The 60,948-nt window shown below is 54.9% G+C and overlaps 4 protein-coding genes across 6 annotated transcripts in view; 3 read left to right on the forward strand and 1 right to left on the reverse strand.

Annotated features, from left to right (window-relative positions):
* The window catches only part of LIX1L (limb and CNS expressed 1 like), a 25,725-nt gene extending 18,559 nt beyond the window's left edge, over window positions 1-7,166 (forward strand). Inside the window, exon 6 of one of the 2 annotated variants that reach the window (XM_085209592.1) lies at window positions 529-1,008. In XM_085209592.1, coding sequence (XP_085065718.1) covers window positions 529-789 — 261 coding nt within the window. In that variant the 3' untranslated portion in view covers window positions 790-1,008. Of the gene's footprint in view, window positions 1-528; window positions 1,009-2,433 lie in introns of those variants that run through there. The other variant, XM_085209593.1, reaches the window with a different exon arrangement.
* A 1,084-nt stretch (window positions 7,167-8,250) lies between these two features.
* Window positions 8,251-9,609, forward strand: RBM8A (RNA binding motif protein 8A). Its single transcript, XM_085209684.1, has 3 exons — window positions 8,251-8,405; window positions 8,531-8,590; window positions 8,818-9,609. Exons 1-3 carry the CDS (start codon window positions 8,339-8,341, stop codon window positions 8,919-8,921), a joined length of 231 nt encoding a protein of 76 aa, XP_085065810.1. The 5' UTR covers window positions 8,251-8,338; the 3' UTR covers window positions 8,922-9,609.
* Window positions 9,610-10,759: 1,150 nt separating this feature from the next.
* Window positions 10,760-12,693, reverse strand: LOC104915597 (sperm-associated antigen 4 protein-like). The gene is made up of 4 exons (XM_085209685.1): window positions 12,675-12,693; window positions 12,472-12,581; window positions 11,763-11,930; window positions 10,760-11,409 (listed from the first exon to the last, which is right to left on the reverse strand). Exons 3-4 carry the CDS (start codon window positions 11,898-11,900, stop codon window positions 11,050-11,052), a joined length of 498 nt encoding a protein of 165 aa, XP_085065811.1. The 5' UTR covers window positions 11,901-11,930; window positions 12,472-12,581; window positions 12,675-12,693; the 3' UTR covers window positions 10,760-11,049.
* A 10,734-nt stretch (window positions 12,694-23,427) lies between these two features.
* Window positions 23,428-59,954, forward strand: OTUD7B (OTU deubiquitinase 7B). Of its 2 annotated transcripts, none has more exons than XM_085209584.1 (12): window positions 23,428-23,587; window positions 38,396-38,544; window positions 42,395-42,565; window positions 43,387-43,602; window positions 49,000-49,101; window positions 50,009-50,136; window positions 52,010-52,122; window positions 52,517-52,644; window positions 53,258-53,407; window positions 53,690-53,804; window positions 54,792-54,876; window positions 55,676-59,954. In XM_085209584.1, the coding sequence occupies exons 2-12, from the start codon at window positions 38,472-38,474 to the stop codon at window positions 56,963-56,965; spliced, it is 2,571 nt and encodes an 856-aa protein (XP_085065710.1). In that variant the 5' UTR covers window positions 23,428-23,587; window positions 38,396-38,471; the 3' UTR covers window positions 56,966-59,954. The 2 variants fall into 2 exon arrangements, with proteins under 2 accessions (XP_085065710.1, XP_085065711.1); XM_085209585.1 differs by lacking the exon at window positions 23,428-23,587 and adding an exon at window positions 34,957-38,006.
* Window positions 59,955-60,948: the final 994 nt, after the last annotated feature.

Here is a 60,948-nt window from a genome sequence, read left to right on the forward strand (position 1 = left end):
TACGGACCCATGGGGTGCCATGAGGATCCATGGGGTGCCATAGGGACCCATGGGTCGCCATAGGGACCCATGGGGTGCCATGGGGACCCATAGAATCATTGACTCATAGAATGGCCTGGGTTGCCAAGGAGCACAGTGCCCATCAGTTCCAACCCCTGCTGTGTGCAAGGTCACCAGGCTGCCCTGAGAATCCATGGGGTGCCATAGGGATCCAAGGGGTGCCATAAGGACCCATGGGGTGCCATAGGGACCCATGGGGTGCCATGAGGACCCATAGAATCATTGACTCATAGAATGGCCTGGGTTGAAAAGGAGCACAGTGCCCATCAGTTCCAACCCCTGCTGTGTGCTGGGTTGCCAATCACCAGTCCAGGCTGCCCAGAGAACCCATGGGGTGCCATAAGGATCCATGGGGTGCCATAGGGACCCATGGGGTGCCATAGGGACCCATAGAATCATTGACTCATAGAATGGCCTGGGTTGCAAAGGACCACGATGGCCATCAGTTCCAACCCCTGCTGTGTGCAGGTCACCAACCAGCAGCCCAGGCTGCCCAGAGCCACATCCAGCCTGGCCTCAAATGCCTGCAGGGATGGGGATCCACAGCCTCCTTGGGCGACCTGTTCCAGTGCCTCCCCACCTCTGGGTGGAAAACTTCTCCTAACATCCAACCCAAACCTCCCATCTCACTTTAACACCATTCCCCTCGTCCCATCACTTCCCACCCTCACAAACAGCCGTTCCCCTCCTGTTTATCCGCTCCCTTCAAATACCGGGAGGCCACCATGAGTTCTCCCCCAGCCTCCCCTTCTCCAGCTGATTGAGCCCAGCTCCCCCAGCCTTTCCTCATAGGGGCGGTGCTGCAGCCCCCCCTCATCTCTGTGCTCCTCTGGACCCCCTCCAACAGCTCCCGTCTCTCCCGTCCTGGGTGCCTCCACCCCAACCACCCCCGTCCAGTAAATACCCCAATAACCCCTTCACCCCAATAAAATCCCCATCCTAATTAAACTCTCTTTAATAGCTCTCCGTTGTATAATAACCCCCACAATCCTAGCCCTCCCAACCCTAATTAAACCCCCACCCCAATAATCCCCCGCCCCAACAAATCCCACCCTAATTAAACCTCCACCCTAATTAAACCCCCACCCCAATAAATTCCCACCCCAACAAATCCCACCCTAATTAAACCTCCACCCTAATTAAACCCCCACCGCAATAATCCCCCACCCCAACAACTCCCACCCTAATTAAACCCCCACCCCAATAATCCCCCACCCTAATTAAACTCCCACCCTAATTAAACCCCCACCCCCAACAACTCCCACCCTAATTAAACCCCCACCCTAATTAAACCCCAACTCCAACAACTCCCACCCTAATTAAACCCCCACCCCAATAATCCCCCACCCCAACAACTCCCATCCTAATTAAACCCCCACCACCCCCACCCCAATAATCCCCCACCCAACAACCCCCACCCTAATTAAACCCCCACCCCAATAATCCCCCACCCCAACAACTCCCACCCTAATTAAACCCCCACCCCAATAATCCCCCACCCCAACAACTCCCACCCTAATTAAACCCCCACCCCAATAATCCCCCACCCTAATTAAACTCCCACCCTAATTAAACCCCCACCCTAATTAAACCCCCACCCCAGTAATCCTCCCACCCCAACAACTCCCACCCTAATTAAACCCGCACCCTAATTAAACCCCCACCCCAATAATCCCCCACCCTAATTAAACCCCCACCCCAATTAAACCCCCACCCCAATAATCCCCCACCCTAATTAAACCCCCACCCTAATTAAACCCCCACCCCAATAATCCCCCACCCTAATTAAACTCCCACCCTAATTAAACCCCCACCCCAGTAATCCTCCCACCCCAACAACTCCCACCCTAATTAAACCTCCACCCTAATTAAACCCCCACCCTAATTAAACCCCCACCCCAATAATCCCCCACCCTAATTAAACCCCCACCCCAATAATCCCCCACCCTAATTAAACCCCCACCCCAATAATCCTCCCACCCCAACAACTCCCACCCTAATTAAACCCCACCCTAATTAAACCCCCACCCTAATTAAACCCCCACCCCAATAATCCCCCACCCTAATTAAACTCCCACCCCAATAATCCCCCACCCTAATTAAACCCCCACCCTAATTAAACCCCCACCCCAATAATCCCCCACCCTAATTAAACCCCCACCCTAATTAAACCCCCACCCTAATTAAACCCCCACCCCAATAATCCCCCACCCCAATAATCCCCCACCCCAGTGCTGCAGGTCAGTGCTGCAGAGCGGAGGGGGTCGATCCCCTCCCTGTCCCCTCCGGCCTCCCGGGTGCCGCGCGCCTCAAGGCTCCCATTGCAGAGCTGCCCAGAGCCGCGCATCCCCTGACCCCCCGTCCCCCCACCAGGAGGTCCTGGCTCATTACTCCCACCGCGCTCTGGACGACGACATCCGCCAGCAGATGGCCATGGACTGGGTGAGCAGGGAGCAGAGCAGCCCGGGGGCCCTGTCCCGTGAGCTGGCCTCCACCGAGAGGGAGCTGGACGAGGCTCGCCTGGCGGGGAAGGAGCTGCGCTTCCACAAGGAGCGGAAGGACATCCTGATGCTGGCGGCCGGGCAGCTGGGCGGCCTGCACTCCTCGGGCTGCTGAGCTCCACGCCAGCCCTCCTCCCGGCGCCACGCGGGGCGCTGCTGCTCTCACTCCTCTGCCGGGGGCCCTTTTGCACATTTGAAACGTTGCTTTCCCTCTTTCGGTTCTCTTTGTAAAGAAGCCAAAAGCTCCTGTACAGATCCGTGATGCCACTTGAATCCTTGCTCCTCGACCTCCTGCTGGCTGCTGGAGAGCTTCCTCCCTCCCGCCCCATAGCAGTGCTCACCCCATAGCAGTGCTGACCCCATAGCAGGGCTGTGCTGACCCCATAGCAGTGCTGACCCCATAGCAGGGCTGTGCTCACCCCATAGCAGGGCTGTGCTCACCCCATAGCAGTGCTCACCCCATAGCAGTGCTGTGCTCACCCCATAGCAGTGCTGACCCCATAGCAGGGCTGTGCTCACCCCATAGCAGGGCTGTGCTCACCCCATAGCAGGGCTGTGCTCACCCCATAGCAGTGCTCACCCCATAGCAGTGCTGTGCTCACCCCATAGCAGGGCTGTGCTCACCCCATAGCAGGGCTGTGCTCACCCCATAGCAGTGCTGACCCTATAGCAGGGCTGTGCTCACCCCATAGCAGTGCTGACCCCATAGCAGGGCTGTGCTGACCCCATAGCAGGGCTGTGCTAACCCCATAGCAGGGCTGTGCTCACCCCATAGCAGGGCTGTGCTCACCCCATAGCAGGGCTGTGCTCACCCCATAGCAGGGCTCTCCCCATAGCAGGGCTCACCCCATAGCAGGGCTGTGCTCACCCCATAGCAGGGCTGTGCTCACCCCATAGCAGGGCTGACCCTCCTGCTCACCCTATAGCAGTGCTGACCCCATAGCAGTGCTGTGCTCACCCCATAGCAGTGCTGACCCTCCTGCTCACCCCATAGCAGTGCTGACCCTATTGCAGTGCTGTGCTCACCCCATAGCAGTGCTGACCCTATAGCAGTGCTGTGCTCACCCCATAGCAGTGCTGACCCTATAGCAGTGCTGTGCTCACCCCATAGCAGTGCTGACCCTATAGCAGTGCTCTGCTCACACCCATAGCAGTGCTGACCCTATAGCAGTGCTCTGCTCACCCCATAGCAGTGCTGACCCTATAGCAGTGCTGTGCTCACCCCATAGCAGTGCTGACCCTATTGCAGTGCTGTGCTCACCCCATAGCAGTGCTGACCCCATAGCAGTGCTCTGCTCACCCCATAGCAGTACTGACCCTCCTGTTCACCCCATAGCAGTGCTGACCCTATTGCAGTGCTCTGCTCACCCCATAGCAGTGCTGACCCTATTGCAGTGCTCTGCTCACCCCATAGCAGTGCTGACCCTATTGCAGTGCTCTGCTCACCCCATAGCAGTGCTGACCCTCCTGCTCACCCCATAGCAGTGCTGACCCCATAGCAATGCTCTGCTCACCCCATAGCAGTGCTGACCCCATAGCAGTGCTGACCCCATTGCAGTGCTCTGCTCACCCCATAGCAGTGCTGACCCCATAGCAGTGCTCTGCTCACCCCATAGCAGTGCTGACCCTATTGCAGTGCTCTGCTCACCCCATAGCAGTGCTGACCCTATTGCAGTGCTGTGCTCACCCCATAACAGTGCTGACCCTCCTGCTCACCCCATAGCAGTGCTGACCCTCCTGCTCATCCCATAGCAGTGCTGACCCTATAGCAGTGCTCTGCTCACCCCATAGCAGTGCCGACCCTATAGCAGTGCTCTGCTCACCCATAGCAGTGCTGACCCTATAGCAGTGCTCTGCTCACCCCATAGCAGTGCTGACCCCATAGCAGTGCTCTGCTCACCCCATAGCAGTGCTGACCCCATAGCAGTGCTCTGCTCACCCATAGCAGTGCTGACCCCATAGCAGTGCTCACCCCATAGCAGGGCTGTGCTGACCCCATAGCAGGGCTGTGCTCACCCCATAGCAGTGCTGTGCTGACCCCATAGCAGTGCTCTGCTCACCCCATAGCAGTGCTGACCCCATAGCAGGGCTCACCCCATAGCAGGGCTGTGCTGACCCCATTGCAGTGCTCTGCTCACCCCATAGCAGTGCTGACCCTCCTGCTCACCCCATAGCAGTGCTGACCCCATAGCAGTGCTCTGCTCACCCCATAGCAGTGCTGACCCTGCTCTGCTCACCCCATAGCAGTGCTGACCCCATTGCAGTGCTCTGCTCACCCCATAGCAGTGCTGACCCCATTGCAGTGCTCTGCTCACCCCATAGCAGTGCCGACCCTATTGCAGTGCTCTGCTCACCCCATAGCAGTGCTGACCCCATAGCAGTGCTCTGCTCACCCCATAGCAGTGCTGACCCTATTGCAGTGCTCTGCTCACCCCATAGCAGTGCTGATCCTATAGCAGTGCTCTGCTCACCCCATAGCAGTGCCGACCCTATTGCAGTGCTCTGCTCTCCCCATAGCAGTGCTGACCCCATAGCAGTGCTCTGCTCACCCCATAGCAGTGCCGACCCTATTGCAGTGCTCTGCTCACCCCATAGCAGTGCTCTGCTCACCCCATAGCAGTGCTGACCCCATAGCAGTGCTCTGCTCACCCCATAGCAGTGCTGACCCCATAGCAGTGCTCTGCTCACCCCATAGCAGTGCTGACCCCATAGCAGTGCTGTGCTCACCCCATAGCAGTGCTCACCCCATAGCAGTGCTCTGCTCACCCCATAGCAGTGCTCTGCTCACCCCATAGCAGTGCTGACCCCATAGCAGTGCTGTGCTCACCCCATAGCAGTGCTCACCCCATAGCAGTGCTGTGCTGACCCCATAGCAGTGCTCTGCTCACCCCATAGCAGTGCTGACCCCATAGCAGTGCTGTGCTGACCCCATAGCAGTGCTGACCCCATAGCAGTGCTCTGCTCACCCCATAGCAGTGCTGACCCTAAAGCAGTGCTCTGCTCACCCCATAGCAGTGCTGACCCCATAGCAGTGCTGACCCCATAGCAGTGCTGTGCTCACCCCATAGCAGTGCTGACCCTATAGCAGTGCTCTGCTCACCCCATAGCAGTGCTGACCCCATAGCAGTGCTGTGCTCACCCCATAGCAATCCCTGACCCTTTTTGCCTTTAAGGGATGCTGTTCGAGACGCACCCTGTTGACCCCTCTGTGTCGGTGCTGCTGGGGATGCATCTCCTCCCCGCGGCTGCCGTGCGCCCACAGCTCTGAGCTCTGCAGGAGGCGGGGCTCCATCCCAGCTCCCTCTGAGCACCGAAGGCGAGGAGCTGCATCCCCCCGTAGCAGCTGCACCGCCCGAGGGGTTTCCCACCGGAGTTTTGGGCTGTGGGGTGCGGGGAGGTCCCACTATTGGTGCTGTAGGGCGGAGGTGAGTGGAGCTGCCTTAGCGGTCGGCGTTGCAGTTTTGCAGCCCTGCCAGCCCTGGTTTTTATATCTATTTTTATATACACAGCAGTATTGAGTTTTTGATGTATTTTATGATGTGTGCGGGAGCTGCGCCGCGTCCCCTCAGCACTGCAGGCCCCAAACCCAGCCCCCATCCTTCGCTCTGCCACCACCCCACGGCTTCTGAGACCCTTCACCCCACATCCCCCGCAGGAGCTCCCGCTGTCCCCAAGTGATGGAGGAAGGGAAACGTTTGGACCAAAGCTGCTGTTGTGTGGGGTCTGAGGGACAGCGTTACTCCGGGATGGCTGCAGTCACCCCATGGCAGTGCCGACCCCATAGCAGTGCTCTGCTCACCCCATAGCAGTGCTGTGCTCACCCCATGGCAGTGCTGTGCTCACCCCATAGCAGTGCTGTGCTCACCCCATGGCAATGCCGACCCCATAGCAGTGCTGTGCTCACCCCATGGCAATGCTGACCCCATAGCAGTGCTGTGCTCACCCCATGGCAGTGCTGACCCCATAGCAGTGCTATGCCGACCCCATAGCAGTGCTGTGCTCACCCCATGGCAATGCCGACCCCATAGCAGTGCTGTGCTCACCCCATAGCAGTGCTGACCCTACTGCAGTGCTGTGCTCACCCCATGGCAATGCCGACCCCATAGCAGTGCTGTGCTCACCCCATAGCAGTGCTGACCCCATGGCAGTGCCGTGCTCACCCCATAGCAGTGCTGTGCTCACCCCATGGCAATGCCGACCCCATAGCAGTGCTGTGCTCACCCCATAGCAGTGCTGACCCCATAGCAGGGCTGTGCTGACCCCATAGCAGTGCTGACCCTACTGCAGTGCTGTGCTGACCCCATAGCAGTGCTGACCCCATAGCAGTGCTGTGCTGACCCCATAGCAGTGCTGACCCCATAGCAGTGCTGTGCTGACCCCATAGCAGTGCTGACCCCATAGCAGTGCTGTGCTCACCCCATAGCAGTGCTGACCCCATAGCAGTGCTGTGCTGACCCCATAGCAGTGCTGTGCTCACCCCATAGCAGTGCTGACCCCATAGCAGTGCTGACCCCATAGCAGTGCCCGCACACATCACTGCTCACACACCGACCGCTGCCTTTTGTATCCATGGTTTTATACAATAAACCACTCCAATGTGGGGGATCTGTGGGGTATTTGTGGGGTGCGTGGGGGGTGTCTCTGGGATATCTATGGGGTACACGTGGTTTTGTTGGGCACAGCCCCAGAGCCACCCTGCGCCATGGGGTGTCCATGGGGTACCTATGGGATACGTGTGTTTCTGTGGGGTGCAGGCCTCGTAGCCACCCTGCTCTTTGGGGTATCTGTGGGGTCTATGGGGTATCTGTGGGGTCTATGGGGTATCTGTGGGGTATCTATGGGGTCTATGGGGTATCTGTGGGGTATCTAAGGGGTCTATGGGGTATCTGTGGGGTCTATGGGGTATCTGTGGGGTATCTATGGGGTCTATGGGGTATCTGTGGGGTATCTATGGGGTCTATGGAGTATTTATGGGGTCTATGGGGTATCTGTGGGGTATCTATGGGGTCTATGGGGACTATGGGGTATCTGTGGGGTATCTGTGGGGTCTATGGGGTATCTATGGGGTCTATGGAGTATCTGTGGGGTATCTATGGGGTCTATGGGGTATCTGTGGGGTATCTGTGGGGTCTATGGGGTATCTGTGGGGTATCTATGGGGTATCTGTGGGGATCTATGTGGTCTATGGGGTATCTGTGGGGATCTATGGGGTCTATGGGGTATCTGTGGGGAATCTATCGGGTCTATGGGGTGTCTTTGGGTTACACGTTTTTGCTGGGCAGGACCCTGGAGCCCCCCTGCTCCTTGAGGGACCCATGGGTATCCATGGGGCATCCATGGGGTATCTATGGGGGATCTATGGGGGATCTATGGGGTATCCGTGGGGTATCTGTGGGGTATCTATAGGGTATCTATAGGGTATCTATGGGGTGTCAATGGGGCGTCCATGGGCATCCATGGGGTGTGCGTGTTTGTGGGGTGGAGGCCCAGAGCCACCGTTCCTTGGGATGTCTGTGTGGTACCTATGGGGTGCGTGTGCGCTTTTGGGGTCTGCTCCGTGGGATTTCTATGAGGCGCCTGTGTTTCTGTGGCCGCTTTGACCTCCCCAAGATGGCGCCGCGCGCGCTCCCGCCCCTCTTCCTCCGCCTCTGTCCTCCTCAAGATGGCGGCAGCCCGCGGCCGGCGCGCGACGCGGACGCATTTCTGGCGCGCGGCATCGCCCCGCTTCCGGCGCGTTTCCCGTCGTGCACCGCAGGGCGGTTTGGGAGCGCGGCAAGATGGCGGACGTTCTGGATCTGCACGAGCCGAGCGGCGAGGACTTCGCCATGGACGAGGACGGCGACGGTGAGGGCGGCCGAGGCCCGGCGGGCGGGCGGGCGGTGCGGCTCTGCTCCCGTTCCCCGCTCCCCGGAACCCCCCGCCCCGCCCCCGCTCGGGCTGCCCGGCCCTGACCGGCCGTCTTTCCGCAGAGAGCATCCATAAGCTGAAGGAGAAGGCCAAGAAGCGGAAAGGCCGCGGCTTCGGCTCGGGTGAGGGCGGCGCTCCGTGAAACTCCGAACCCGGCGCCGCGTCGCGTCCTCGGGGCCGTGCGGTGCTGTGCGAGGTTTTGTGGGGCCGTGCGGGGCTTTGGGAGGTTCTGCGGGGTTCTGTGTGGCTCTGCGGGGCTGTATGGGGCTGTGCGGGGCTGTATGGAGTTCTGTGGGGCTCACAGTGGACTGCGAGTTTGCTGAATTTCGTAGCTTAAATGGTTCCCAAGGTCCTCAACAGAAGGCTGAACTGATCAAAGAGAAGGAAGGAAGCAATTTGCCGGCCTCCCAGAACACCAGATCCTTCAGTCCCCCAGATCCTTCCCCAGGATGAACAGCCCCGGCTCCTTCAGCCTTTCTTTGGAGGAGAGCTGCTGCAGCCCTCAGCGCGTCCTCGCGGCCCCCTCTGGACCCGCTCCGACAGCTGCACGTCTCTCATGTGCTGGGGGCCCAGTCCTGGGCGCAGGGCTCCAGATGGGGCTGGCACAGCTGACGCTCTTTGGCTCTTCTCGTCTCCCCGTTCCCTCAGCCGCTGCCCACACGGCTTCCTTCTGAATCCTTTGCCAGCACCTCTGCTCTGCTCTGCACACAGTGCACAAACTCTCTCCAAGCGAGACGCCCAAAACTGTGCGCGGCACTCGAGGTGCATGTGGTGCTGTTAGGATTTTGTTATCCGCACTCCACATCGTGGCATCAGGTGGCGCCCGGTTGCTATTTCTGGGTGCCTGGTTCTCAGGAGAGAAGAGCAGCTACAGATCCCAGAAGACGTTCACGGTTCGGTCTCCATTTTCCGTGCAGAGGGAGGGAGAAAACTGCCCACAAGTCACGAGACGGCCCCGTCTTCCTCTGCTCGTCTCTGCGGTGTGTGCTCCCCGCCGTCTTGCCTGCAGCAGTAGTAAGGCCGTTGGTTTTGGACGCTCCCTCACTCTTTTTATTTCATGTACTCCCTTCACTTCCGATTCCATTGCATTCTGTCATCTCGCCTTCCGCCATCGTATCCAGTAAATCAGTTTTCTCCCTCAGCTCGTTGCCGCTGTTTTGTTCTTAGGCCCATCTCCCCGCCTCTTCCCCTTGTTCCCTTCCCCTTCACCAGGGGTGTGGGTCGCTGGGTCCCTCTGCCCTATTAGTCACAGAACCGGGCCGAAGCGACCCACAAACCGGTGACGGTGCAGTCCCACCAGTGCTGGCTGCAGAGGGCAATCTCTTCTCCAGGCCAGCTGGCCACACTGCTTCCGAGAGGAGCCAGGATGCCGCTGGCCTTCTTGGCCATTTGGGCACGCTGATGGCTGCTGTGACGTCTCCCGTCCACCAGGACCCCAAGTCCCTCTCCGCAGGGCGGCTCTCAGTTCTCCTCCTGCTCTGTACTCAGGTTTGGCATTGCCCCGACTCAGGAGCAGCACCGTGCCCTTGGCCGTGTCGAAGCTCGTGCTGTTCTCATGGGCACACTCCTCCAACCTGCCCCAGTCCCACTCTCTGGATGCCGTCCCTTCCTCCTCCGATGGCGACTGCACCGCGCTGCTTGGTGTCCTTGGTACCGGAGCCAGGAGGACACGAGGCTGAGGAGGGCTCGTCTCGCATGTGCCTGAGCATCTCTTCCCGGAGGATCTGCTCCACGATCTCCGCAGGCACTGAAGTGAGGCTCACAGGCCTGGAGTTTCCCTCTGACGGCCTCCTCAGAGCGATGTTTCCATTTTCCAGTCGCCACGGCCTTTGCCCAGCGGCCACGACTTCTCCGAGGAGCTGGAGAGCGGCTTGGCAAGCCCACAATCGGCCGGCCCCTTCAGCAGCCCGGCATGCACGTCACCGGGCCCCAGAGCTTGTACAAATCCAGCCCCGTCAGCTGGCCCAACGACCGCAAGAACTGCGTGCGTTTTGGTGCGCTGTGCCAAACCAATGCAGTGAGCAGCGGAAAGCGGGCAGCCTTGCTTCTACCCCTTGCTGGGCTCCAGGCAGGGCTGTCGCTCTGCCCGTGTCGCTGCACGATGCCAGGCGTCAGTCTCTCTCTCTGAGCGCTGGACACATCTCAGCCTGCCCATTTCCTCTCGCAGCCTGGAGGTTCTGGAGTTCCCCACAGCCAGAGGGCTGGGCGGCTCGGTCGCTCCTCAGAGCTCCATCTGGCTGCCCGTGTCAGCCCAGAAAGGCTGTGGCCCCTCCGCCTGGGTTTGTGCCTCAGCCCGGCTGTTGCGACGAGCGGTCGCCGTGTTGGTGTCAGGGGAGCACCGGCGAGCCCGGCGCAGAGCTTTGGGAGGCTGGAGATGAATGAGGAGCTGCCCACCCCACGTAGCTGCGCCCCATCTCAACACAGACGCACTTCGAGATGATGTTAATGTCTTTATTTTTTTGACCACAAATCCAATTTCAGATCTTCATTTTCAATTTTAGATCTTCCATATTCAATTTCAGATCTTCCCTATTCAATTTTAGATCTTCCATATCCAATTTCCGATCTTACAAGTCCAATTTCAGATGGCCATTTTTTCCACCACCTTCCCATGCACCTGCACTCGGTAAATGCAGGTGTATTCTGGATGTCCCCAGTTGCTCTTCACCAGAACCTTGATGTAGCGAAAGGCTCTGGAATGATTATTCTGCAAAGGAAATGGGGAGGAACAAAGGAATGGGGGTTCAAATTCCCATTCCTGTTGCTCAGGAGGGCTCCAGTTGCAGGCATGTGGGAACACAGGGAGGGGCAGGGAGCAGGCGTCCTCCCTGGCGTGCTGCCCCTGTCCTACCTCAAGCAGGAAGGTCTGTAAGGGTGCTTTCCGCACATTAAAGCTGAATGAGCCAAGCGGAACCTCCTCTTCGCTGTCCACATCCAGTCCCTTGCAAGCAAAGCACAAGGATTGATGCTCAGGTTCGTGCCACCAAGAGCAAAGGTGTGTGCTGTCCACCCCCCTGCCCTGGGGCTCGGGCAGTAGCCCAGCACTGCTTCTCTGCTTCACTGCTGGAGCTCAGTCTCCACCTCGAGGTTTCATCAAGAACCCCGAGATGCTTGCCGAGCAAGGCTTAAGAAGGATCCCACCTCTCCAACTTAGGAAACATCCCCTGGGGGCACTGCAGTGCTCGGGAGACAGCGGGACGCAGGGCTCGGGAGGATGCCCAAAAGCAAGCCAGTCCCTGCTCCGGCACTGTCCTGTGCCCAGATCCCAGGCAAAAGAGCCAAGTAGGGACTTACAAAGACAGCAAATTCTCCCGGGGCGCTGCTGGAGAAGCCAGCTGGAGTCAGCTCTGGGTCGACGTGTCGCAGAGTGACACAAGCGGGCAGGATTTCAGCTGGCAACCTGATGACAACCTGGCCCTGATGTCCCTGCATGGGCCAGCATTCTCCTGGTGAAACACCCGGCTGCAAACAGAATGGGAGAGCAGAGAAGTAGGAGAGAGCGCTGGGGCCACAGCACTCCAGGTGCAGCTAAAGGCAAAGGCGGCGAGCGTCTGCGGGTCGCGCTTCTGCTTGAGAGCGGCTTACGTGTGAGGAATCGGGCAGAAACACAGGGCCTTAATTCCCTGCCCGACAAAGGGGCTCTCGGTGTCACTGAAAAGGGGAAGACGGTGGCTGGGAAAGCGTCGCAGTGGGACCATCTCTCTCTCTCCAGCGCTGGCTCTGCTGGCCCCCAGCTCTACCCCCACAGAGGGGCAGGTGGGATGGCTGCGGCACTGAGGTGTCGGCGGGGAGGAGATCTCTCACCCAGCTGGGACTGAGGAGTGTGGGCCTCACACAGCAGTTCAGCTCAGGTGCCCTCCTGAGGGGAGCCAGCGATTGCCAGCACCCCCAGCCCCGTATCGGACCTTTGGCTTCACGGCTTGAGCAACACGCCGGGGCTGAGGGGAGACCCCCGAGGGGGAGCGAGGGGTGCAAGCAGCACTGCTGATGGCCGCCACGATACCTGCAAGATGGTATCCGGAGGATTCACGGGGACGATGAAATGGTGGAGCCAGCAAAACCAGCACTTAAATGTATAGGTAGGAGAAGTTCTCTGGAGGTCGATGGCAGCACCTGTAATGATGGGGAGGAGGTGAGTGCAAGAGGCGGCAGACGTGGAGAAGCTGAGGGTAGCAGGGCTTGCCTGCCTGTGTCCCCAGTCCTCACCATTGCTCTTCCATGCCCAGTCAGGGTCTGATAGCAGTCCTGCTGTGCTCTCAGCTCAGACACTGCCTTTATCCCCAGGGGAAGACAAGAAACGATGTCAGGACACGACCACGTCAGCGCGCAGCTCAGCGTGACTGCCAGCACCCGGAGGTCTGACACGCAAGGCGTCCAGAGGGCTGTGAGCTCCGTGCTGGCGGCACAGGAGGCCAGGACTGAGGCTGTGCTTTCTGGGGATGGGCCATGAGGTGCTCGCCCTGCTCACCCCTGACAAACCCTGTCAGCCCAACAGAGCCCCGTAACTTTGACATAACCCCATAACCCCGAACAAACCCCAAGTTTTTGATTTCCTTTGCCCCCTCGGACCCTTTCAGTTACGGACCTAAAGATGCTGCCCTGCTGTTGCGGGGGGGAGCCCTCGCTCCCAGCCTGGGGAAATACTTCACATTTAGGATATCACCCTAAACTTGAGGGGGGCATGATCCCAATATGGGAGCACGACCCCAATGGGAGGTATCACCCCTAATGGGTGATGTCCCTAATGGGGACATCACCCCAAATGCGGGGGCATCACCCCAAAATGGCAGTGTGTCCACGCTGTTGGGGTATCATCCTAAATGGGGCCATTGAGCCCCATTGAACCCTGGGGGCAGTGGGAGAAAATGTGTCCGCAGTGGGGATGTGACAGCAGTGGGGTGAGATGCGAGTGGGGAGTTGACACGAGGGAGGTGAGGCACCGATAGGAAAGTGACAGCAGTGGGGATGTGACACGAGTGGGGACGTGACACCATAGGAGTGACAGCAGCAGAGTGCGACAGCAGCGGGAGTGGAACAGCCGTGGGAAGGGACCCGAGTGGGAGTGTGACACGAGTGGGGACGTGACAGCAGTGGGAGTGGGTAAGCAGCAGGGGACCGACACCACTGGGTTGTGGCTCTGGTGGGTGTGGGACACCATTATGGCACTGACATCAGTGGGTTGCATTCCCGGGTCACTCACCCGGACACAACACGTTTTTGTAGCGTATTTGTAGAAATACAGCTGTTGAATTGCCGTATTCTGCGACTATTTCAGAATTTCTATTCATCAGCTTTCCTTAAGCACTGGAGCGTAAGGAGAAGCCGGCAGCAGCTTAGGGTAAACAACGAATGAAACACAAACAGCCCCAAAATGCAACTAACGGAGGAAGCCGCAAAAGACCGACGGCGTTTTAGAATGGCGCTGCAGTTCCCGCAGCGCTCCGGCAGAGGGCGCCAGCGGAGCGGGAAAAGGTGAGCAGCGCTCCGTGCGGCCGCTGCGCCGCGTCGTCCGTGGGTGCCGGCGCCGGGCCGGGAAGCGCCGCGGTCTCCGAGCGCTTTGTGCTGAATTCCGTCGCGTTGCGGTGGTCGTCTCCTCGCACAGCTCGTGGAGGAGTTGAGGCCTTTTTGGTAGGCAGCCTAATCACGGGATCGCGGGGTTTGGAAGGGTCCCACCCTCTGCTACAGCAGTTTCCTGGTGCAGGTCGGCATCCGGAGGGGTCTTGAGTATCTCATAGGAGGCTCCTCAGCCTCCCTGGGCAGCCCGACCGTACAGAAGTTGTTCTGCATGTTAGTACAGAACTTATGTTGAGTTTGAGGCCATCGCTCCTCATCCTATCACTGCGCACTGCCGAGGAGAGCCCGGCCTCATCCATCTGTCCCCCACCTCCCTTTAGATACATGTGCACATTTACCACATCTCCTCTCAGTCTTCTTGTCCCCAGGCTGAGCAGACCCGGGCCACTCGGCCCTTCCTCATACAGGAGATGCTCCAGGCCATTTATCATCTTTGTGGCTGGACTCCTTCATGGAAAGCCCTGTCTCTTTTGAACGAGCAGCCCAGAACTGGACACAGTATTCTAAATGTGGCCCCACAGAGCAGAGCAGAGGGAGAACAGAACAACCCTCGTCCTGCTGCCATGCTCTTTGTAATGCTCCCCAGGACACCACAGCCTTGCTGCCACGAGGGTACAGATGGCTCATGGGCGACCTGCTGGCCACCAGGACCCCCAGGTCCTCCTCATCACAGAGTCACAGAACGGCCAGGGTTGGAAGGGACTCAAGGATCACGAAGCTCCAACCCCACACCAATGCAGAGCCACCAACCTCCACGTCTCACAGCAGCCCAGGCTGCCCAGGGCCCCATCCTTGCTGCCCTCCAACACCTCCAGGGATGGACGGGGATCCACAGCCTCTCTGGGCAGCTGTTCCAGCACCTCCCCGCTCTCCCAGCAAACAACTTCCCCCTGACAGCCAGCTGAAAGCTGCCCTCCCTCCACTTCCAGCCATTCCCCTCGTCCTGCAGTTATCAACCTTTTCAGAGTTGATCTCATCAGAGCTCCTCTCCAGCTGCTCACAACCCAGCCTGTGCTGATGCTGCAGTTGTTCCTCTCCAGCTGTAAGACTCTACACTTCAATGTCATCAGGTTCCTTTTAGCCCAGTTCTGATCCGTCCAGGTCTTGCTGAATGGCAGCACAGCCCTCAGGTGTGTCGCCGGTGTTTCTCATCCTGTCACATGGAAAGAACAGCTGTGGATCATTTTTCTGGTTGGGAAAGATGGCATTAGAGCCTTTTTTTTCTTTTTCTTCTATCGCCCATTCGGACGTTTCTGCAAATCTCATATTCTGAGAAGTTTTCTCACTCTTCTTCCCACAGTTCTCATCTCTCCCTTTTCCACTACCAGTCCTTCTGCTCGTTATGCCTAAAATTGCAAAGTTTTTTTTTTTCATTTCCACTCCTGCTGAAGAAGTTTCCCACGTTTGCTGCAGGGCTGATGTCACCCCAGGTGAGGCCATTGCTCTGTGTCAGACAGGGGCACATCCCTCGCTGGAAGCCTCTGCTGCAGGCTTCCACAGCTCTCCGTCGTGCTGCTGGGCGCGTGGCAAAGCAGAACAAAGCTTCAAAGCACCAGGAGTGTTACTGAACGCTGAGAACAACGAGGCGATGCTGTGTTCCAGGAGCACCAGCTCCGATTCAGCCGTGTCCCGTTGCCCAGAGCAGCCCTCGCTCCCACTAATCCCAGTAAGAACCGCAGCTGGGATTAGGTGCTATTTCCAACAACAGAGCTGAAAGGGGCCGAGCAAACAGAGCGTCGAAATGTCCCGTCCCTATTTATAGAGGAATGGATCCACGCATAAATCCTGCCTTTCGCCTCCAATTAAGCAGCTCCCTTTTCTCCACTGGGTCAGCAACGAGCGTGTTGTCCTCCGGCAGCGCTCAGCCTGCCCACGAACGGCAAGTTGCAGATCTGTTTTATCCTTTGAAACGCTCAGGGTGATCTTCCTGCAGAGCGTTATAGGCCTGCGAATGATTTATAAAATCGATGCGTTTTTACCTCTGCCAAGATTTCCCTGGACAAAAAGCCATGGCCTCGTGCACCTGCTTTTATTTCTGGTGTTCAGACTGGCTGACGCCCTGCTCAGGAGCTGGTGAGGAATCGTGTGGCCACCTGCACTGCCGTGCACAAAGGCTGCAAAGAACACAAAAAATGGTATTCAATGGCAGCCTGTTGCTTTCCGGCCTTCTTTAGCTTTGAAGTGATATAGTGTCTGGAAAGTTTAATCAGCCGTTTTTCTGTAGTGACAGATTTGCCTCAAGGAACTGCAAATCAAAAAATAAGGCACGAATTATTTTGTTATTTGAATATTTTAAGACAAAAGGGATTTGAAACTCGTGTGAGGGGTGGGATATTCTTCCATTCCACCGCTGCTGCAGCTCGGACTGGTGAAGGAGATTCCAGGTGATGCATCACAGAATGACTGAAACCGATCACTGCCTCCAAAGCCGTGAATGTCCACGCTGGGACATCAGCTGCTGGGTTTCAGCCCAGTGCAGGGAGCACTTGTGCTTGCAAGAGGCTCAGCCATAGGAAAAGGCACGGAGGGTTGTGAGCTGTGCTCTGCTGCTGGAGCCTGGCCCTGATTTCACATTGCCAGAGAAGAGTTTGCGTTTTCACCGAAATCCTGCTTATCTCACTGATAATTACTCCGGTCCAGTCACTATTCGAACAGCACAGCGACTGCTTGGGGGCAGCTTTGGGGAACCCAAGTTCAGTTAGGAGGATTGTCCCAGGATTACGTGCTGTCTATTTTAAGAGATCAGTTTTTATCTTCACCAGTGAAAGAAGGAGTAGGTGCTCCTTTGCTCATCACGAGGCTGAGGCACCATGCGTGGACATGGCACGTTCCCCCACAGCAAAGCCTTCCTTCCCTCTGCATCCTTGTCTCACATCTTTAAAGGGTTCTGTTTCATTCTTAACGTAGGAAAATATTTTTCCCCCACCAGCCAAGGTTGGCTCTTTCGCCATCTTTGAGATTTACCAAGTCCTGGAGATTCAGGTTGCAATGCCGACTTCCTCGAGCTTAGGAAACCATCCTGATGTAAACAGTGGGACAACTCCTGTCCGATTACTTCTTGGGACTGGTCGTGAGCCAGGCTCACTGAGTGGCTGCTGGAAGTCAGCCGTTCCCTTTGGAGGAGGTGTCACTGCTGCTCTGATGTCAGCCCCTGCTTTGCACCGCCGTCGTCGTGCCCGAAGGACCACTGGCTGGCGTCTGGCATCCCGGGTATTGAGAGCAGCACTGCAGCAAGGCGCACGGCAGGCGTCAGGGTGGAAGAGATGGCAATCCTTCCACGCACCCTGTTACTGCTTCATGTGCGAAGCTGGGTGGCAGCAGTCCTGCGTCCGCAAGGACCCAATGGCGCGAGCACGGACAACTCCCTTCTTTCTGTCCGTTTTTCACCATTTCCTGCTGTTCCCATCCGCGCCGTGGCTCTGCCACCGCAAACATCAGGTCGGCCATCGGGGAGCTGGCACAGCTATGGAGGCGTGCCAGAAATGAAGCACCGCTCCTCTCGATTCACCTGTTCACTTCAGCTACAAAATTCTGTTGTCGCCTCAGTAAAGGGGGGCTGGCCTTAGGAACAGTGAGAGGAAAAACAGATCACAGGCAAAACGAACTGCTGCCAGCAGGATGGAATTGAAATCCTTGCTAACTTTGAAAAACAGAAGAGTTGCTTGGAGACGATTGCGCCTGTGCCTCTCGTGATGTTTCTTCCTCTGCTTTTCATTAATGTGAAATAATTTTCCCTACCTTTCTCTCTGCCACGAACAGGAAGCAATGTATTTGCCTCGCACCGGTCCCCATCCAGAAAATAAAAGCAACTCCTTTAACTGCCTTGGGAACCATTTCTGTGCCTATTCACTGGCCTACAGCGAGTCCTGTGCTTTCCTGTTGCCCTTGGAAAATGAGTGCACTTCATTATGTGCAGTGGTTCACTTCATTATTTTTTCATGATCTTATTGTGCTTCTCCTTTTAACAGTGATGGGGGGAAACATAAAAAAAAAAAAGACCAAAGGTGCTTTTGGGTCCAGAACCTCAGCGACTGCCTTTTGGAAACACTACACATACATCAATTACGTGGAGTTAATTGGCCACTGCATGCAATTTTGGAAAAACTCCAGTGAGTTTTAAGGCAAGAAAAGCCTTTCATCACCTTTAAGACATGTTCACAAGTCAGTCAGAGCCAACTGCTCAAGGCCAAGTGAAGCTGAAAGTGCCCCAAATCCCCAGGCCCTGTTGTCCCCCGTTTCTCTTTGCTGCTGAGATGAGCACTGCCAACAGCAGCCCATGTCTTGGGCTCACTTCTCCGGCGTCTTGGCAGCGCTCACCATCTGTTCCTCTGTCTTTATCCTCGCCGACTCCAATCCCTTATCCTCTTTATGGCACTCGACTGCTGTATCCTAACGTCCCCCAGCAAATCCAGGCCAGTCGTTGCACTCAGTCGGGGCTGTACTTTAATCTCCCTTCGCACCCGTGATGCAAAGTGCCACAAGGTGCTGCCTTGTCACGCTGTCAGGCTGCTGGGGATGCTGGAAGGATGGCAGGCTTTTAGCTTTGCTTTGGTACCCCGTGCCGTGCTGGGGAAATAGGACACATTGCCTATTTCTTCTGCTGATGATCGACGTCTGAAGCTTCAGAAGAAGCAGAAAACCTGTTTTGCCCATTGTGTGATGATGCTCCTTGCTGTCAGAGGAGTGAGGATCACTGCTGCGGAGCTGGAAGAGTTTGGAAGCTCAGAAGCCTGGGAGTTTTAAGGCAAGAAAAGCCTTTCATCACCTGGGAGCTCTTGGAGACTGCTCCCAGAGCAGCGTGGCTGTACTGAGGCCGGGGAGCAGCACTGGTTTGTGGTGCTCACGAGGGAGCAAACTCAGCGTGAGCCTCAGGGAGGGCACCTGGGGCTCGACAGCAGCATCAGCCAGCAGAGGCTTCCATGCCAAAAGCCAGAGACCCCACGTACGCATTTTGTCTTCCTTGCTCTTTAGAGAAGGGGTGGTAAAATTCAGTATCCAAGACAAATGTCACCCAAGGCTTCCATTTCCTGTTTCTATGGGCTTTTAATTTGTTTTAAAATGTGTGGGGTTTTGGTTTTTGTTTGTTTGTTTGTTTGAATTTTCAAGGCATTCAAAACCAGACAGTCCACCCCAGCTGGGTTCACAAAACCGAACCGTTCACGGGTGCACCAAGTCCATCCAAACCCAGAGTCAGCTCAGATTTCTCCTTTGGGGCTTCCCAAAGCAAAGCTCTTGCCAGCACTGCCTCACTCTTCCATTTTCCTGCATCTTTTTCTCTCTTCCACGATTTCTGACAGTGATCCAGCTGAAACCCAAACAACCAGTCGAAGGCTCCGCTTTCATCGCAAAGAAAGAGAAAGCAGTTTATCTGCAGCATTCCTTTGCTCGTGCTCTGAGGAGGGTAACACAAGGTGATGCTCAGACCTCGCACTTTCACAGCAGCAGCTGGCACTGGGCTGTGCAGAGTGACGTTTTTACTTTCTGCTACGGCACGTTGGGGCTGGATGTTGGGAATCCCTCTGTCCTCCACCAACCTTGCAGCTGACACATTGGGAATGCAAAGGGTCCATAAACCTCCCAGAACTGAGGGCTGCTCCCACATTTATAAAGTGAACGGGTAAACCCAGGTCCTGTTGGAAGGGCTGATGCATCACCGTATGTGAAGTCCTCTGAAATCCTCAGATGAAAGGCTCTTTAGAAGTGCAAAGCACTATTATTTATCTGGCACCTGACGAGCGACTCGTGCAGGAGCTGCTGTGAGATTTCCAGCCAGGAAATTCTGAGAAAGCTTTCATCCAAATGGGAAAAAGTAAAATAAAATCCATAAACAGACCCAGGAGGGCTGGGGTGGGCAGGGCAGAGCTGGTGTCGGTGGCTGAGACTCCAGCAGCTTTGTCATCGTGCTGCTGGAAGAGTGATGGCACCACGGCGAGAGCAAGAAGGGAACCTTACTGTCCTTCAAAGGGCCGCGGCGTCTGGCATCAGGGATGGCATTCTGCCATTCCTGCCACCCTAGCAGGGCAGAAGGTGAGCAAATTTGGAAGCTGCCACGCTCTCACCATTCATTTTGTGTTAGTACCCCGGGTGCAGACCTGCGTTCTGCTAAGGATTGCTTTTGCACGCAGGATGGGCAAAGCAGCAGCCAGGCTGTGGGCTCACACCAGTTTCTCTCAGGGTTGTACAGAGTCAGAGCCCCTCCAAACAGCACTGCTGTGCAGGTGACACTGCAGTAATGTCACTTTAAGTCATCTGCCAAACTGCTGGGAAAGCATTTGTCACCCTTCATCACTGTGCCCCACGCTGAGAGCACCGCACTGACAAAATCAGATTGGATCCCAGTGGGATCGAGTCATCTCGGCAGACTCACGCCTGCTGCCTGCACCCTCCTCCAAAAAGCACTTTCCTTGCTCTGCATTTTGCAGCCAGGCCCAATTCCCACCCAGGTGCCAGGCTGTATTTTAAGGACTGTCCTGCACTTCCAAGTTTCGCATCCGCTGACGGAAGTGGCTGTGATTGCTGGATGTCTGGCAGCATCCTGGGACGGTGCTGCTCCACGGAGACTCCGAATTGCAGCGGCGGGGTCACAGCATTGGATGAAATCGGGATCGACGTTTGGGAGCAGACGGTCGCGTGCCTGGAAGAGCAGTGCCAGGAAAAGCACTGAGGTGAATAGGCTCCATACAGGTAAGTGGAACAGAGCGCAGTCGCTGGAGGACGTGGGATAGCAGCCTCTGGACTCTGCAGCTGGATTGCTGCAGGAGAGAGGAGCTGAGCTGCTCAGTTGCCTTTGTCTGCAGAAGTTCTTGTTGCTTCTTGTGCAGTGTGTGGTTGCAAGAAGTCCTGGCCGGGAGCAGGGTGCACGGGTGTTTGGCAGCGGAGAAGAGCAAGAAGAGAATCTTTATCCACCCATGTGAGAAAAGCATTAACGAACAGAGAAATGGGGAGACTGAGGAGTCTGCAGACTGAGAGCACTGCAACCTCAGTCCTGGAGGAGGACTTCGGTGGGCTCTCTGCAAAACAAGGAAAGGGAAAAGCCTGAAGGAACCACTTGTCAGCTGCTGGCAGGGACATCCTTTAAGCACGAGAGAGGCTGCCCAGGAGAAGGCACAAGGAAGGCTGCTGGCTGGCAAACGATGGGAGCTCGACGGGCTCAGACAAGCTGGTGCGGTGGCACTCTGCAATCCCAGCATTTCAGCCTTTCCTTCAGGCCAGCTTCTCCTCAGGTCGTGGGCTGTTCAGCAGTGGCTGTAGTTGGGTCAGCAGCCCAGGCGGCCAGTGTCTCTGTGTCAGCATCCCAGCCAGGTTTTGGCTAGCTGAGCAGTGCCAGCATCACTGATGAGAGCTGCGGAGGCCTCGTTCCTCTCTTCTGTCGGTGGCACTACAGAAGCAAATTCATTGACAAAGTCAGTTATCCCAGCTGTGGGAACTGGAAAGTTTAAATTGGAACTGGCAGAAAAGAGGGAAGATTTCATTTTCATGTGACACTCTGCCTTGCTGACCTGTCAGCATTGCTGCAAGCAGCTGGAAAGAAACGGCACAGGAGGAGGATGACACAAAACCTGCACAGGCAGCAGGACTTTTTGCCACACCATTGCTATTGATTGCACTGGGACACGAGGGGCACTCAGAAACAGACACTGCAGTGAGGGGTGATGGGGAAGGCTCCTGGGACTGGGACTCCACGGCACAGTGCGTTCTTTCTTTACAGGACTTTTCTGTGCCCGACCCGATAAACAATCCTTTTGTGAGAGACATAAACAACGCTAGGTTGCTGGTGGAGAACAAAGGCTGTGATTCAGTGCCGGGATCAGCTGAATCCCGCACATGATGGGCCCCATGTGGGGGTTCGCCACCGACCTTCGCCAGCCCCGCTCCCCGGTGTCCATCCTGTGCTGCACCAGGAAAACGTGTATGGAGAGAGATGAACCAGAGCAGCAAAAGTCCCAGCTGGAGGCTCCTGCAGCAGGGCAGAACTGGAGCGCGCAAGTGGCACGAGTGTCACCAAACCTCCTGGTTCGGCTCTGTGAGGACGCGTCCTCCCAGCTCTGACCAGCAGCACCAGGGCACATTTTCAGCGTGCTTTGCCCTTGGCCGCAAGCACCCACAGCACGGGGAATGTGAGGCACGTAGCAGCAGGGCTGTGCTGCCTGCCATGCACCGTGCCTCAGCCCACTCAGCTGCCCCACGGCACAGCACACAGACTGGGGCTGGGGAGCTCAGCAGGGCCGTGGGCTGTGGGTTGCTCTGGCAGACACAGGAACCTCTGTGAGAATCAGAATGGGGAGGAGTGGGAACTCCCTGCCAGTGTTGTGCGTTCTATAAAGGGGTACAGGCCCCACATAGGCTCTATACAGGGGGACAGGCCCCACGCAGGCTCTATACAGGGGGACAGGCCCCACACAGGCTCTACATAGGGGTACAGGACCCACACAGACTCTATATAGGGGTACAGGCCCCACACAGGCTCTGTATGGGGGTACAGGTCCCAACAGGCTCTATACAGGGGGACAGGCCCCACACAGGCTCTATACAGGGGTACAGGCCCCACACAGGCTCTGTATGGGGGTACAGGACCCACACAGGCTCTATACAGGGGTACAGGACCCACACAGGCTCTATACAGGGGGACAGGCCCCACACAGGCTCTACATAGGGGTACAGGCCCCACACAGGCTCTGTATGGGGGTACAGGTCCCAACAGGCTCTATACAGGGGTACAGGCCCCACACAGGCTCTGTATGGGGGTACAGGTCCCAACAGGCTCTATACAGGGGTACAGGACCCACACAGACTCTATACAGGGGTACAGGACCCACACAGGCTCTGTATGGGGGTACAGGACCCACACAGACTCTATACAGGGGTACAGGACCCACACAGGCTCTGTATGGGGGTACAGGACCCACACAGACTCTATACAGGGGTACAGGACCCACACAGGCTCTGTATGGGGGTACAGGACCCACACAGACTCTATACAGGGGTACAGGACCCACACAGGCTCTGTATGGGGGTACAGGACCCACACAGACTCTATACAGGGGTACAGGTCCCAACAGGCTCTATACAGGGGTACAGGACCCACACAGACTCTATATAGGGGGACAGGCCCCACGCAGGGGATACAGCCGCATGAGAACAGCGAGTCCACTCAGGCCCCGTACGGACCCCACCCAGGTTTACAGGTCCCGCACAGCAACGCAGAGCCCACGAAGGCCCCGCACACAGGGGCCACAGACCCCCTACGCGCCCACGGCTCCACGCGCGCAGCACAACTCCAGCACCCACCCGTTCGGCCCCGTCCCCGCCCAATCCTGCTCCGCGCATGCGCCGTGCGGGCGGGGCGGGGCCGCGTCGCGCCGCCATTGGTCCGGCGCCCCGCGTGCTCCCCCGAAAGCGTTCCGGGCGGGAACGGGGGCGGCGCGGCGTTCCGGGCGGGCGGCGGCGGCACCGCGCTCCCTTCCCCTTCCCCCCCGTCCCCTCCCCTCCCGCCCCTCCGGGAGCGCGGCCTCGGCGGCGGCACAGCGCCACGGAGCCGCTCGCAGGTAAACCCCGGCGCCGCGCTCGGGAAAGTTTTCTTCGCGGCCGGGCCGGGCTCGGCGGAGCGGCCTCGGGGCCGCCGTTGGGTCGGGGGGCCGTGGGGGGTCATCCCGGGCGGGGCCCGGCGCCGGAGCCGCTCCCCCCGGAGCCGTTAGCGACGCTTCGGGCGTAGGGACCCGGCGCGCCGTCGCCGATCCCCGGCGGCTGGGGGCGGCCCCGCAGAGCCGGGACGGAGCGTCGGTGGGCGCGGGCGGTGCCGCGCCCGTCCCGTAGAACGGCGCTCTGTTGCTTTCCGCCGCTCTCGGCCGCGCGGCCTCGTCGCTCCCTGGATCCTGGAAACCCGCGCGGCTCCGCGGTTCCGCCGTTTCCTGCGGCCGCTGCCGGCGTTGGGCTCCGCCGGGCCCGAAGGACGGGAGAGTGGAAATAAATGGCCGTGAGCTCGGGAGGAGAACCGCCTCCTGCCCGGTCACCGCAGGGCGCCGGTCGGCGAGGTTGAGTCCCGGCGCCCGCAGGGATCCCGCGGTGACGGACGGGCGGGAACCGGGGCTGCCGTCAGCGTGGGCACGGATGGCACGGCGCGACAACCTGGCTCGGGTTTTTCAGCCTCGAATCGCAGGGCGGTTTGTTAATAACGGTGCTGTCGTCAGCTTCGGGCACGGAGCTGGAAAAGTCCAAACGTGGTGGCTGGAGTTGTTTGCGCCGGGCTGCTGACAGTGCTGGATTTCTTCTGTCCGAGCACAGCGTGTGTTCCCAGCTCTCAGCGTGGCTGAGCTCGGTGCTGTCGGAGCTGGTGCTGCTGATTTGGGCTCCTGGAGCGCTGGGCTGTGGGCTCCTGGAGCGCTGGGCTGTGGGCTCCTGGAGCGCTGGGCTGTGGGCTCCTGGAGCGCTGGGCTGTGGGCTCCTGGAGCGCTGGGCTGTGGGCTCCTGGAGCGCTGGGCTGTGGGCTCCTGGAGCGCTGGGCTCCCAGCACTGGGTTTCCGTCGTCCTGTGCCTCACACAGTGTTTGGCCCCCGCTGACCTCAGGAGAGCAGCATGCCGTAGTGTGAAATGCTGATAGCACAGCTGCTTGGGATTTCATGCTTCTTAAGGAAAAGCTGTTAAAGCCCAGTGCCTCACAGCACTGATTGTAAAGGCAAACTTCACAGGATCATAGAACGGCCTGGGTTGAAAAGGACCTCAAAGATCATCTAATTTCAACCCCCCTGCCACAAGCACCAGAGCCACGTCCAGCCTGGCCTTGGGGCAATAGTTGCGGCATGACAAAGCTGCTGTTCCAAAGGAGTGTGAGGACAGCAGTTGAGGTGGTGACATGAGACGTGGTCTGAAGTTGTGCGTGGTGTGGGCCGCCAGAAGTGATGCTTAATGTGTTTTATCTGCACGGCTTTTTCCTGCTGAAAAAGGAAGCTGACAGTGGGAGCATTGAGAGGAGATGGTGCAGGAGCCGATGGCCTTTATTCTGCTGCATTTGGCAGCTGAGAAACTTCCCAAAGCTGCTGGTCCCATATCTGCTGCTCAGTGCTTCGCAGTGACGGCGCGATGTGACGTTGCCCAGCGTGGGCAGGGAGCGTCCCTCCAACAAGTGCCTCGGCTCTGACCGTGCTGCAGACTGCAAACCCCTCTTTTCAGGTGTCTGATACTGACACGGAGGCTCAATGGGGGAGGAAGCAGCTGTGCCTGCTGTGCAGGGGTTCTGCCTGCCTGCAGCCCCTGGGAGCAAAGCGCTCGGCCCTGCGGAGCCTGGCTCTGGGCTGGAAATAGTTACGGCCTGATTTCAGCAGGTGCGTTCGTCTCAGGCTGAGTTTCCACGTGTTTGTTTTAGGTACGTGCCTCGTGTTTGGCTACTGCAGGAAGGGAGCTCTGATGGGTCATCCTGCAGCTCGTGGGAGTGTTGGTGCTGAGCAGCTCTGTGTTGGGGCACTGCTGTGGGCACTTGTGTGTGAGCCCTTGCTTTGCTTTGAGGGCTGTTTGGAAATAGAAAGGCTGGGGTTGGAATTTAACCTGGAAAGTACAAACCCCCTTAAAAGAGGAATGGATGCAGAGCAATGCTGCGGAGGTAACGGATCCGCTCCGTCCACGTTGGAAGCTGACGTCCGTGTGGCTTTGAGGCTCCGTCCCCCTGCTGCACCTCGGTGTTCTGCAGCTCAAGCTTTAGAATCATCTGGACGTTGAAATTAGTACAGCTGTATTTAGAGCAAAGGAACGCAGGTGATTGTAACCCATGAAAATAGGGTAAAGCTCTCTCCTAAGAGAAGCTAAGCATATGAAAACAGTTGTAACAAAGGTTTGTAAAGTGTGACTCCTGCTTAACTGCTGCTGTCCTCATGCTCTGAATTTCTTCAGCAACAGCATTTTTATTTTTTTATTTTTATTTTATTTTTAAGAAAGCTTTTTCCCTCTGTCAGAGGACAGCGTGCTGTCGTGGAGCAGCACAGATTGTGCCAGAGATCCGCAGTCCTGCGGAGGCTTCCAAGGCTTCACGACCCAGGAAATCTGGGTTCAGACACGGCTGTGCCGAGCAGAAAGCGCAGTGCTGCACCCACCCGACCTCAGCCTGCCCCTCACATCACAAGAACAAACATCTGTGTTAGTTCTGCCTCGCTTTCCATCTCGCTTGCTTGGAGCACAGCCATGTGAGTAGCTTATTTTGCTGGTAGCTATTCTGATAAGGCTTAGCGAGTAAAGAGCAGGGCTTGGTCAGCACAGGTGTGGGCTGCTTAAGACACTGAAGTCCTGCCTGGCTTGCCTTGGGTTGCATCACGAGCCTTTCCCGTGGGCAGGGCTTGCACCCAGGCTGCAGAGGGCACGGGGCAGGGCAAGGCGAGCAGCCTGCATTGTGCTCTGCGTCAGAGCTGAGCGCTGCTCCATGCAGCTTGGGGCAGATTTTTGTTTTAGAGGTCCCAAAGCTCAGACCTGGGTTTGCTGCCTTGCTGCAGCCGTGGGGAACTTCTGCAGGAGCTTTGTAAAGCAGGGCAGGAACGGGGGGGTGGTTCCTCGCTGGCAGCAGAGCAGCGGGCGTCTGGGTCTGGGCCCTGAGTCCTTTACCAGCATCACTAGGCCTGGAGTGCATTTCGTAGTGTGGTTATCCAGTCATATTTACGAGCAAAAGCTTGAGATGGCTTTGGTGGATGCCTCAGGTGTGTGGTGATGGCTTTGTTTTACACGCGCTGCTTTTAAAGGAGACAAACCCTTCCAACCCCTATGATTCTGTGAATTAGCACTCAGCATGCTGGCTTTCACCCAGAGGAACCAAAGTACTTTGGAGGAGAAAATTAAAACCCCTTAAAGTTACCATCTCGAATCCCACGGTCCATCTTCCCTGCGCTGTGAGTTGAATCCATTTCCAGTGGAGTGTTTATTTGGTTAAGCGTGCTTGATTTTTATTATCTCTTTTTCCCCCCATTATGTTCTGAAACAGACAAGTGACGAAGCAGAGGTATGCTTAATTATTTTCCCTTGTTTCCTTTTCATTTCTTCCTGTGGTCTCTCTTAATTTGCCTGGTCTGGTTGGGGCAGGGAGTGGTCACACAGTCCCTGCATCTGCCATGGGGGAGCAGATGCATCCCCCTCCCCGCTCAGCATCTGGGAGTCGTGCTGACTCAAAAAGCCAAACCAGAGCTGCTGTTGCATCCTGCATGGAGAACGCAGGGAGCTGCAGGCTGCTTTGCTTCGGTGCCTTTTCTCTGACGCTCACCTTGTTTTACGTGAGCTTTCGGTGGGAAACGTTTTACCTTTGGTACTTTTGGAGGCACTGCAGACTCCTTAGAGCTGTAAGCACTGGTGCGTGTGCCAGGTCCGTGTGCTCACTGCGATGTCAGCCCGGGAGTAGCCTCACACAGGGAAAGTGAACAGATGGGTGTCTGGCCCTTCAGCCTTCACACAGATGATCAGACCCCTAATTTTCCTCGCTGCCTGTCGCAGCCTGGTTTTGGAAGGATTCGGGTAGAGGCAGACATGGTCACGTTTTTGCACGTGTTGTTTCCCTGCCTGGAAGAGCAAAGGTCTGAGCCAGCAGTAGATGCAGCCGTCCTGGCTGTGGGTTGGGATGCATGGCTTTCACTCTCTGTTTCTATGGGTGTGGTGACTGAGCGAGAAATGCTGTTTGTGGATCGAGCTTATTATAGTTCCAACTGCGTGTGACTCACGGCGTAATCGCACCATTGCATCGCTGCCCTGGAAGCAGGGCTCCGCTCCGGCCCTGCGTGCGGTGGGCAGAGCACAGCACCGCCTTGCTGAGAAGCAGAAGAGCCTGCAGGTGAGGTGCTGGAGTCTGGAGTGTCACGCAGAGTGCCGTGCAAGGTTTTGCTGCTGCTGTCCCCTGCGTTAAAACAACGGGCTACAGAAAGCCATCGTGTGGATCTGCTGCTGCTTCCCAAGGGCCCCAGGGTGGTTCTGCTCTGCTCGGCCCTTTCTCTCTCTGTACTCATTTCCCTCCTCGTTAGGGAGCACGCATCGCCTCGAAGGCTCCCTGCTGTCGGGGTGCAGCAGGGCGTCGTGATGTCAGCGTGCCCCAACCTTAAGCAAACAGAGTTCAGAAACTAGGCTGGGGAACACCCACCCAACCCGAATTCGGTTTAAAATCAAAACATGTGCACTGCAAAGGGAGCATTCAAATGCACTTGATGCTGAGAGTCCTCTTCGGTTGTTGCTGTCTCTTATGATGTTGATTTAAAAGCCCGAGTTCCAAAGCGAAAGGCAAAGTGAAGTACATTTGCTTTTGACGCAAAAGGAAACGTTTTCCTTGGGCTGGAACTGTGAAGTTTCCTATTATAGTTTTGGTTACTGTGTCCTGCCTGGAGCGAGCAGGAAATGCTCGAGTCCCAATGGAAGACACCTGTTTCTTGCTTTGCTTTGAGTTTGTACCCACACGTAGGGACCTGCGAGTGCCTGGTGTGGTGCTGGAGCTCTGGGTTGGGTTCTGTGCACTGCTGGGCTGTGGGTTTGTCGGTGTGTGAGCCCATCTCTGGCACTGCTGCGTTTCATTTCTTTCTCCATTCCGTTTGCTTTTGTGCTGGAAGCGAAGATTTCACGCCACGCCGCCGGTCTGCGTAGGGTTGGCCTTCGGAAAGCTTATTGCATAGGCAAGCTGAATTAGGAAGGCTCCCAAATGCTTGTGGTTCAGAAGGTTTTAGCAGCACGCCGTTGTGAGTTTGCTCCCCGTGCTTTCCTCTCGTGTTTGCACATAAGCGATAAAGCAGCTGGCACGCGCTGAGCGGCGTGATTCGGTGCCAAGCAGAGCCACGGGAAGCAGAGGGAGCTCCTGGAAGCGGAGCGGCGTTGCGTCACGGCGAGGTGACGAGGAGAATTAATCTGTGTTCGGGCTGTGGGTATGAAGTCTGAGTTTGTTTGCAAAAAAATAGAGAGGTTTTCTCATGCAGGAGTCATCTGTGATGTGAGCTCAGACCGAGGGCTCGCTGCCTTCCCAGCAGAGGAGCGCACTTGTGAAGTATGACGGCGTGTTCAGGCACGACAGCAAAACAGGGGAGGTTTTCCAGCAGTGAACTCAGCCGTCCTTTCTGAGCAGGACAGCAAAAAGCAGTGAATCAGGCTGAAAGCATTCCGTGCAGCACCTCTGGGTTGGGTGCCGGAGCTCGGAGCTCTGTCCCCAAATGCCCACGTGCAGCAGAAGGCTGCTGCCAGCTCACCGACCCTCTTCTCTTGTTTTTGCTGATTTAAGCAGCACTCGGTGCCTTTGGCATTTTAGAAACATCTGATGATGAGGGGCTAATTTATGAGGAACGTTTTAGCATTGTTTGGAGTCTACCTTACTGAAGGCAAATACAAGGAGAACTGCATTACACCTTGGGTTGTTTGTTGATGTAAATCTTCAATTAAAAAAAAGAAAAGCCCGAAATGGTTGAAATTGGGTTAATACGCTTTAAAACATGCTCTTCAGAGGTGTGTTTGACTAACCGTGCCGTGTTGAAACCCAGCCCCTTCAGGAGCTCCGAGCACACAGGAGTTTGGTGCCGGCGCTGCTTGCAGCTCTGGGCAGCAGCTCGGCCCGCGGCTGCTTTGCTCCAGTGCCAGAGGTCCCTATTTCTGAACGCCTTCCTGGAAAGCAGCTGGTGCGAGCGCTCCTCCCCTGCTTCAGGCAGGGTCAGTGGTGGCTGTTCAACGGAGCACTGGGACGGGCTGCACAGGGGGTTGTGGGGTCTCCTTCTCTGCAGATATTTGAGTCTCGCCTGGACGCCTACCTGTGCGACCTGGTGTGGGGAACTGCTTTGGCAGGGGGTTGGTCCCGATGATCTCTGGAGGTCCCTTCCAACCCCTACAATTCTGTGATTCTGTGTGATTCTGGGAACTGGGGTTCGGTGAGCAGCCCGAGCTCTGATCCCTGCGGTGAGGGGGTGCTCAGCCCTGAGCGGAGGACGTTGTGACTTCTGGCAGCGGTGACAGCTGACAGCCGCCACCGACCAGTGGTTCAGAGGAGCTCCAGACACACCTTACTGATGCGCTGGGTTTATTGCCTCGTAAACCCCCGCCTTATTTCACCGCTACCAGGAGAAATGACTGCGGACGGTGCTAGATGTGCGCGTTTCAACCCGAGCTGATCCAGCTGTGGACGGCTCTTATAAGCTGTGATAGCAGAAGCCATAGAGGCTCGTGGTGGGGCGGGCAGCCGTAGCAGCGCGGCGTCGTTAGGCTGCTATTAGATTGAAGCAGCGTGCTCTTTTGCAGGTGAATATGTGAAATCCCAACCAGAATCTTTCCTCTGTGCACGAGGTGGGTGCACTGTGGCTGTTTCTTGGGTTTCTTCCCACCGAGGTGCGCAGGCTCCCACGTGCTGGCAGTGGGGCCGGGGAGGCATCCATAGCTGACTGAGCACTGCTGAGACCCAGGCTGTGAGTTCTCCCCGTGCCTCGTAACAGCGAGCCTTCGTTAGGCTGTTGATGGCTTTTTAGAAGCATTGTGTGTGACATCCCTGTGGGGTAGGCATTTCTTGCTTTTCCTAACAAAGTCATTTCTGTCCATGGGAGATGTGTTGGAAGCTGGAGATACCCCTGTGTGAAGTGTGACCTCCTGCCAGGCTGCTCAAAAATACGTGAAATCCTGGAGGTTTGGCTGTAGCAACGTTGTCCTGTGCCCGCATTTGTGTCCAGCAGCAGCGCGGCATGGTGACGCTGTAGGAGCATCATCCTCAAAAACGGTGAGCCTTTAGGACAGCTTCCCTCCAAGTGAAGGATTCAGGCACACTCTGGGGCGTCACTGGTCTGTCTTTGGATGCTGTCATCTCACAGAGCTGCAGCACCTCTCCTATGAGGAAGGGCTGAGGGAACTGGGCTTGTTTAGCTTGAAGGCTGCGGGGAGAGCTCATGGTGGCCTTCCAGTACTTGAAGGGAGCGGATAAACAGGAGGGGAACGGCTGTTTGTGAGGGTGGGAAGTGATGGGACAAGGGGAATGGAGTTAAAGTGAGCCAGGGAGGTTTAGGTTGGATGTTAGGAGAAGTTTTCCACCCAGAGGTGGGGAGGCACTGGAACAGGTTGCCCAAGGAGGCTGTGGATCCCCATCCCTGCAGGCATTCGAGGCCAGGCTGGATGTGGCTCTGGGCAGCCTGGGCTGCTGGTTGGTGACCTGCACACAGCACAGGGTTGGAACTGGTGGGCATCGTGGTCCTTTCCAACCCAGGTCATCCTATGAGTCAATGATTCTATGGGTCCCTATGGTGCCCCATGGATCCTTATGGGACCCTATGGATCCTTATGACACCCTGTGGGTCCTTATGGCAGCCTGGTCTGCTGGTTGGTGACCTGCACACAGCAGGGGTTGGAACTGATGGACGTTGTGCTTGTTTTCAACCCAGGCCATTCTATGAGTCAGTGATTCTATGGGTCCTTATGGCACCCCATAGATCCTTATGGCACCCCATGGATTCTCAGGGCAGCCTGGTCTGGTGGTTGGCGACCTGCACACAGCAGGGGGTTGGAACTGATGGACGTTGTGCTCGTTTTCAACCCAGGCCATTCGATGATTCTATGATTCTTTCGTGGCAGAAGTTCAGCATTTCTGGTTCCATCTCTGGGTGCTGTGCTGGAGGTGGGAGTAGCAACCTGAGCAGGTTGGCTGGAGTTCCTCTTGCAAATGTGCTGTTCCTAAAGAAAAAGGAGGATGGGAAGCTGAGGGGACGTGTGCCACGTGGGGTCCGTGTGAGCTGCACAGAGCTGTTAGCTGAGTTCTTATCTTTATGGCCTTTGCAGGGAGACCGGGGAGGTATGAATGGAGTGCGAAGGCTACAGGCGTTTGGAATGGGGGGAGGTTGGCTGTCTGAAGCACCGATTCCAGTTTTATCTGGCGAATTCTGGAGAGAACTGCGTAACCCTGAGGTCTGAGAGTTGCCAGCAATCACTTTGAACGTAGGTTTTTTAATTAGGAAGCACGAGGAGCGCACAGCCTGATGCCAGCTCCGGTTTCACATAGCTCAGGGCTTGCATCACGGCAGAAGAGGCGTTGAACTTGAGGAATTCGGAACAGACGAGGACATTGTGGTCTCTAAATGAGGAGTCGCACACAGCTTAAAGAGGGTATCAACACCACTGGTGGGGGAGTGGGGCTCTGTCTGCATGTGCCTCGTGGATGTTTCCTGCTGAGCTGCCAAAGCTGCTGCTGCTGCAGGGGTGAGGTTTGGTTTCTTCTGGAGCTTTTTGGACCCTTCTGCCTCCTGGGACTCGGCCTTCTGCTTGTTGTTAAACATCAGCTTTGTTGTGTGAGGCTTTGCTTTGGTCCTGTGCGCGCTCCCCTGGGGTTTCCTTCCCCAAAACTGGGGCTGGGGAGTCACTTGTTTGTCAGCAGAGGCAGGGGGCATCATCCCAGCTGGGTGCTCTGGGCTTGTTGTGGTGTGGAATGCCGACGGAAGAGCCACAAAAGCACGGTGAGGGTGTGTGATCAGGGGTGGCTGAGATGAAAGCCCTCCGTGGATTCAATGCTCCACGGTTTTTCTGGTGGAGGGCAGCTTCTTAGCAGGCTGCTGTAAGGTGAATAATCCTCACGTCGGGTGTTGCATCCAGGTGCTCAGCCTCCCACCAACTCGGAGGTTTGCGGCGTGATTTGTGGAGATGGAAGCACGGAAGACAAAATGTAAAGGAAATTAAGTGTGAAGGAAAAGTGAAGGTGGCTCTGCAGCCTGCTGGATAGGAGCCCGTTTGCGTAGCTTTGAGAATGGTGTTAGAGCGCAGGGAAACAGAGCTTTCAAATAAAAAACCAACGCGGACTTGAGTAGCAAATTCGTCACTTTGAGGTTGCTGTGTTTGGGCACGGGATCACGGGGGACAGCTGGGGTCTGTGTCAGCGCGGACGTAAGAGCAGCGATGTGACGGTGACCTCTTGTCTCTGGTGCTCTAATACCCGTGATCTTATCATTAAAGGATAAGGAGATGACAGCATCGCGGAATGCCTCCGAGGGGAAGCAAGCTGGAAAGCAGCAGCAAAGGCAGTTGAGATAGCAGCTAGGAACCTGAGACAGAGGGCAGAAGAGTTCTGAAGTCACAGAATCACAGAATTGTAGGGGTTGGAAGGGACCTCCAGAGATCATCGAGACCAACCCCCTGCCAAAGCAGTTCCCTACACAGGTCGCACAGGTAGGCGAGACCTGAATATCTGCAGAGAAGGAGACCCCACAACCCCCTGTGCAGCCCGTTCCAGTGCTCCGTCACCTCACCTACAGAAGTTCTTACGCACATTGGTGCAGAACTTCCTGTGCTGCAGCTGATGGCCGTTTCCCCTCGTCCTGTCTCCACGCACCACTGAAAAGAGCCTGGCCTCACCGCTATGGCCGCCACACCTCAGATATTTATAAACCTGGATCAGGTCCCCTCTCAGTCGTCTTTTCTCAAGGCTGAACAGACCCGGTTCACTCAGCCTTTCTCCATAGGGGAGATGCTCCAGGCCCTTCACCATCTTTGTGGCCCTCCGCTGGACTCTTCCCAAGAGATCCCTGTCTTTTTTGTACCGGGGAGCCCAGAACTGCACACAGTACTCCAGATGAGGCCTCACCAGGGCAGAGCAGAGGGGGAGGATCACCTCCCTCGACCTGCTGGCCACGCTCTTCTTAATGCACCCCAGAATGCCATTGGCCTTTTTGGCCACGAGGGCACACTGCTGGCTCACGGCCGACCTGTCGTCCACCAGGACGCCCAGGTCCCTCTCTGCAGAGCTCCTCTCCAGCAGCTCATCCCCCAGCCTGTATTGGTGCATGCAATTATTCCTCCCTAGGTGTAAGACCCTACACTTGCTTTTGTTGAACCCAGTCAGCTGGGTTGGTGCCGTACAAGTGCATGCTTCCACAGTTCAAGGTAGAGCTGAATGCGAGGAGAGGAAATAAAAGCGCCGCATCCTTGCGGCTCCTGTTTGTGTGCAGGGATTGCCCTGTTTCACGGTGCAACTTCTGCCCATGAAGTGGGGCTACAGGTGGGCAGACACCCTGCTGCACTGTCCGGATGGGTGCTGTGTGATCCTGCGCTGCTGCTTTGCTCCCTGTGCTCCCAACAGTTGCGGGAGGTTTGACTGCCTGGGTGCAGCAGCAACGTGCAGTCGTACACTGCGCAGCAGTGCTCCTATTCAAATATCAATCTTCTCACGGATTTCACTGTGAATGAGGCACTTTGCTTTCCCAGTGATCGGTTCCAGTCCTTTATGCAAATGGTCCAGGAAGGATCCGAAGCCTCGTTGGTGTGAGGCCAGCCCTGAATGCGGGTCCCACATGGCAGAGCCTTTGCATCCCCATCTCTGGGGGTGGTGCCACCACGGCCGTTTTGCAAAGAAGTGGAGTTCCGTGAAGTTCCGAGAAGCTCAGCGAGTTGAGGTGACGCTTACCTGGCTGTTTTTTCTTGGACAAATTGTTGTAAATGTGGATATCTGCCGCTTCCCAGCGTGCTGCCAAGATAGGGCAGGTAGGTAGCCTGTGGGCTGTGTGTAATAGGCCAAGCTTTGCTCCCGGAAAGCTGTTTGCAAAGCAATCACCCCAAGGTGCTGCACGACTGGCAGCTGTGATTGCTTTATCCCAGCTCCGGTCCTGCCCTGTTTGGGCTGCAGGGTGATGTCAGTGCCAAAAGCAGTGAGAAAGTCTCCTGCTTGTAGCCAAAAAGTGATTTGAAGGAGATGATAGGGCCTTATCACAACAGGAGGATTGTTGGGAAGCGTTCCTGCCTGGTATTTAAACTTGATGGCCGACTTGAAATTATAAAAAACCCGTTTTAATTTGGAGTCCATAGCAAAGCCTCACTGCGCCTGGTCTGTGCCAGCCAGCCAGCAGCTCTCTGAGCGCGGGGCTCCACGCTTTCTCCCCTCAGATGAAGATTTGTATTGGTTTGAAGAGCTTGGAGATGCATCCTCTCCGCTCTTTTTTTTTTTTTTTTTTTTTTTTTTTTCAGCATGTCTGAAAATGCAATTAAGGAAAACATGCCAGCTTTCCAAAATCTTATATTAGTGGCTCTCTGCTCTGCAGCCCAGTGATGAAATTAAATGAGGAAGAGCTGTTTAGGATGGGTGAGATTTGGCAATGTCTCAGGAAAGCGTAGAGGTGAGGGACTGGGAGGAAAACAGTGAATTTGGTAACGGTGGTTTCTTCCCACGTACACTTTGTCAGCACTTCTGAGCTCAGAGAGACCTTATTCCATTCCTGAAAGGGGTGAGGAGGGGACCTTAGAGGGGTGCAGACCTGCAGACCCCTCCCCTGGCCCTCTCCAACCCTTTCCTCACCTGCCGCAGGGCAGCGCCTGCCAAATTCCTCCCTTCCCTCCCGTAGCGTGCAGGGAATCGTTCTAATTTGAGTCTCTGCAAATTAAGGCAATTTGGTTTTGGCTCTTCACCAGTGGAAATGGGGAAATTTGGAAGCTCTCCTTCCGCGGGAGCGCTGTGGATAGCAGTGGGAGGTGGGATGCTCCGAGTTCAGCTGTTGCTTTGCACATAACGTTAAGCAGTGAGAACTTGGGGTGCACGCAGCGGTGCTTTTGGTGGCATTTTTGTCTGGAATGGCTTAAAATGTAAGTATTTTGAAAACAGCATTCCCTTGGTACGTGCTGATTATAAGGTGTCTGTGGGATAGCGTACAGAAACGAGCTCTGTAACACCCTGTGGCATGCTTTTCCGCAGTGTTTCAAACCTGTCACAGAGCTGTGTGTTAAAACTGTGATACACCACGTGCAAACGTATCTCAAGAACCTGTAAGAGGTGGAGTGTGCCTTGGGTGGGGGATTCCAGTCCCTCCTGCTCCAGCAGTATTTGTATTTCACGTATTGGATTGTGGAGGGTTTTCCTTGCTCCATCCTTTGCACAGCCAGGATGGGCTGCGTGCTGCTCGTGTTGGCTGGAAGAGCTCCTCAGACGTGCCTTCACCCACCTTTGGGGAGTTTGCCCACGTGCAGATGTAGTTCTGATGGGGAAATGAGCGATTTCCAAAATGTTTGTGCCGTTCTGGTTGTGTGCCAGAGGGAAAGCGGTGCCTGGGGGGCTGGGGGTGATGTCTGTGCGTTGGGCCAGAGGAGAGCTGGGATTCTGAGGGGAGATTAAAGCATGAGTGCTCAGGCTTAATTTGCGTAATTCCCACCTGTGTGTCCTGCAAAGCGTTGCAGAGATCATATAGAAAAGCTCACTTAGGGATTCTCTCCAGCACTGGAAGCTGTCTGTTTTAACGCAGGGTCATAAATGCCTCTGTGTGCACTCCTGGGGGGATTTTGGTGTGCTGACACCTGAAACACTTTGGTTTTTGTGGGGCAGCCTCCTGTGATTCTGTAACACTTGCGGTTGCAGATCTCTTTGGATTTCATTTCCTACCTGGTGCAGTGGGAGGGATGAGCACAGTGAATTTCCCACCCTCATAGCAGGCTTTGAAGCTGCAGGAAGAGGAAGAGGAGGAACAAAAGGCAGCACACAGCACTGTGCTCCCTGTGCAGCCACATCTCTGCAGGGCTGCTCCTGCCCAGTGCCAGGGCGATGCCAAAAGCTTGCAGAAGCTCGCTGTAAAGAAAGCAATCGCTAACAGTCAGCACAGGGGGAGAGGGTGCTTCTTTGGATGAACCCTCGCCGTAAATCTCTGGCAGTTCATTACTGTGTCATTGGACCTGGAGTTTTCCATCTGTGTTTTGCCTTGCGGTGCCGAGATGCCGACATATTTGTGCATGAGGGAGTTTGCTGAGGAGCTGCAAATGCCACGAGTCAGCAGGCGTGGGCTGTGCCGCTGCTCTTTTCTTCTGCCTTCCGAAAGGCCCCTTGCTTCTAAGTGCTGAACCCACCAGAAGGAAGTTACCTTTTCCTCCGGTGATGCTGAATTTTCACTGAGAAACCCCACTCGCTGCTCCCGTGGTTCTCCCCGGTGGTTGGGGGATCCTCTCCATCACTGGTACTGCAGAGCTCTGTGCCAGAATGGCTTTAGGATTGCCTTCGGGTGACAACAGCCCCGAGATTGCTCCGGTGTTAAATACCACGCAGGAGCTTTTCTGTGCATGTGTGTAGTTAATAAGAATATGATTAGAGAGCGTGGAAGATATTTAACGGTATTTAACCAACAAAGCCAGGAAATTCCAGATTACAGCTTGCGTGTTTCACTTGTTGTGCCTGGGGTTTGTGTTGTGAGGGAGTTTTGCCCACCTTTAGGAATAGTCCAGTAAAGAGTTGTTTTTAAGGCGCTCGGAAAGTGGCTGAGATTCTTCATCTTCCCTGTAATGCTGAAATTTCCTCTCCTTCTCTCCACGCGGTGACAGCTCTGCCTACCCACCTTACACACTTTTTCCCCTCTTATTCACGTGCCAATTTTCAGCTTAGGAGGAATTTTCCAGCAGGTTGTGTTAGCTGAGGGTTGGGTTTTTTTTTTTCTTTTATAACCTTTTATAACCAAAGGCCGCAGAACCTTTGCTGGGTCCAAGCTGCTGTGGAGCTGCTCTCTGTTTCTGCCCTGAGGAATGCAGTAAATCAGGATTTGAATGCACAGCAAGAGCACACACCTACGTGTGGCTTTCTAAATCTTCGGACCTGTTAAAACGGAAAAGTTTTACATAATGCATCTTTGCACTGGTCAGTTTTGTTCCCTTCTGGGAAGCCCAGCTGTTGGAGGGGTTTGCGGTGTGTTGGCTTTGGAGATCTTTTTGTGAAGACTTGGGTGATTTTTAGGGGCAGGAAGATCTCACGGAATACAGCCGGGGCTGCCAAGCTGGTTTGCGTTTCCCTCAAACTGAATCACACCATTGCTGCCTTTGCAAGGTGGAGCTGAAGGGCTCTTCAAGTTGCACAGAGTGAAGAAGGCTTTAGCAAAGGGCATTGGTGCTGGTTAAAGTCAAGTGCAGGGAGCTTCCTCTTCCTGGAGAGCTGCGGTGGTGCCGTTCTGTTCCTTTGAAAGGAGTTTATTTGCCTGAAAAGGTTTTTTGTTTCTTTTTGCATAGGCAACGTCTCCTGATTACAGCGTTTTGCTCAGGGAAGGGCTGCAGCGCTCTGTGCAGGTGGGCAAGAGAGAGGAGCTTTCTGTTTTCTGCTACCGAGCAAACTCATTTCTTCTCCTAGCTCTTTGCCTGTGATTTTGCAAGGAGGAGCTGCCCTGAGATGCTTTGAGATGAGAACTTTCACCCTGAAGCTGCTGAGCCTTTGGTACACCTGGACCTGCAGCATCGCTCCGGCTGGCTGTGGGGGCAGCGGAGCTCCTGGCTTTACTCACAGTTATTGATCCATTAATCAGCAGTCCTAGAGCACAATTAGCTGCGTGCGGAAGGCTTTCCCCCCTCAGGGGGCACCTGCCATCGGATAGTTCCCAGCCAGCCCCGAGCTGCCTCTCCAGGCTAATTATTTTGTAGTCTGTAATGCGAGTCACACGTGTTGTTGGTCTCATTTCTAGATTGAGGCCGAGGTGCTGATCCGGGCGCTGCCGACCCCAGCTGCCAGGAGGAATCCATGAGCAGACAACCTTGGATATGGACATCGTCCTGTCGGATTTTGTTCGCTCGACAGGGGCAGAGCCAGGACTGGCCAGAGACCTGCTCGAAGGTACGTACGGCTGGGGATGGGACCTGGGAGGAGGCTGGTGTGGTCTGAGTGTGGAAAGGGCTCGCAGGAAGGGTGGGGAGGACCTGTGAGGATGGAAGTTGGTGTCCAGCTGGTGTCATCAACAGTGCTGCTGGTGAAATTCTGCCCTGGTTTCTTGTTACACGGCCGTCAGGTAATGAATTTCAAATGTTTGGAAGGAGAACGCATTGAACAGGAGCACAGCACTGCTTCATTCAGCTTCTGTTCCTGCGTGTTGTTCGCTGCCAGCAGTGGTAGTAAAACTTTGGGGTTTTTCTTGTCAGCAGCACTATCGCTGCTAGCGAGTGCTCTGAAGGCTGCCTGCGTTTTCAAAGCAGTAAGGGGTAATTATACAGGCAAAGCTGCACTTTTACTGGTATATCTCGTTCTGCTTGTGAAGGTGGTGTGATTATACCAGTATAAATTGCTGTTTTGCTGGTATCTGGCCATCCATGCTGCGTGCTGCTGAGCCGGTGACCTCTCCTGGCTGCGGCCCTTGCAGGGTGACTTGCGCAGAAGTGCACCCAGGGCTCATCGTGGGGCACTTGCTGTCAGCAGGGTCAGTCTGTCACCGAGCGCTCAGGAACTGAAGCCTCAAAATGCTGCATCATCTGTATGCAGCCTCAACACGCACCATGCTGGCAGCTCTCCAGCACTCTGCCTGCTTAAAAGTGTATTTGTTTGCCTTAAAACATAGCACAATATTGACATTTTCTCAAAAACTGCTTAAGATGGGCAACTCGCTCCTTAGTGACTGTGTTTAGTTTCAAGGCTGTAGATAATTGGTTTTTCACCTTCTGCTTGTAGCTATAGGCAGAGGCAAGGAGAGGCCGCCAGGTCTGAATTTTTGGGCTGTAAGCTTTCTTGCAAGCGGTGCCTTTAGGTTTGTGTTGGCAAGAGGATGGTGACTAAATGTTGGCCTGTGCTAAATGCTGGAGGACAGAAACATTGCATTTGAAGCAGAGGAAGCTGTATTTGGCAGTTTGTCCATGCTTAACCGAAATGCAATTACATGATTCAAGACCATGCTTGCTGTGATACTTGAGCTGTACCATCACCCTCTCAACCTTGGAATAAAGGTAATGGTGCAAGTTTGGCTTTGCTTCAGAAGGAGCCTTGGTTCCTCCTTCTTCCAGAGGCTCAAGTGAGACAATTGGACACCCAGCAGGCATGACTGTGAGGTGGGGAAGGGTCTGAGGGCAGGGCATGTGGAGAGCAGCTCGTGGCCCGCAGGCCCCCTCCGTCATGGCGGCCCGCAGGCCCCCTCCGTCATGGCGGCCTGCAGGCCCCCTCCGTCATGGCGGCCCGCAGGCCCCCTCCGTCATGGCGGCCCGCAGGCCCCCTCCGTCATGGCGGCCCGCCGGCCCCCTCCGTCATGGCGGCCCGCAGGCCCCCTCCGTCATGGCGGCCCGCAGGCCCCCTCCGTCATGGCGGCCCGCAGGCCCCCTCCGTCATGGCGGCCCGCAGGCCCCCTCCGTCATGGCGGCCCGCAGGCCCCCTCCGTCATGGCGGCCCGCAGGCCCCCTCCGTCATGGCGGCCCGCAGGCCCCCTCCGTCATGGCGGCCCGCAGGCCCCCTCCGTCATGGCGGCCCGCAGGCCCCCTCCGTCATGGCGGCCCGCAGGCCCCCTCCGTCATGGCGGCCCGCAGGCCCCCTCCGTCATGGCGGCCCGCAGGCCCCCTCCGTCATGGCGGCCCGCAGGCCCCCTCCGTCATGGCGGCCCGCAGGCCCCCTCCGTCATGGCGGCCCGCAGGCCCCCTCCGTCATGGCGGCCCGCAGGCCCCCTCCGTCATGGCGGCCCGCAGGCCCCCTCCGTCATGGCGGCCCGCAGGCCCCCTCCGTCATGGCGGCCCGCAGGCCCCCTCCGTCATGGCGGCCCGCAGGCCCCCTCCGTCATGGCGGCCCATGGCCCTCTTCACTGTGACATCCTGCGGCCCTCTTGCTCGCAGCACTCATGGTATCTCACAGCCCACTGATGGTGAAGAGCTGCCTGAGCAGAAGTCTGGAGGGCTGTGGGTTTTGTGGTGCGTTGATGCTCTGGTTTTAGGTTTCTTGGTTTCACGTCGGGATTCTAATGCTGTCTTTCAAAACCAGTATTTATGTTTGTGACAGAAAAGGTTAATGCAGGTATTCCTCCAATTTTTGCGTCTCTCGCTTTGGCACATGAGTTGATTTATTTTGACAACAGCAGTTTTACCTCGTTTTCATAACACGTTGCCAAGTCGCTGTGTTTTTTCCCACAGCCTTTGTGGAGCTGACATCTCCACAAGCGGAAACAGGGGAAGGCAGAGACTTTTCCATCATTTACATATAGACCCTCCAAAGGGTTTTCATTTCTGAAGCAGCAGCTGGTAAATACAGCTGTGCTGGGTCAGTATTAGAGCATCCTCCTGTTGCTTTTGCATTGAAGCAGGTAATGATGAGCCAGCAGCTCTAATTTTAATCAGGTGGATCATTCTCATTCTTCGATACTGATTTGTTGGCTCATTTAAGGAACGAAACAGGAAAAAAACCTCAAAAGGTAAACCTTAAAATAACTTTCCGCTTGGAGTCAGTCATTAAACACTGCAAATTACATCTCTCAGAAGAATCTGAATACTTAAAAAGCATATTTCCGTTTGGGAACTAGACATAATGCTTCTTGTACTATCCGTGAGCTATCATATAAACCAATTGGCAGTTTATATATCTTTCCTGTAGTGGAGTTACTATATATAAAGTTGGCTTTCTTTCTACAGTGTCTGCTAACTTGCTAATTTAAGAGCTTAGACTAACAGTGTTCATAAAAATCACAATTCTCTCTAATGTAAGCCATATGGTAGACTCTTTTTTTTTGCTATATATTAAAGCCTGTGGAAGACAGTGGCTTCTGAAAGGTCAATTTATTGCATACTGGAGGACTTCAGTGTATTAACATATACTCTTTCAGCTTGCTGGGTCGTGTTAGCAGGAAGGGGAATTGCTTTAAGGATTCCCCCAACTCTAAGTTAAATCTGTTTTGATGAATAATTTATCTGGCTGGTAATGGCTGCAGCCTGCTGGAAAGTGACGGAGCTGCTGCCTAGGCTGGCTGGCGTTTTCCTTGCTTTTATATTTTGGGTGTCAGCTCAGAAAGAGTCGAGTCCCTTAAAAACCATGCTCAGAACCTGAAAAAAGTTGTGTTAGAAACCATCAGCTTTTAAAGTCCCGCTTCGCTGTTCGTGTTTTCCGGTGGAGTGTTATCCTGCAGTAATGTGAGGGATGAGAGCTGCAGGCTGCTAAACTTTGTCAGCGAAGGAGTGGTGTATGCATCACAATGGATTAGCTTCATCTTGGGGAGGCTTAGAAAACAAAGCTCTGGCTCTGACCTGAAGCACTTGGCTTGCCTACATGCTGGTGGACGTAACACAGCCTGACCTTCCATTTCCCTTTCCTAAGGGCAAAATGCTGTTTGTTTGTCTTCACTCCCATGCTCTGTGTTCAGCGTGTGTGCTGGTATGGTGACCCTGCCCTTCGTTTTACAGTCAGAAATGTCGTTCTGGCAAAACTCGTGGTTTTGGGAGCTTTGGGGAGGTCGTGCAGCAAGCAGGAGCAGCAGCTCCCTCTAAGCCCTGTGCCTGTCTACTGCATGCAGGGAACGTGTGAGCCACCTGCGTGACCACGAGCAGTAAGCCTGATGTGTTGGGCACTTCTTTTCATGGTAACGTTTCTTCAAATCCAAATCCTGGGCAGGAACATAGCTCCGAATGCCATGGGTAGATAGCCTAGTGTTGCTTTCCAGGCGGGTGTCGTAGGTGCTGACTTGGCATTTCTCCCGCGTGATGGTGACCACTTTCGATGCCTTCTAATCCAGGTAAAAACTGGGATCTGAGTGCAGCACTGAGTGACTTCGAGCAGCTGCGGCAGGTGCACGCAGGGAATTTGCCACACTCCTTCAACGAGGGACGCAGCTACAAACCCCCGGAGAAGGAGGCAGCCCGGCCCGGGCGACCACCGCTGCAGCGGCAGGATGACATTGTGCAGGGTAAGAGCCATCAGAAAGCCACGTGGAGCAATCACAGAATCATAGAATTACAGAATCACAGAATTGTAGGGGTTGGAAGGGACCTCTAGAGATCATCGAGACCAACCCCCAATTGCTCAGGTTGGAAAAAGATCATAAAAACACCTTAAAGATCATCAAGTCCAACCGCAGCCTAACCATCCTACCCTAACTAACGACCCTCTGCTAAATCGTGTCCCTGAGCACCACATCCAAACGGTTGTTAAAACACATCCAGGGGTGGTGACTCAACCACCTCCTGGGGAGCCTGTTCCAGTGCTTAACAACCCTTTCTGTATAGAAGTCTTTCCTGATGTCCAATCTAAACTTACCCTGGTGCAAATCGAGGCCATTCCCCCTCGTCCTGTCACCAGTGAGAAGAGACAGCCCCGCTGTGCTGCAGTCACCCACCTTTCACGGATGGGCAGAGAGCAGTGAGGTCTCCCCTCAGCCTCCTCTTCCCCTGACCAAACAGCCCCGGCTCCTTCAGTCTCTCCCCACAGCCCACATTCTCCAAGCTCTTCCCCAGCCTCGCTGCCCTTCTCTGGCCCTGCTGCAGCCCCTCCACGTCCATCCTGCACCGAGGTGCCCAAACCTGAACACAGAACTGGAGGTGAGGCCTCACCAGGGCCGAGTACAGGGCAGGATGACTTCCCTATTTCTGAGTTGGAGATGCGTTAGAGCAATTCAGCTTTCGGCAACCAAAAGATACAAACTGAAGGCAGCGATTTTAAGAATGGCTTTGGTGAGGTTTGCTGCTTCTGCACCATTCAAATGGTGTTTCATTTGCCTTCCCTTCCCAGAAAAACGCCTGTCTCGAGGCATTTCCCACGCCAGCTCCACCATTGTCTCCCTGGCCCGCTCCCACGTCTCCAGCAACGGCAGCAGTGAGCACCTGCTGGAGATGCCCATCTCCACCTTCCAGCTGCCCGACCTCACGGTGTACACAGAGGAGTTCCGCAGCTTCATCGAGCGAGACCTCATTGAGCAGTCGATGCTGGTGGCACTGGAGCAGGCTGGTAAGCAATTTACCCTCCCAAATTATTTATTTTCCATGCCAGTGCAGCGCAGTGGTGGCAGTTCACAGCAGCGCCGACTGGAATATGCTGGCATATGTGCCGTAGGCTGCAAAGAACTGAGCAAGGATGTGTATCTGTGATAGATTTTATTTCATCCCTTTTTATAGCGTGGCGCAAGAGTTGAGCAAGATTCTGCTTCACTTTGCCTGCAGACACAGAATGTAAATTGTGTGTGTTGTCATCGCTCATGCAGCTGAATGGTAATACTAAAAAAAAAACCAAGTTGCATTATCTCACCAGCTAAGCTTCCCCATGCCCCGTGCTGTCCCATCAGCCCTACTGCGAGAAGGGAGGCAGGAAAGAAATGACTGCATAATGCAGAGAGCAGCGAATCATCGTGGACGGATATTAGAAGTGATTCCAAACGTTTGAGATGGATGATGCATTTTATATGCTTGCTAATTCAATGCAGGAGAACTCGTCTGCTGGCTTTGTGTGTGCCTGGAGAGGAACCACCTCGCGAGTGCGGACGGATTTGTTTTCCAACGTGCTGTTTTCCTCCTGAATAGTTGCTAGGTGATCTGTAAATAAGATTGGGCTGGTGAATGAATGGGACCTCCATGCTGGCAGGGAGGAGCCTAGTACGTGTTACCAGGATGGCTGGGCAGGGTGGGGGCACCAGGCAGGAGCTCAGAAGCCTTTACATCTTCTTTTACTTCTGTCGTAGTGCACATACCTACAAAACTATTATTCCTGCAGGGAGAACGTAGATTCTTAATCTCAAATTTTAGCCCTGTCCTGCTCAGGTGTTCCTGTAATAAATATTCTCATGTTTTGGAAATGAACACTTGATCCAAGTGATCTTGTTTCGGCAGCGTTGCTGTTTGTGCGTGGTGCAGCTGATGCAAATTGAAGCACGCTTATCTGCATCTCAGCAGAGTTCAGGCTGGGTATTGGATTGCTGCATTTCTGGCACAGGCTCTGGCCAACAGCTATGGCATATTTAGGCGGTTAGGATCTAGTTTTCAGTTCCCTAAAACTGTAATTGGTGTGAATCCCTTTCGTGTACACATAACGTATCCAGCAGGTCCCTCTGTGACCTTGGTGGAAGAGGAGTGTGCTGCTGGCAGAGCAGGCAGCCCATTCTCAGAGATAACGTTAATGTTAAGTAATTGACTTTTACAAAGCTCTCTTTGAGGGCAAAATGAACCTGCATTGTATATGTGGGGTTGTTATAAATGGGTGTTTATCTTTAATAAAGGGCTGCGCTGCGTGTGAGATGCTCCAAGCATAATTTGAAGAAGGATGTTGAGCACGGTGCTGTGATCTACACTGATATCCCTTCTTAATTTAGCGTGTGCTGTCCTTAGAGAATTAAGCAAATATTTTATAGACCAATAAACGTTAAGATACTCTTCTCGTTCTATCCAGAGATCCCTTTACACCACTGTGGCAGAGTAAGCGTGCTTAAAGTGGCTGTAAATCGTAACGACGTCCTCTTGGAAAGCTTTTAATATGCTCTGAGCTCTGAAAAGGCCTTGGTGGAGCTGAGAATTTGGCCCTTGCTGCAACCTTAGCGTTCTTTGTTGCAAGCCTAAATGGCTTAGGCCTTGTCCTGTATTCTGCAGGGTGCTTTTCTAGTTCTGCACGCAGAGCAGCAGTGGGCAGTGCCTTGCCTGAGGCCATCTGTAAAGTCAGGAAGAGTGGAAAGAAACCCTAAGCTTGATTGCTGTGCCTTTGCTCCAAGGTCAGTGAAATGATGCCAAGCCTTTCTCCAAAAGTCCCCCCAGCGTGTTGGCAAGGAAACTTCTGCTTCTTTCTCCGGGCTGGCGCTGCAGTAATTGTCTGTAGGTGGACTGTTTAAGAACTGCTGAGTTAAGGATTCAGCCTCTCTTCCCTCAACGCTTGCTTCGCTGTTGGATTGGTGAACAAGTTCCTTGTTCCTGGAACGTAGGCATCCCGCGTCTCAAAGCGGGCCATCAAAGAAATCTGCACGCTTCCGTCCCTGCCTCAACGATGCATCACCCAGCTCCTGAAGCTTTTCGGCTGGGTTCAGCTCGTGCACGATCAGAGGCACGTGTGTACACCTACCCCTGCTCTTACGCACTGGCATCTGACTTGCAAAGCTTCTGCAGATATTTGAGCCTGTCGGTCATTGGCCGCACTGATTTTTCTCAGGGGGAAAGAGGTGAGCTCACGTCTGGGCCCACCTTGCTGCATCACGCAGGTGATGCTGTAAATCGTAACGACGTCCTCTTGGAAAGCTTTTAATATGCTCCGAGCTCTGAAAAGGCCTTGGTGGAGCTGAGAATTTGGCCCTTGCTGCAACCCAGCACTGCTGGGTCAGTGCTCGTGGAGAACCTCAGTGGCTGGGATCCCTTTGGCCCCTCTGCCGTCACCCTCAGCACTGGGAATGGGAACCTGAGCCTCGGCTCCGGGGGAAGTGTGCCCAGCAGCCAGCCTTAGAGCTGGTGCTGCCATGCTCTGCAGCATTCCTGCAGGTGGAAGCGGCAGCATGGTTAGCTGTGACGTGTGGTAAGCCTCTGGTTCTTGGCCTTCCTGGTGATGGAAGATACATTCTGGTCAGGGAGAAGGCTACAGGTGTGTGAGTGCATCGCGATGAGCTCTTGTTGCCAGATCCTGAAATGAGAGTGTTTTCTGCAAGCTTTTGTCTGAGGGATGGGCTCTGAGCTGGACGAGGGAGCCTGCAGACAAATTATCTCATTTTAGATAGGGTAAATGAGCTTGCCACATTTTCTTGCCGCTTTCTCCTTTTTTGGTCTCTTTTTAACCCAATTCCAGGAGGTGATCCCACTCCTTCTCCACCCGGTGATTCAGCAGGGGGAGAAAAATGTGTTCTGCAGCAGCTGCACAAGCACAGAGGTGGGTGTTAGCGCTGGATCACGTCAGCCTGAGGAGCCAGAGAACAAATCATCCCCAGGAACGCTGCCTCTGCCACGCGGGGAGGGCGGCCCTCGTTCCGCACGGAGTCCCCGGTAGCCTCAGGGAAGCCATTTGATTTCTGTGAGTCAGTGCTGGGCTTTGGACTAGGAGCAGCGCTGTCTTCATTCCTTCCTATTTGTGTGACCTATTTAGAGGCTCCTGTTAGAGGAAAGCTGCGCTTGACGAAATGCGTGAGTTTGGACGCAGGTTCCTGAGCTCTTCTGGAACAAACAAATGCTCTGGCTGTGCAGAAAAACATCCTGGAAGCAGCTGTGTGGTGGAACTGGGTTCATAAGAGCGGCGCTGCTGGTGCCTGCTGCAAAGGGAAGCCCCTGACACTGAGGGCTGCTCCAGCCGTGCAAAAGAGCTGTCGCCGACCTCTTAGGTTTTGGAGCAGCATCAGCTCATACTGGAGCTTTTTCTGCCAGCCAGCGGGGAGAGAAACAAGCTGAAAAGCACAAGAACAAGGGGGGGGGGGGGGTTGCCAGGAGCCCAAAATACTGCGATGAGCCAGCGGTGAGCCAGCAATAGCAGAGCTTTTGGTGCGTGGGTCAGTTTGTCCCGCCGGTCACACACACGTTTCTCTCACTGCTGCTGAAGTGCTGATGGCAGGAAGATCCATTGTGCTCCTGAATCCAATTATTTTTCCCTTCTGCTGGCATGCAGAGCTTCCAGGAGTTGCTGCTAATAACTGTGCGCAGAGAAAGATGTTGTTTTAAATACTTCTAGGGGGCCTCTTGGCCCTTTACTGTCTTGCCACAAGCAAAATATTGAGAAAGGTTTGGGGAATGCGGCTCCTTTGGAGGGAGTGAAGCGGCGATGACCTCTCTTGCATAACTCAGAGTGTGGAAGTCTGGACAAATGACTCTGCGTGCCTCGCCGTGGATGTGCAGCACGTCGTGGCTGCGTGCTGCAAAGAGAAAAGCCTTCTGAAGGTGTGTCTGTGTGTCTGGACCTGGCTGTGCTCTCTGGGAATCTGCACAACTCCAGAGTGCTGACCAGAGGTGCAGAAACGCCCTGGGAAGACAAATCTCACAAACCCAGTGGCTGCTCCCAGACGCGGAGCAGCACGTTCCCAGGGAAACACACGAAGGCAATAAAAATCTCCGTACTGACTGCAGTAGCATTCTGATTTTGTTCAGCTTTTGTTAGATGCTGTTTTGCTTCTCGCTTTACTCTTCTGGCTCCGCTCCATTTGGCGAAGGTTTGCGACGTCGCCGTGCCAGAAACAATATTGAGTGCAAATCAGCCCCTTTTCCAAGCAGAGCTCTTGTCTCTGCAGCTCCTGCAGGTTCCTTTCCTGATGCTGAGAAAAGCAGTCACCAGCATCCCATCCCAGTGAGCTCTGCCTCCTGTGCTTTTCCTGTGTTTATCTCCCAGTGGTGTTTAAAAGTGCTTTTCTGGACTTAGCTCCCCTGCTAAGTCTGTTCCCACTGAGGTTGTGCAAACAGTGGTGAGAAATCGCGTGCTCCTCGTGAAGCCAGGGGCCGCGCTCAGGAGCAGAGGAGTTCACTGGAAAGCAGGGGAAAGAAAGCAGTGCTGGAAGAGCAGTTCAAGTGGATGCAATGCTTTTGCCCCCCGAACGTGCCCTCCCCTCCCAAGTGCTTATTGCAGGGGCAGGGTTTGCTGCCAGGAGTCCCAGCCTCCTCCAGGGGACACGGCGCAGTGGTGAGGGCACAGCAGGGTGAGGAGCTGTGAGTTGGAGTCGTAGCACAGCTTCCTGCCCTCGATCGATGTTTAACTTCCAGTCTTAAGCTGAACTGCCGTGTGTGTTAATTTTTCCTAGCTTCTATTTTTAGATGATCTGAAAACCTTCTCTCTTAACTTGTAGTGATTCACGTGCCTTATGTTACCCAAAAGCTGCTATTTTTAAGCGCTGTCGGTTTACGTTTTCATTGGTAAAGCTGCTTGGCTCAGCAGCAAAAGTTCTGAGAGTCACCCACACGAGATGCGCTGAGTGGGAGTGTTCTGCTTCCTGAAAGCAACCGAGAGCCTCTGGTTATTAACTGGGGAAAGCAGAAGAGCTGTTGGCACCTTTTGAGGCTGGTGCTTTGGACGTGCTTTTGGCCTGATGGTTGGCTGGGGTTGTGAAAGAAGCAGAGAGAAAAATGGGCAGGAGGAGAATGCTGGTCCGGGTCAAATCCTAGCTGGGCTGGCTCCTGCTTCCAGTTTTAGCTCTGATTTATTTGATCCGAAGTCATTATTTTCCGTGTCCTGCCTGTTCTTGCAGCCTGGCCTTCTCCCCAGTCACCATAGTGATGTTGTAACTCCAGCCTGTCCTTTTATTGCATCTTCTTCGCTCCTTTCCTCTTCCAGCTGCAGGACGGACGTGCAGCTCATCTCCGTTGGTGTTCCCATTGCAAATTAAGCAGGCTGCAGCCCTCAGCTCCCTTATTTTTTTGGTTCCGTGTCCAGCTACGTGCCTGGTTTTCATGCTCTCAAATATTCCCCCAGGTCGTCTGAACTGGTGGGCGAACGTGGATCCCAGCTGCCAGAGGCTGCTTCCCCTGGCCACCACGGGTGATGGGAACTGCCTGCTCCACGCTGCGTCCCTGGGTAAGAGCTTCGCCGAGTGCGTGGTGGGGAAGTGGCTCAGTGATTCCCCCCAGCAGCCTCCCCTCTTTACCCCAGCCGCTTTCTGCTGTCGGCTCAGCCAGCTGCTGCTGTGGAGGTGGGAGGAGAGCCCAGGTGCCCTGTCTGTCTTTGGGACGAGCAGCACCGCGTCCCCATCTGTCCCTGTGGGATGCCGTGGACTGGCTGCTCGCCCCAGGCAGGCAGCAGTGGATGTGCAGGGCTGGCGAGGAGAGCTGGAGCCGAGGGAAGCGAGCTGCCAAGTGCTTGTGTACTTCTAAAACTGTTCTCGCTGGGCTGGGCCTCGCCTCTTCCCTTTGGCAAGTTTCCCCGTGTTTCTGAAGGAAATGTGAAATAACAGAGCCGCCCGGTTCTCCGGAGGTGGCTGAGCAGAGCAGTTCCAAGAGCCCAGTTTTGCTCCTGTAAGTTCACCTCGTGACAAATTTTTGAGGTTTCCAGACTTCTAAATGAGTGGGCTTGTGTATTTCCTTTGTGTGGCTGGCTCTGTTCAGACACAGCGAAACCACAGTCTCATTTCACCTGCTCTGCGTTTTCCCTCGACGGAGCAGCCTAGCACTGATGGAAAGCACCGTGTGCTCAGACGTTCGGGGGAGAGTCCTTATATCTGAAGTCCTTGTAGCTTCTTGTCGTAGCTGTCTGAAAGCTGGCCGTGGATGGGATGTGGGCTTTGAGCAGGGAGTTTAGGATTGTGGAATCGGTTGTTCGGGTTGGCCCTGCTCAACTTGCATTTCTCTGCCTTCATTTCCCACTGTACCACTTCCTCTGGTTTGTGGCACGCTGTAGGACTTAAACTTACACTGATTATAGAGCAGAGGGTGGAGAAGTGCCAGTTCTTGCTAATCCCCTGGTGTTTTTCCTTCCCTCCATGCAGGTATGTGGGGTTTCCACGACAGAGATCTCGTGCTTCGCAAATCCCTTTATACCTTAATGGATAAAGGTGTGGAAAGGGAAGCCCTGAAGCGGCGGTGGCGTTGGCAGCAGACACAGCAGAACAAGGAGGTAGGAACCAGACTGAACGTAGTCTGGGAGCAGAGTGCAAAATCCTGATCAAACATCCCGTAAGTTTGGGAGGAAAAACAAATGCCTTCAGTTTTAGGCAAGTCTGCGGCTTGCAGAACTTGGCTACGCCAAGATGAGAAATATCCTTCGACATAAACTTTGGCTGTGAAGCTTGGGTGAAATTCTGTGTATTACATAGTAGGAAAATTCCTTTATTAGAGCCACGTTGTGTCCGGCATCGATGGAAGACAAACATCACCACGCACCGAAGATGCAGCCTGGCTGGGCTGCCTGGCTGGCAGAGGCAGGATGTGCTGATAAGAAGTGCTCCCGTGTAGGTCTGTCTTGTGATAAGATCACAAAGATGCACCTCAGCTGAAGTGTGGGGCTCCTCCACCAAAAAAGGAAATTATCAACTTGCCACATTAAAGACTTCAAAGCCGTGACGTGCTCACCCCCAGCCCAAAAGCAGGGAGCTGGCTTTGTCAAGGTGGAAAGTTACCAGATGTCCTCAGATTGCGCTCTTTTTTTGTGAGCAGGGTAAACTTTTTGTTTCCACCTGACACTGAAGGATGTTGTTTACTTTCCAGCTTCCTTTTTACTTTTGGAAGGGCACGAGGATTTCGTACCTTGACAGTTTAAAAAAAAAAAATAAATAAATGTATTTCACTGTTTGAAACAGAGTAGGTAATAAATAGTTGGAGGTTTTAGTGCCATTAAAAGCGTGCTTTTAGGCATCTCTTTAAACAGCATGCTCAAGGCTATCTCCAGAGTCCTGTGGCTTGTAGATCTTAGAAGCACTTGAGAACATTGATGGTGCAGGACCTCGGTAGTGCCATTCCCTTGTAACATCCCCAGCAGAAGCATCTGGGAGACAGCAGTGGGCAGAGGAGGTGCGTGGAGCCGGGTGGAGCAGCCCTGGTTCCATCAGCAGCACAGGCACTGCTGGGTTTGTTCCCTTCCAAAGCAGCTCCAGAAGAGGCAGCAGTGATGGAAAGCGCTCTGACTTACACAGCTCACTCCGGGTAGGATATTCTTTGTTTTGCTTTAGATGGGTGATGAAAGAATTCATATCAAAGGCTTAACCCGGAGCAGAGAAACTTAATTAATACTTCACTGAGCAAACGGAGCTGGCTGAACTGTCAGTTACTTCTGGTTTGTGGCGTGAAGGTTTTCTTGGCAGCTCAGAAGATTTAGGATGTTGTGTTTGGACGCTGGAGCTCTGACTTTGGAGCCCAGGAAAGCAGGAGGAGAAAGGGCTGCTGCACTTACTGGGGCGTTTCTTGGTGCTTTTCCTTAGGACCTCGACCACAGCAGGCTCCAGTGTAGCTTTTTGCTTGGTCTATTTTAGGTCATTCCTCATTGTGCTCAGGATTCGTATTGTTTCTGATACCTTTCAACTCCTGGTTGTGTTGGAAGCTATTTGAAAAGCTTCTGTGTTAGAAGAGAAACCGAATTCTTACTGCAGGCTTTTAGGATTAGGACGGCTGTAGGAAGGGCAGCGTGTTCTGTGCGTGTGCTGCTGTGGGTGGACGACGTCTTCGGAGCACTGCAGGGCTTTGAGGAAAGGGCTGTGCCTTACACGGGTTTTCCTTGCAGTGCCACTGCCTTCAATGCTGGAAGGATCCGAGTAAGAGTAAAGCTTTCCTCTCATTCTATGGATCAAAATGTTGATTTCCACCCCATGAACAAACTGAGTCTTCCTTTGAGGCAGATGATCTCCCTGTGAGAATACTGATTTGGGAAACGCGTGCATTTTTGCATGACGTATTGATGATTTCTACATAAACCCAAACGTACAAAACTGTGCTGCAGAAACTGGAAAGAAAAAAAAAAGTTAGTCTGAGGATTTTGTCCCATTTGCCTTTTTCAGTCCGGTCTCGTTTACACCGAGGAGGAGTGGCAGAAGGAATGGAACGAGCTGATCAAGTTGGCCTCCAGCGAACCTCGCGTGCACTACGGCACCAATGGAGGCGGCTGCGGAGGGTAGGTGGAGCAGAACAGAGCTGAACGCTGATCTTCTCCCATCTTTTATCATCTCCATGGCTCCAAAATGAGAGTGATAAATAAAGTGAGGATTTCGGCAGCGTTCTGTCTCCCTCTGTGTTTCGAGGGCACTTGATTGCTGCAGCCATCCCAAGCGAACAGCGCTTTTAGGTCAGAGGCTCCAAGAAGTGCCAAATAACACGATGGTGTTTCCTGGAAACAAAGCCTTGTCTTAGAAAAGGAATTGGTTTTGATCTATGTCTGAAATCTGAAATTAGGAAACGAAACTTGACAGGCAACAGCAGAGAAACAGTCTCAGAATCTCTTGCTGTCATTAAAAGCAATGAGCGGAGGCGCAGGGGATGGAAAATGATTGATTTCTTGTTTCTGAAAGTGTTGAAAGCTCCGAAGAACCCGTGTATGAGAGCCTGGAGGAGTTCCACGTTTTTGTCCTTGCCCACGTGTTGAAGAGACCCATAGTGGTGGTGGCAGACACGATGCTGCGAGACTCAGGGGGAGAAGGTAGGAATTGCACTCCTGTTCCTTTTTCTGTGTGCGCTGATTTTGTGCATTTTCCCCTGGCTCCTTGTGTTCCTGGGCACTTTTTGCCCAATGAAGCTGGGTCTCCAATCTGCCAGCAGAGCACGGCAGGCGCTGAGCTTCTGTAGCTGCTGTGGGTGAATCCATGAGGGTATGAGACACACAGACATCTCAGCCTGTCCTGCTGCCTTTTCGTTATGTTTTTCTACCTCTTCTGCCCCTGCACATGTGGGCGTACAGAAGGGAAATTCCGTTCCCTGCGTGTAGTATTTTCCACCAGCAGAGTTAATTTCCTGTCAGAGAAGATTAATCAATTACCTTCGTTCTGTGTGCAGACTTAAGTTGTTTCTTTTGTGGAGGAGTGAAGAAGGGCTTTCATAGAAAACACAGATTCATTTGGTGACTGTTTTTCTCCTGGTGTTCAATGAATGTCTGCTTTGGGGGTTTTTTGTTCCTCAAGCTGATTAAAAAAAAAAAAAAAAATCACAGGTAAAACCTCGAAGTGAAACAAGCTGTGTTCTGGAGCACTTTCAGTATAAACAACTCTTCCCTCTTTAACCTGTTCTGCAAACTAATCAGCCCGATTTCCTTCCAGCCTTTGCCCCTATTCCCTTTGGAGGTATCTACCTTCCCCTGGAAGTTCCAGCCAACAAATGCCACCGCTCTCCGTTGGTCCTGGCGTACGACCAAGCCCATTTCTCTGCCCTGGTATCCATGGAGCAGAAGGAGCCCACGACAGATCAAGGTATGTGATAAACGAGCGCTCACAGAGCCTGCGTGTGCTTTGCTGTGAGAGCAGAGGCCATCAGGGCCGACGCTGTTCTTGGTGAGCGCTCGCAGCCCGGCTGCCGCTGCCGGGGCTCAGCTGGATTCACCTGGGCTGTGTGCTGGAGATGGATGCCAGGCTCCGTGTCAGCTGCGGTTCTGGGGACCGATGGGATGCAGCACAGAAGTGGCAGGCTCTGCCTCTGTGCCAAATCCCATCCTCTCGGGTGCTGAGGGCCTTCCTGTTCTCTTCCTTGGACAGCTGTGATCCCCCTGACGGACTCTGAGCATAAGCTGCTCCCCGTGCACTTTGCAGTGGATCCTGGGAAGGACTGGCAGTGGGGAAAGGATGACAGTGACAACGTCAAACTGGCCAGGTTGGTGATGGGGCACAGAGTGGTCACGGTGTGGCACTTCCTCGGTTATGCTCACAAACACGGGGGGCTTCTGGTAGAGTATTCTGGGTGGGATAATGACATCTTACCAGCTTCCCTCTCCAGGGTAAGAGGTGATTGCTCCAAATGTTGTATGGAGATTCAGGTCAGGCTTAGATCATACTGAGAAGCAAAGGAGGACCAGCTGCTGGAGCCTGTATTGCAGACATGAGAAAGGTGTATTTTTCCATTCCCGTGACCCCCGTTTAGGAAGGCAAATACCTTCCACTGTGGGCCCTGCAGTCAGAGGACAGCCTGCAGGCAGCCCCATCCTATTTTGGGCTCAGGCTGTGGGCAAGCCCTGTCATCGTTTGGTAGGAGCAGATTTCCTGTTATTGAGCCAGAAATTACCAGGAGTGGCACAGTGGTGGGAGAGCTGGGAGCGTGACTTGGCCATCATATGACTTTGGGTTAGGAAATGAAGAAACCTCCAAGGTCAGAGTATTCAAGCTCGGGGCGGGCTTAGGAGATACAGATTCTCCTCGGAGGGATTCTGAGCCAATAGGAAATATCTGTGTTTTTAGTGGGGAAAAAAAATTGGCAAGTGGAAATTGTTGAGAAAACATCTTTACTTCTTTTAATTTTTTTTTTAAAGAGGAAAATCATTTTGAAAATAGCTCTAATTAGGTCTGCGACGTCTGCTTTCTTGTTACTTGTCTCACATGCAAGTAAGGATTATTTGCCAAGTTGATTGTAATTCGTAGCAAACTCAATTCTGACACGCAGGAGTCTCCTTACGTACTTACTTTGGCTTTAATTGAAAGGTTTGGGGGGCTTACAAAAATGCTGGCTTTGGTATTGCTGTTGTCTTGGTAGTTTCTAACTGATCTGTTAAAATGCATTAAAACAGACAACTAAATATGGAAAAAAGAACCTCTGTCATAGAGTGAAAAGGACTGTAAGCCTCTTCTGCTTGTCTTTACATTTCAGTGTGACGCTCTCATTGGAAGCGAAGCTGCACCTGCTGCACAGCTACATGAATGTGAAGTGGATCACGTTGCCTTGTGACACGCAGGTAAGAGATGAGGAGCGTTTTCTTTGCTGAATTATTTACACTTCCCTTCTGCAGGGCCGCAGGGGTGAAGTCACCTCCTGGCTTCACGTGAGGCTCTGTGCTCCATTACACACTGCGGCTGACGTTGCTCTGAGCAGATAAACAACCCGTGTTTTGGTGCACACGCTTTTTTTGTAGAGCTTTTCAAGCCTGTTTTTACCCTTCACGCCCCTGCGCGTCCCGCTGCGCACGCATCCTGCTGCGTAGGTGTCTGGCGGCACAGACGGCCGCTGCTTGTTCCAAGACAAACACTGAGCGTTGGTTTACAGCTGCCAGGAGCTGCCTTGAGGGTCATGGTGTGACTGGAGCTTTCCTGGGACCTTACGTTGGCTCATAGAGTTCTGAAAACTTCCATCTGTTTCCAACATCTCAGTGGTGATGCATCGCCGGACCGCAGCAGCTGCCCCGGCGGTGGGGATGTCCCCAGGCTGCCAAGAGCGGAGGAGGTTTCTTGGTTTTATTCTTTTCCTCCTGTCTCCTCTTTTGGCAAAAATTCCCTGAACTTCCTCGTGAGCTGTTCTGATCACAGCTGTTCTCATCTGCCTGAAGCTGTTAAGGCGTCATCTCCAGCACAGCTTGAGCGGTGACGTTTGGTCGCTCTTTGCTGCAGCGTCTCTGATGTGCAGTAGCTCTGGATCTGAGAGCCGCCACTCATCCCCTCTGTTCTCCTACCACATCCCTGCGTCTCTGCTTCACCTTCAGCCTGAAAAATCTTGTCTGAGCAGCTCAGTGACTTGGTATGTGTTTTCTTTTCTCCCAGGCGCCTTTGGCCCAGCCGGAATCCCCCACGGCCTCAGCAGGGGACGATGCCCGTTCGGCTGTGGAGTCAGGAGAGTCAGACAAGGAGTCAGTCTGCAGCAGCTCAGCAAGCAACGGGGGCAGCAGGGGCTGCAAGGACAAAGAGAAACCAAAGAAAGACCGAGAAAAGGACAAGGAGAAGGATAAGAAACGGGCCGACTCGGTTGCCAATAAGCTGGGCAGCTTCGGCAAGACTTTGGGAAGTAAGCTAAAAAAGAACATGGGTGGGTTGATGCACAGCAAAACTATCAAGGGAGGTGTGAGCAACGGGCAGGGGGACACCCTGGAGAAGAAGAAGAAGGGATCCTTGAAGACGAGGAAAGGCAGCAAAGAGGAATCCTCCCAGGGAGACCTTTCGGTTCCCGGGGAGAAAAGCTGCGTGGGTAAGGCGGCCTCCGAGAAGCCCTCGGACCCCTACAAGTACAGCAACGACGTGCGGCTGAGCCTCAGCATCCTGCGTGCTGCCATGCAGGGGGAACGCAAGTTCATCTTCGCCGGCCACCTGAAGACCGGCCACCGGCACCAGTACCAGGAGGAGATGATCCAGCAGTACCTCCTGGATGCTGAGGAGCGCTTCCTGGCCGAGCAGAAGCAAAAGGAGGCTGAGAAGAAGGCGCTGGGGAGCGCTGCCCCTGCCAAGAAGCTAGAGGTGGAAGTGAGGGGCGAGGAAGCCCTGCACGGCCCCGTGTACCCCCAGCCCCCCCCGGCCTACGCCATCCACGCCCCGGATTTGGCCATCGGAGCTAAAATGGCCGCGTTTCCCTCCAGCTACTCAGGCGTCTTCACCTTCCCCAGGCCCTCCGTGGTCAGCGGCAGTGCAGAAGGCTCGCACCCCCCCAGCTACCACGAGGGTCGGCGACAGGTGGCGGGGGGGTCCTGCAGCAGCCTCCCCCCCTATGCCACCCTGCCCCGGCACTGCGCTCAGGCACGGCCGCCGCCTTCCCACGTGGGGAGGTTCTCCCCCACGGACACGGACGTTCACCCCAGCTTCCCCACGGAGTGCGAGGCCCCCGCCTGCGTTCCCCCCCAGCACAGCAACGGTTACCGGGAGTACCTGGAGCAGGACAGCCCGCAGAAGGGAGCACCAGCGGACAAAACGAGAGGCAGGGTTCTTTATAGCGTTCAGCAGACCAAATGCAAGCAGCCAAACTGCAGCTTTTACGGACACCCAGAAACTGGGAATTTCTGCTCCTGCTGTTACAAAGAGGAGCTGAAACGTAAAGAGCGCGAGGCGCTGGTGCACAGGTTCTGAGCGCTGCCAGGGCCGGACCTGCAGCACGTGGGGAATGCAATAACGGTGTGGTTTATCCCCGCGCTCCTCGCGCTGCCTGGAAGGAGGGAGTGGGCTGACAGAGGCGTTCAGCTCTGCGCTGCGGAGGAGATCCGGGCCGGGGGCTGGGAGGAGCGGTCCCTCCCTGCAGAGACTCGGGCACGGGGCTCATCCTGCCTGGATGGGGTCAGCGCAGGGCGTGCTCAGGTGGGAGCTGTGGGTGGAAGGGGGTCCCAGCGATCCGTATCCCAGACCAAAGCTTTCAGCTGGACCCCGACACCGCCTCACTCCAACAGTGCTTCCCAGAACGGAGCGGAACGCCCCACGATCTCAGTGAGGGAGTCACAGACCTTTCAACGGAGAGATTTTTTTTTTTTATTTTTTATTTTTTAAACACTTAATTATTTTTTTCCTGGTACTGAGAGAAACGTAGTCGGAATGGGATGTTATCATTTTGTTTCGGTCGAACTGAGCCCGTCGGATGTCTCAGCGCCTTCAGCACCGCGTGGGGCTCTGCCCTCCCCCACGGGCTCGGCTCTGGTTTTTAAATATCGTTTTTTAAGCTCTTCAGGAGGGTGGGAGGGGGACCGAGGGTGGTCTCAGCGCGGAACGGTGCCGAGTTTTCCTGCAGCAGCGCCGTGCAGAGCCGTTCTGTTGGCGGTACAGAGATGGACAGAAGGCAGGTCGGTGCCCCCACCAGCAACACCTCCGGCGTGGAGCAGGAGAGAGGACAGAGCCCTGCAGCACGGAGGTAACGCCGCGCCGCCCATAGCTTCCAGCCCTACGTGGACACACGCGATAACTTTCTACTTGAGCAAGCTACTTCCATACTACCTCTGTTCTGCTGAATAGAATTAACTCGGCTCCATTTTGCTGAGCCACGTAACTGACCTTTAGGCTGAGTAATATTAAAGATATTTTTGATAATAGGGCTAAAGAGTGACACGTAAGGAAAGCGAACCCGTCAATAACTGCGTAACTCACGCGTTGTCCACGGCGTTCCCCGCTCAGCCCGCAGCGGTCGGAGCGTCCCGGCGTTCCCGTCCCGCAGAGGGGCTGTGATTCAGCACTGCGATGTTTGCACAGATTATTTTTTTGTAATTAGGGATCCCAAACCGGGCTCGATCCTCGGCCCAGTCCTGTATAGAGCGAGGTCCAGCATCTTACCACGTGGAAATAAAAGATGAGTTCTGCCGATAACTCAAAAGCTTTACAACATTCCCTCGTCGTTGTTTTTCAGAAGGCATCCAACTATGCAATCCCTCCCCGTGCTGCTGCCCTTGGCGGGGAGAAGCGGGCAGAGAGCGTGCAAGTGTACTTACCTGGAGCATCGCCCAGAGCCTTACTCACAGATCTCGGTTCTGACAGCAGATTCTGCCCGTTTCATGTCTGAGATCCCACAGAATTTAGGACCTTTTCCCCTGGAGGCGGCCGGCAGCACGATGCTGGTGTGCTGCAGGGCACGCTCCGGGCTCAGCTGTTGTAAATAGCAGAGTTCTTTCAGCAGTTTCACTAACCGAAGTTCTTTTGGGTTTTCCTCCCACTGCTAATCTGAGTGTAGGTCGGCCGTGAGCGGTGGGAAGGAAGGGCAGAGCCAGGGGGGGCTCATCGGGGGGCTCAGCGCCCGCCCCTATGGGAACGGCGCAGGGTCGTTGCGGTGAGATGCTCGGAGTCCCCCTGGTCAGTGCAGGAGAGGGAGGAGGCAGATCCCACTGCTTCCCCGTCCCCGTGGCCACGGTTTGGGGGAAACGTCTCCATTTCGGGGACCCCTGCAGTGGGCTGAGCACGCAGGGCTCTGGGTTCGGCACCGCTCCGTGTTTGGTGTAGCAAAGCGCCGTGAGGGAAGAAGTGAGGAGAGCAGTGGTTGGATACGTGCGACCACGCTGGCTTATGGAGGGGAAAAGAAAAACCCGGCCCTATGGCTGTGGGAAGCGCTGGTGCAGATCCCAACAGAAAAGCGTCTCCTGCCCCCTGTGGAGCTGCTGCTGCTTCTCCTCCTGAGGGTTTTGGGGGAAAAAAGGGCTTTTGGAGGAGTGCTGCGTCCCCCCGGCTTCCTGGGGGAGAGGAGAAGAAAGGGGTCTGAGGGCTGTGACCCCACTGCTGGGACGTGGGCGCATCAGTTTCCCATTTGGGGGTTTTTGCACATGCAGCAGCGCACGGTGCAGGACCTTCCCCGCCTGCGCTGCCCTTCGTACTGCGGTTGGTGGGGTTTGTAGCTTTTTTACAAACAAAATTGGGGAGGAAAAGTAAACAAACAAATAAACCTTTAGGCAAAATGAGGTTTCCAGTGAAGTGATTGAAAGGGTGTTTTTTCTATGAAGCGCGGACCCTAAGCATCCCCTGACCTCACAGCTCCACGCGAGGGCAGCGGCCACATTTCTTCGGGATTTTTTCAGGTCATTTTTGTTTCCTTTATGGTGAAACGACAATTTTATTTCGTTTTAAAGGGATCCTTCAGTATAAATTCTATTTATTGCAAAGATCTTCACCATCGCACCGGTTCCTTCCCAGGGCCACAGGGCAGCTCTGGGGTCAGGCACCCATCTTTGTGAGTGGGGCCGAAAAGGGAGAGCAGCCCACCTCCAACGCACCTCTCCTGGGGGAAAGCACCAAGCTGCTTCCTGGGACGGGGCGGCTGCAGCAATGCTGAGGGCTTCAAGTGCACTTATTGGTGTGGTTGGAGGAGTGCTGGGTGCCCCCAGTTTGTCCCACCTGCAGGCTGAGCCCCACTTTGGCCCCACACGTCCATCGCTGGGTGGCTGTGGCACAAGAGGTGACCTGAAGGGATTCTGCAGATCTGGACAAAATGCTTTGCTTTTTCAATTTTTACTGGAAAACTATGGGGCTGGTGACCTCCCCCCCTCCTTCCCCCCCAAAAAAAGCTGTACCAGCACCGGATGGTGCGTTGTATCGGGCTGTACCCACTCCTTTCTGCTTCCATGGCCTCACTGACAATAAACACTGTTCCTAACGCCCGCCTCGTTCCTGCGCCGTGGCTGAGCCTCCCCAGCTCTGGGCTTCTGGGTCTGAGTGGGTTTTCCTCCCATTCACTGGAGGAGATTTCCCTCTGCTGGGCACCAAATGCTGGTTTCAAAGAGAATTCACTGCCGTCTCCCTCCATCCCGGCCTTTTAGGGGACCCCTTTCCCCATGCACTGCTGGATGGATGCTCGGAGCGCAGCACAGACACGACCCAGCTCCATAAAACACTGCATATGGGACACTTAAACGGAGGCACGAGGAGAAAGGGGCAGCTGCAGCCCCACGGCTCTGTGGGGTGAACCTGCTCTATTTTGGGGTCAGATCCCAAAAGCCCCCGCAGAACCTGACCTGGGAGCTGCTCCCCTGTGCTGTACCATGTCGGTATCCCGGGCTGACCCCGTGCTTTGGCATCTGGCCCTGGCTGAGGGCCTGCAGGAAATTCCTCCCGTCTGCGCAGCACTGCAGCCCCAGCCCCAGCAGGGCCCCACGTGCCACATTCCTACAGGTGCGGTATTGGGGTTGGCCTGAGATGCGCAGCTGGGACCCCTGGGGTCCATCATGGGAGTCTTCAAAAGGCTGTGGGTAAATAGGGCCAAAAAGAGTGTTTGGGGTGGGGGGCTGTCTGGTGAGTCATGGGGGGCTACGGGGGCTGGGGGCTGTGTGGGGCTGGTGGGGAGAGGTGTGGGGTACAGCACCATCCATCCCTTATGGGATGTGGGAGCTGCACGTCCCCAGTGCAGCACTGTGCTTCCATTGCAGGAGTCAGGGAGATTCATGTCCCCCTCCAGCCCTGCGCCAACCTACTGGGGTGCAGGGAGCTGTGCACCCCCCTCCACCACCACACATCCCTTGTGGGCTTCAGGAACCTGTAGACCCCTTGTCCAACTCTGTGTCTCCCTTACGGGGTGGTGGGGAGATGCATCACCCCCCTCCAGCACCACACATCCCTTATGGGATTCAGAGAGATATTTGTCCTCCCCCAGC

Source organism: Meleagris gallopavo, chromosome 27 (genome assembly GCF_905368555.1).
Source record: "Meleagris gallopavo chromosome 27, MGAL_WU_HG_1.1, whole genome shotgun sequence".
In the NCBI taxonomy this organism is placed as follows: Eukaryota; Metazoa; Chordata; class Aves; order Galliformes; family Phasianidae; genus Meleagris; species Meleagris gallopavo.

What these genes read in the sequence shown, in the direction of transcription:
- RBM8A (XM_085209684.1), top strand. Translation starts at nt 8,339, where the DNA reads ATGGCGGACGTTCTGGATCTGCACGAGCCGAGCGGCGAGGACTTCGCC. An exon ending in CATGGACGAGGACGGCGACG is followed by an intron (nt 8,406 to 8,530) that starts GTGAGGGCGGCC and finishes GTCTTTCCGCAG; the next exon opens with AGAGCATCCATAAGCTGAAG. An exon ending in AGGCCGCGGCTTCGGCTCGG is followed by an intron (nt 8,591 to 8,817) that starts GTGAGGGCGGCG and finishes ATGGTTCCCAAG; the next exon opens with GTCCTCAACAGAAGGCTGAA.
- LOC104915597 (XM_085209685.1), bottom strand. Translation starts at nt 11,900, where the DNA reads ATGCAGGGACATCAGGGCCAGGTTGTCATCAGGTTGCCAGCTGAAATC. An exon ending in CGGGAGAATTTGCTGTCTTT is followed by an intron (nt 11,410 to 11,762) that starts GTAAGTCCCTAC and finishes TTTGCTTGCAAG; the next exon opens with GGACTGGATGTGGACAGCGA.
- OTUD7B (XM_085209584.1), top strand. Translation starts at nt 38,472, where the DNA reads ATGGACATCGTCCTGTCGGATTTTGTTCGCTCGACAGGGGCAGAGCCA. An exon ending in GGTGGCACTGGAGCAGGCTG is followed by an intron (nt 43,603 to 48,999) that starts GTAAGCAATTTA and finishes ATATTCCCCCAG; the next exon opens with GTCGTCTGAACTGGTGGGCG. An exon ending in GACAACGTCAAACTGGCCAG is followed by an intron (nt 53,805 to 54,791) that starts GTTGGTGATGGG and finishes TTTACATTTCAG; the next exon opens with TGTGACGCTCTCATTGGAAG.